This window comes from Bidens hawaiensis, unplaced genomic scaffold (assembly GCF_021521415.1).
Source record: "Bidens hawaiensis isolate Kalapana, Puna unplaced genomic scaffold, B.hawaiensis_p1.1 tig00007413_1, whole genome shotgun sequence".
Taxonomy (NCBI): domain Eukaryota; kingdom Viridiplantae; phylum Streptophyta; class Magnoliopsida; order Asterales; family Asteraceae; genus Bidens; species Bidens hawaiensis.
Window position 1 is genome coordinate 1089822 of NW_027491517.1, and position 67625 is coordinate 1157446.

The 67625-nt window shown below is 36.4% G+C and overlaps 3 protein-coding genes and 2 pseudogenes across 3 annotated transcripts; 4 read left to right on the top strand and 1 right to left on the bottom strand.

Annotated features, from left to right (window-relative positions):
• Window positions 1–1018: 1018 nt before the first annotated feature.
• On the top strand, window positions 1019–3914 carry LOC143635205 (26S proteasome non-ATPase regulatory subunit 13 homolog A-like). The gene is made up of 6 exons (XM_077103089.1): window positions 1019–1159; window positions 2114–2560; window positions 2659–2739; window positions 3068–3264; window positions 3341–3440; window positions 3563–3914. The coding sequence occupies exons 1-6, from the start codon at window positions 1019–1021 to the stop codon at window positions 3746–3748; spliced, it is 1152 nt and encodes a 383-aa protein (XP_076959204.1). The 3' UTR covers window positions 3749–3914.
• A 773-nt stretch (window positions 3915–4687) lies between these two features.
• On the bottom strand, window positions 4688–14055 carry LOC143635222 (phosphomevalonate kinase, peroxisomal-like; annotated as a pseudogene).
• Window positions 14056–21292: 7237 nt separating this feature from the next.
• LOC143635267 (bifunctional pinoresinol-lariciresinol reductase 2-like) lies at window positions 21293–27511 on the top strand. The gene is made up of 5 exons (XM_077103143.1): window positions 21293–21437; window positions 24219–24421; window positions 26398–26638; window positions 26888–27091; window positions 27315–27511. The coding sequence occupies exons 1-5, from the start codon at window positions 21293–21295 to the stop codon at window positions 27476–27478; spliced, it is 957 nt and encodes a 318-aa protein (XP_076959258.1). The 3' UTR covers window positions 27479–27511.
• Window positions 27512–50282: 22771 nt separating this feature from the next.
• On the top strand, window positions 50283–53445 carry LOC143635266 (bifunctional pinoresinol-lariciresinol reductase-like). The gene is made up of 4 exons (XM_077103142.1): window positions 50283–50635; window positions 51245–51485; window positions 52899–53102; window positions 53181–53445. Exons 1-4 carry the CDS (start codon window positions 50303–50305, stop codon window positions 53342–53344), a joined length of 942 nt encoding a protein of 313 aa, XP_076959257.1. The 5' UTR covers window positions 50283–50302; the 3' UTR covers window positions 53345–53445.
• Window positions 53446–66546: 13101 nt separating this feature from the next.
• Window positions 66547–66882, top strand: LOC143635223 (bifunctional pinoresinol-lariciresinol reductase 2 pseudogene; annotated as a pseudogene).
• The last annotated feature ends 743 nt before the right edge of the window (window positions 66883–67625 follow it).

The following is a 67625-nucleotide window of genomic DNA, read 5'->3' on the forward strand; positions in this document are numbered from 1 at the left end:
TTTAACAACGATTTATGTATCACAGCCATGTCGATACAATGATTTAGAAAGATGTCATGTGTTTACATAACGTCTGGGTGAGCGTATTTAATTCGTTCTTGTTTGAACCAGTGAACCGGACGAGGAACTTGGACTGGATTTAGTTATTTTTTTCCCTAAGTTATCAAGAAGTTAGATGAAACTTTGTCTTTCCAAGGGGGGGTGAGTGTTCATTCCCGTGGTCGTCATAAAAGGTATAATTTAGAAGCATAGAGTTTGTGATTTTATTTTTTAAAAAGGGAATTTGACCGGACGAATCAATAGAATTTGTGTCACCTCAAAACCACTCCAAACTACTCAATCTAGGGGGGTGATTTACCCAAACCACTAATTTAACAATTAATCAATAGGATAATATCACTTTAAGCCAACCAAAACAATCCCAATTACACTCCATCTACTCAGCCTAGGTACTTTTACTCGCCCCAACTACTCGACTCTGCTGCTCAGAAGAGGGGACGGTTTATCGGACTATCCGGCCTACTCAGCCTAGCCGAGTAAACGACCCCTTCCACCCTTGGAGTGACTCAAATGTTTACAAGTGTAGAGTCTATTGAAGAGTTTAAACTTTAACATGCCACTTTAGTATTTGTGTACAATTTCAAGTTAAGATCATACTTAACAAGGTAATACATTATCTATATGATATGTCACATAAAAAGTATGTCTACATACATATAGGAATGGCCCTCTCTCTCATGAATGAAGTATACACGACTCTTCTGACTATCACAGTAACCCATCAATCATATAACACTTTTAAATGGCAATACACCACCCCAATTCAAACATATACCATGAAATTAGCTGCTTAGCTTATTCACAGTTCTAACATGCCCTATACCGGCATATATGCCAATAAACCATACACTCATATATACATGGATTATATACTATCAAATCAACCGGAAATCGATCAGTAATGTTAGAGTCATTCTGTCAACCGTATAATTTACAATATATATTGTCTATATCAACGATGTCAGCTCTTCAATACCTGGATTCGCTACGCAGTACTCTATCCGATTGGTACACTACGCTTTCAGATCTGTACCAGAGGAAGCTATGGCACCAACTCACTCTCAAACTCGAACAATTCGTCGCACTCGCGGTTTTCCAGGTCTAATTATATATTTATGTTCGGTTGATTGTTAATTGACTGTTTATGGTTTTAATTATGAAATTTAGGTTTAATTGGTTTGTATTAACTTATAGCTTTTGGTTATGACATCATGTAGTGAGTAGTTGATAATTGATCATACTTAGGATATGTGCTACTAATAGAAGAATGTTCATATCAAATTTGTTATGCGGTGCCGTGATATATAGATGCTTGATTTCTAAATGCAAGCTTATAGCGCGATAAATGGAAGAAAGTATCTTGTTGTTTATGTGTTGATGATGATATATTGAACTTGCTTAAAGTATGACTTTATATTACTGTTACTTCTATGTGTGTATCCTTATTCATGAATTTTGTAAGTTCTGCTTTAGATTTTTATTATTATTATTGTGTTGCTTAGCCTTTGTCTTTGTAAGCTCTACATTAGATTTTTAGGCTTCTAAAGTTTGATTTTTGAATTTCTATATTTTAATTTTATGATAAGAAAATAGCGGCCTTCTTGAATCCCTTGTATTCGTAACCAAGTCCACATGAGAAAAGATATCCCCTTTAAATAAGCGTGTTTTGTCTTCTTTAATAATATATCTCTGTATAATTTCGGTTTGGTTGCACAAGATGTTCGTTCGTAACCATGAAGGTAACATCCAACAAATGAAAGTAACTAAAGTTCGTTGAAGACTCTGAATTATTTTTTTCTCACTGTTCTGTGTAGAGACTAATTTTATTTGTTTAAACCTTTTCATCATCTTCATATTTTAAAAACCAAATTACCATGTTAAAGGATAGTAGCATATGGATTTCACACTTCTTATATAGTCATGTCGCTCACTCAGTCTTGCACTTACAGGGTTACATGTAAACTATTTGTAGCTGTTCAAACATACAAATAAGTTCTTTATTAAAAGTTTTTACATTTACGCACATTAAATCCTAACCTTATTTGTATTTCAGGCGGGTGATGCTCTCATACAATTATACCAGAATTTCATAACTGACTTTGAGACTAAGATTAATCTTCTCAAGCTTGCGCATTTTGCTGTTATAGTCTCTCGCCAGTATTCAGAGAAAGAAGCCGCCATCAGCTATCTTGAAGGAGTAATTGAAAAACTCCGAGCTACAAAAGAGACGCGCATAGAGGAACCAATCGTTTATATTAAGATGCAAATAGCCATTTTTAATCTTGAAAAAGGAGATCAAAAGGAGTACAAGAATCTTCTGGATGACGGAAAGAGCACACTTGATAGCATGACTGACTTCGATCCGTCCGTATATGCTAATTATTATTGGGTGACATCTCAGTTACATAAAGCTCGCCAAGAGTTTGCTGAATTCTACAAGAGTTCTCTACTTTATTTAGCATACACCTCGGTTGAATCTCTCTCAGATTCATTTAAATTGGTAAGTTCAAATATTATAAGTTCTAATTGTAAGGTCCTTTTAGAGTTTGGCTGATATTTAGTTTTTGTATCTTACTGGTTTATGCTTTGTGTTTTTAGGATCTTGCATTTGATCTATCTTTATCTGCTTTACTCGGAGACAACATTTACAACTTTGGAGAGTTACTTGCACATCCAATAGTGAGTATATCTCATTACCTTTCGACATGACATTTTAATTATATTCCGTGTGCCACATGTTTTCTATTTTAGCCATGTTTATTACATTAATCATTCTCATATACTAGCCCACATTTAAGTTTGTATCTTTATTATCCAAATACTTTACACTATCCCCATTTTAGCTTCTAACCCTCTATGAGAAAATATATCTTTGTTTAAACACACACTCACATACCAGCATACTTATGTGTGTGTAAAACACCTATAATATAATCACAGAAGTTAAGCATAACTACTGGCTCAAAAAAGTTGATAATTATATACTCATCACTTTGAACATGTGCAGGTTAAAAGTCTTCTAGGGACACAGGTTGAATGGCTCTACTATCTTCTAGAAGCATTCAACAATGGAGATCTTGTTCGTTATCAAGAATTATGCCGTGTTCATGCAGCTTCTCTTAACGCACAACCAGCTTTGGTGGCAAATGAGAAGAAGCTTTTAGAAAAGATCAACATTCTCTGTCTGATGGAAATTATCTTCAGGTTTTTAATCTCTTTGCAAAGTTATTTAATTTTTTTGACTCCAGAAACTGTTTTTAAATACATTTTTTTCTTTCAGTCGACCATCTGAAGACAGAACCATTCCATTGAGCGTCATTGCAGATCGCACAAAACTTACAGTTGAAGATGTTGAATATCTTCTCATGAAGAGTTTATCTGTAAGTCTGCTTTTTCGTAATGTAATAATATTATATTTTCCCAACATTAAAATTGCCATTAATTAAGGAGTTGATATAAGCTATATAATTTTTTAATAATTTTACTATTATTGATATTGTAGGTGCATCTTATTGAGGGGATCGTTGATCAAGTTGAAGGGACAGTTTATGTGTCATGGGTGCAACCAAGAGTTTTGGGAATAAATCAAATAAAGTCTTTGCGTGATCGGTTGGACAACTGGGTCGGGAAAGTACACACGGCTTTGGTATCAGTTGAAGCAGAAACTCCGGATTTAGTTGCATCTTAAGTTGTTTTTGTTTGTAATACTTTCTTGGATAGCTTGTCTTCTAAGTTATCTGGTGAAGTAGATGTAAGATACCTATTTGTTTTCATCTTTAGACTGTTGAGCAACATATGTACCTTTCCCGTTTTATCTGCGCTTTGATAGAATCTTGATGCATCCAACAATCTGCAGTTACAGTTAAATTTCTTTGTTCATTAACAAGTTTCTAATCTGGTTATTGAAATAAATTTTACTTATAGCATATAAAAATGGTGAAATTGCATTTAGATCCCTCCATATAGACAAATCAGCTTATTCTCGCAGGTACGAATTCAATTTGCAACTGCATTTTGAGCTGCTAAACCCAAATAGGAAATCCTAATGTTTTGACTCAACCGAAGCCTGTATCAGCCGGTGGAGAATCAGTTGATACAACAACGAAGGTGAAGTAATTCTGGTCTTTGTAGCGGATGGTGGGTTTCATCTAGAGACATTCATGATCACAAACCAGTAATTCTAGTCTCTGTTGTGGATGAAAGGTTTCAACTAGAAGCACTCATGACAACAAGCCCTAGAGTCGAGGCGTTTCAGTACAACCTTACATTGGATCTTTGTTCTTAGAAGAGTATGACCGTAAGGGCATGAATGGATTGCGCTTCACGTAGAAATGAACATTGTTTTGAAATGATGAGTTATCAGCGGTTGTTATGAGACAGATCTACTTGAAAAGTAGACTTTTTTAGATGAAAGATGATCACAAAATCGAGCCTATAATTCAACATTAAAGGGTTGTCACACTTGCATCAAATTGCTTTCATCAATCTTTGAAAGTTACTAATTAACTGTTTATTTATGTGCTACAGCCAGTTAATTTGTGAAAAATACAACAAAATAACTTATTCTCTTGGTCCTGAATATAATAACAATAATATATTGATCATGAATTGAATAACAAATGGCACGTCACTCGATCTTAACTGATGATATACCCGAAGTGATTTGATTGGTTCTTGGATCAGAATTCTCTATACAAAAACACCACGCGAATCTTCCCTTACCAGCAAGGCCAAGACATTGTGTGAACTCCACGCTTTAGCCAAATAATTACCAGAATCTCCTAAAGTAACTGCAAAGGCAGCATCGAATCCTCCTGCTCCAGGAACACCTTCCAACAGGACTCCATGCATGTTCATGGTAGCATCTAGAAGCTTGGTTTGCGAGTCAGGTTCTGTCTGCAAAACCCGTAAATTACTCGTTAATTCAAGTTGTATAATGCAAGAAAGATGTGACAGTTACAGGGATCCCTGCAGCCATTCCCATCAGCTTCATGTGACTTGTGAGACCTAATGTTAAACATGTCAACCCGAGCTCCAAATAACGCTTTCACTATTTCTTGGCCCACTGCTTCACTGGCTTGCTCAGTTGCTCTACCCACTGTCACAACACGGGGTTTTGAGATCAAACACGATACAAAATAACTAAAAAAAAGTGTTCTATAAAAATTTATAAACTACGTTATCTGATTTATACATGCTGCAACTGTAAATGGCACTTCTATATATTTCCCAATGATCTTCTGCTAATTTACTCAATATATTAAACTGTGCTTCAAGTGTTGTATTTGCCTCTGATAGCCATTTCCATGTATCCAACGAATTTTCGGGGTCAGATTTCTGCCAGTCTTTGGGAGTAGATGATCTCCCCGCACCCGGCTCACCTAGTAACTATAATTTGAAAAACGATTGATTACAAATTAACGGTTGTAAGAAGCCTTTCGTACCATATTGGAAGTTAATCCTAATTAGTTCATATGTGAAAGTTGAAGAGCTACATAAGAAGTTTGAAAGGTAGTATTAGTTATTTAGTTCATTTTGGTACGTTTATTTAGTATGACAAGATTTGAGAGAACTGCAATTTCCGTTCCTGTGGTTTCTTTTTTTACCATTTCTGCCCAACTTTTTTTTTTGGTCGTTTTCGTCATCGTGGTTTCATTTTCTTAACATTTCAGTCTAAATCACTAACTCCGTTAGTTTTTGTCTGTAATGTTGGTATAAAATGACAAAAATATCCTTATAATTAAATAGAGTAAATTGTCATTTTCATCCCTGTTTTTGTCATATCCGTCCAAAATAAACTTATTTCTAGCCATTTCCTCCCTGTAATCGTCCAAAATAATATGTAAGAGTTAGGATAAGGGCCACCAGACCACGTGTTAAATGGTGTTGATATGTAAACATAAAATAACATAAGTAGGAGATCCCATTATTATTCATCCATTTACCAGATTCAAGGAAAACTTGATCCTCTTATGGTCCTACTTTCACTACAAGAAAAATATAGGGACAAAACTTATAGGGACTACACAAATTGTTTCTATAGTTTATACTATTGGAACAACATGTTGTCTCTATAGGATATTCCTTTGGATAGAGGTACGGTGTGCCTACATCCCACCCTCCCCAGACCCTACTTATAGCTTTGCTGTCGGTGGGATTTTAATGGGCATGATTGATTGATTGAAGTTTTGTAACTCTATAGAAAGGACATGTGGTCTCCATAGGGTAAAAATAATTTCTTTTTTATTTTTCTTAATTCAAGTTTGATGAAAACAAAATATTAAAAAAATGCTATAACTTGTGGAGACAATATGTTGTCTCTACAACATTTTATATTCATATATATTTTATGATTTTCTTTTAATAATGATCAAAATAAACGAAAATAAAAAAATATCAAAATATTATAACTTGTAGAGACAACAAGTTGTGCCTATAAAGTTTAAGTGAAAAAAATTTATATTTATTAAGCGGTAGAATTTCCCACCATTTCAAAAAAACAATATTAAAAAATAATCTACTCTGTAGAGACAACATGTTGTTTCTATAGGCCAAATTAATCTTTTGAGATTTTATTAAAAAAATATATATACTGAAACTTATTGAGACAACATGTCGTTTCTAAAAAGTTTGACTAGTGAAATTTAGGCGCTAAAATTTCCCACCAATCCACCAAATTAATATTTTCAAACTTAATAGAAAAAATATTTATCATATAAACTATAAAGACGGTAATCGTCTCTAAAGGGTTTTATAATAAATCGTTTTTTGTTATTAGTTGATTGGTAAATATCAACAACTTTATAAAAAATTCACATAACATTAGACATAACTAAAGATGTTCAATTGAATTAAACCAGCAATATGAATGTGTTAAGTGTTCGTCTTTCATGACTATGTGTTTGTGTATGTTCGATTGAATCACACGAGTAATCTAAAACCATTGACCAAACTCAAGAACTCGAATATCCAAAGTAAGTATGGGATACACTAGTCTAGAAACCTTATTCACGAAGAAGAATGATGCTCAACTAGAACTAGTAGAAGGTGAGTTGATGACGGTTTCCCAATGAGATCTCCTGATTTCACAATACTTTCACAAAGTCAAGAATCTGTGGCGCGAGATTGGATAACTCGATCCATAGTCTTAAGTTAGTGATGCTCGTGTGAAGCTGATACTCATCCACTTTTAAGGCTAGAGTATCGCAACTTTGTTACAGCTATCCAAGGGTAGGAGACCCAACCTAGTATTACATAGTTTGAAATATCCCCATGAGACAAGAAGCGTGACACTGCCCATTTCGGTAGGTTCATCGCGTAGCGCTACACCGCCCATTTTTCAGATATATTCATACCCACTGCGTATCACGATGGTCTTGTGTTTTATCAGTTGCGATGCACGACAGCCAACTGAAAATTATTTTCTCGTTTTTTCGTACCGGTTCTTGTCGTACGTATTTGGGTGTTGCTTTCTAATTATTTTGGGAATACCTTTGGTCCTTCAACTTTTGAAAGTTGGCAAAAGTAGCGTGAAAGTTTCAGGATGTTACATTAAAACAGTTAGCCGGGTGTCGATTAAAACCGAGATCGAAACCTTGTATGTCAAGTATAAGAAGAATGATCGGTTCCATTACAATCAGAACTGTAATGGTGAGAAAGACAGGGGTACGTACTAGGATAACAAGAAACATGACCGCCCCGATAATAAATAACGAAACATAGGCTGAGATGACAACTCTAAAGAATCTTGTCGTACGTATTTGGGTGTTGGTTTCTAATTATTTTGGGAACACCTTTGGTCCTTCAACTTTTGAAAGTTGGCAAAAGTGGCGTGAAAGTTGACAGATAGATCAGAGAAAAATAATCAAGATACTAAACGAAGCGACTTCCGTATAGGTGCAATATTTGTTGATGAAAAGGGCATATGGCTAAAGACGGTCAGCAACCTAACGAGCAAATAAGCATGTTTGTTGTTAGAGAAATAGAATCTAGGATGTGGAGACGAATATGGCCGAGGTTTTACGAAAATATGCACCCGTCATCGAATCAAAACCGAACTTTTTAGATGAATGGTTTCAAGTAGGCTCCTGTTAGTGGATAAGTTGCGAAATAGTGCCACAGTCGAATTAATTGAAGGCAACCTTAGAATCATTTACTATGATTTGGAATATAGATGATGAGGGAAATTGTGGTAGAAGAAGAATGTACGGAAGCAGATGATCAAGATGTGACCGTGATAGTAATCATAACTGAACAAGACGTGAAAGAAACCGTGTTGGATAAAGTGAACGAGGAGGTAGCTTGTGTAACGTGTTTATAAAAATAATGAATGGACATAAACAGTTATTTAACGAATAAACACGAACACAAAATTTTGTTTGATAAAGTGTTCATGAACTACCCAATTTTGTTCGAAAAAACCTAACGGTCGAGAACATAAACAAAATCTTATCTAATTTAATTCAAAGTACAATTATCTTTTTGTTGGATTGTTTAACTTTTTGTTGGATTGTTTAACTTTCCAGTTGGTTTAAGACTAAAGGTGTTGTCGGGTTCTGTTTCTTGAGGCGACCCGTAGGTAAGCCTAAGCTTGCCTTATTCATCGTGTTTTCTTGAGTATGGCTGATGTGTCACATTTCGTTGGTTGCTATCTTGATTTGAGTTATTATCTGAGGTAATAAACGACTAGCTAACTGTTATCTTCTGTTTTTTAATTCAGTTATTGTTGATTTTGCATTTTGTTAAAACCTTGAATCTGTTTTTAACTAACTAATTTGTAGGTTGCTCGTGGTATCACACTACCCACCGGGTCAGCTAACTTGTATACCGTGAGTCAAGACGAGATGGTGCGAGTTTGGTATTGTCATTCTGGACAGATTTACCTTAATAATTTGTTTAGTTTGAATTTGATTACTTTATGGTTTTTTTTTTTGGGTTTTGTAGTGTGCAGAGGTTATTAAACTGTGGTGTTAAGTGGGGTGTATGCTGAGTGAAGGTTCACGAATTTATGTGGGTTTGCCTGATTTTGTTAAGAGTAAGTGATTTAGTGTTGTTTATGTGTTATTTAGTTTTTTTTTATTATGTTACAATTTGTTATAGCCATTAAATCTGCAAACTTATGCCGAGTTGTAGTTTTTCACTAATCATGTAAGCTTTTGGACAAAATTAGATTGATCACTCTTACTAATGAGGAGGTACTTGATGAAGGTATTAAATATTACAAGCTAAACTTTATTATTATATTATATCGGTATTATTTGTATTTGTAACACTTAGGATATTATGGTTGTTCTTAACCTTAGGTTAGATAGACACGGTGGATGGCTGGGTGCTTACCGTTATAACCGGTTATTAAAGACCGTCAAACGGTGTAACCATCATCAACACACCATTTCGTTTAGTATATATATGAAACCATTGCAAACGATTATGTAACCAACATATTATATTAGTCAATAATATCCATTTTTGGTCTATCATTTTGTGCATTAACTGTTATATGAACATACAATTTAAACACACAATTACGATGACAACGATTATGATACCGGCTTCCGCTAACAGAAAGTTCTAATTAAATTTGACTGTAATTTGATGAATTGCAGGCTAATAAGACAATTTCCTAACAAAAACTCAAAACTGCCACTACATGCAGCATAACATGGGAGGTAAAAATAGGTAGTAGAATATCAATGTTTGATATTATAATTTTATTGTGTGTAGGTAGTAGACTACCAAGAAGCATTAAGTAGAATACCAAGGTGCGTACAGGTTTCAATTTGTTTCCTTTACACTTTGAAGTAATTAACTAGAGGTTATAAAATGAGCACACACATCTAACGGATTACGGGTGTGACAAAAAAGGACAATGACATCAACATTTACTATAAGAAAGCATCAATCCATGTTTATATAGAAACTTACACGCCTGTCGTAGCGCGCAGCAACACACGGGTTAAACCAAAGAAGCATTTTAGGCAGAGGCTAGTTTTGCAGTGCTCTCATTATAGTTTTGCAAAGAAGCTTTCTAGATAGAGGTTAGTTTGCCCAATATTGGTTGAATTATAGTATTTTGTTTGTTTTGAACAGATGTATGCTGAACTCAAATGCTATTCCCACTTGTGCCAACAAGAGACTCATTTTCTGCAAGCGGAAGTTATTGCGCACGAAATGACAGAAGATGGAAGTTGAACTTTCACCACTCTTGTTGCATTATACAAGACGCCTAATGGCTTATTCAAGGGTGAGAAATCTATATCATTATATATATACTTGCGAGTTTTCATAATTTCTATTTCTCATTGTAGATAAATCACAAATGATATTGTATATTGATTGTGTATCTAATATAGTTTTATTGACCTGAAAATTATATTATTTCCATTATAACATCTTATTTGGTTGAAGTGATTTATTATATTTGGGTTTGTAGTGTTTTAGCAGGTTTAAATTTGTTTGATTTATTGGGATTTTCTGGTTTAAAAACTGGATTTTTTTATAATTTTTATAAGACCTATAGAGACAACATGTTGTCTCTATAATGTTGTCTCTATAGGTTAAAATATTTTTTTCACATAAAACTTATAGGGACTACATATCGTTCCTACAAAATTTCCAGAATTTTTATTTTTTTATTTATTTCAAATCTATTGGGACGACATGTTGTTCTTATAGACTGAAAATATATTTTTTTATTATATGCTTATTGGGAGGACATGTCGTCACTAAAAGTTTATCTATGGAGACGACACTTATAGAGACGACCTAAGGACCTGTCGGTACCAGCCTCTAGTGACAAAACTTTTGGGAACAACATGTCGTCCCTATAGCCTTTTGAGGCCTATAGAGACAACATGTTGTCCCTACAGGCTAAAAGCACTTGGTCTCTACATGTGTATTTTCTTGTAGTGATTTCCCTTTAACACATCAGCAACCACTTCTACTGGTGGCATAGCTCTCATTGCGTTCTGCAATTACATACACGTGGATATATGTGTGTATACAAAATAATATTAAGCTACAAAAGAAGGAAATAATATGGACCCTTAGATTAATGTATTGGCTAAGATTATAAAATATAAATGATGACACTTTTGTAATTAAGTGAAACTTATATAAGGTTGTTGGAAGGGTAAAAGAGAGATTTTCCCTTGTACGTGTTGACATTTTTCTTCATTAAATGCTAATTCGATCATTATTTAAACGTAAATAACTTTTTCACACGACACTATTGTTTTTAAATTACACCATTTAAAAATTTTAATTGGTATACATATTTTCTTTCTTCAAGTATTGTGTTGTTTTTCGTAAAACTGTGTTGTTTTCCATTGGTGAAACTGTGTTATTTTACCACTTATAATTCTGTTATTTTACTGCATAACCATGCGGCTATACAATTATAAGGAACATGGGTTATTTTAACATTATAATGGTATTCACACAATTATGAATAGTAAAACAACATAATTATAAAAGGGAAACCAACACATATTCTTGAAAGGAAAATAATACAACAAAATTTCTAAAACTTCCCTTACAAAAGAAGTTTCTGCAGTAAATCCTTCTTCTTGTTATCAGGTGTTGCATATTCCACAAAATGTTATACTGAGAAACAAAACCATATGTTATTAGCGGGCAAAATGGGCAACTTTTGGTACAAGAGGGTTGACTAGAAACATTTGGTCTATGTTACAATACTTGCCTTGATGTGCACTGAAGACTAAAGTGCTTTAATGACATTTTGTACATGGTTTCTCGGCCTGTTTGAGGAGAAGTTAACTTCACATCCGTCCATAACTGAAAAACGACACATTATGAAACAATATATTTTCATCATAGTAATTGGAATCATACAACTAATGTAAGTGACAGTTGAACTAATAAGAGAAAAATACACACCCAAGCCCAACTGTCTGGCCTAAGCTCATCATAAAGTGGTTTAATAATCACATAAAATCGAGCATTTGTATCTCTCTAAAATTAAGTAACCTCCCGTAATCAGAACTTTTCCAGGAGCAGATGCAATCCTAACAAAGAATAATCAGAAAACAAACTTATAGATTGTTATAAAAAAGAAGCATAAACTAACTATATTTTCTAGCTAGTTCTGTTTTCAGAAGTCACATATGCCAAAACTAACATTTTTTTGATTCAAAACTGATATAATAACAAGTAGGGATATGAACCGAACGTTCGACGAACCATTTTGAACTATTCAGCGAGAACGTTCGTGTAATAAATGAACAAAAACGAACAAGAAATTCGTTCGATTAACTAAATGAACGAACACGAACAAGGGCCATGTTGATTAATTGTGTTTATGGACGTTAGATAGTGTGTTCGTTTATGTTTGTTCATTAAAGGCTTAAAATATTTTTTAATGACTTTTCTAATCTTATCATATAGATTTAGGCAAAAATATTAACCATAAAACAAAAATATATATGAGTATTATGTGACTAATTTATAAGTAAAATTAAAATATGAACAAGAATGTCAAAAAAAAAAAAAAACAACACAAATATGGTAGCCTGACCAAATTAACCATTGCACTGCCAAAATAAAACATTATTTTAGTTCATTTGGGTTCATGAACTGTTCACGAACAAGTTCATTTCCTTAATGAATGAACACGAACAATAATATTGTACAGTTGGGTATTTGTGAACCATTTGCAGTTCGATTTGTTACAGCCCTAGCCAAAAGTATCATTTCTTGTTTCAAAACTAATATATAATAAGAAGTAATATGTAGAAAATGAAGATAACATATATAGTGCATTGTTAAAGGTGACAATACTTACACTGCCATTTGCTTCTAAAATGTATGTTGTCAACCAGAGCTGTTACAGTGGAGATCTATATCAAATCAACCAATCAGTGAATATAATACTTGAACCACAATGGTGCCCCAGCATAGTATGATTCACTAATATCCATAAAAGTTTAAAATGGGCAGTGAAGGTGTGTAAAGGATCTCTAGCTTCAAATGTTATAAAAAACTGATGACGGATTGATACCTGGAAAAGAAAACAAGTAGTTGAGGACAGGAGTACGTGTTGGCTTCTTATTTCTGTTTATGATAAACATAGTCAGATACATTGATCATAATCTTAATGTCGTTTAAGATGTTTTAGTGTAGTTTCGGCCCTAAAGGTAAACTTACATAAAAGTACGTACACTTCGCTTATATATCTTGGTCTCCCTATCGGTTCAAGCTTTATAAATTCATTGAAGGACTAAAACAAGCGTTGAGGAGTTGGAATCTCTGTTTTGATAAGATAATCAACGAATATGGATTTATTAAATAGGAAAATGAGCCTTGTATTTATATGAAGACTAGTAGAAGGAGCACTTGATGAGTTGATGACATATTACTTATTGGAAACCACATTCCAACCTTCAAAGATATGAAATCTTCGTTGAAAAAGTATATTGCAATGAAAGATTTAGGAGAAGCCGTATATATTCTTGAAATATCAAGATCTATAAGGAAATATCCAAATGGCTCATTCGCTAAGGTCAAATATCCATTGTCCATACTATTATTTAAAATAGATATAACTAAAAGAGTATAAATATGAAGAAAAACTTAATGGATTGACATTGATAGCTATCGAGAAAGAAATATTAAAAAGTCTAAGTATGAAGGGTTGAGTACTACAAAATTGAATACTAGAAGAACTTCGCAATTCGTGTAAGCTATTTGAAACAAATCATTTTGCTACAATAGTATTGTTTTGTTTTGATGTTATCACACTTATCTTTATATATTAGGGGCCATCTTTTATACCCAGGGTCATTAAGTGTCAACACACTCCTAGGAAAGGCCTCTGCTTAAGTTAAAGTGCATACATTGATTAGGTTATCGAACGCTTCTCAATGCAAGATGCTAAGAGGGCTTCTTCCTCATATCATATCCTAGTATGAATGAGGAGATTACAAATGTGACGATTATTCCATATGCTTCGGCAATTGGATCCATCACATACGCCATGCTGTGCACTAGAGTAGACGAAACATATACTCTCAGCATGACAAGCCGTTATCAACATAATCCTTGACAAATCATTGGATTGTTATCAAGAACATCCTAAATATTTCTGGAGGGCTAAGGACATGCTCTTGGTGTATGATGGAGTGGAAGATCTTACTACATGTGAGATGCTATACAGATGCAAGCTTTCAAATTGACCATGACAATTCATGATCACAATCGAAATATGTGTTCATTGTTAATGGTGGAGCAATCACTTGGAGAAGTTCCAACCAAAAGGTAGTCGCAACTTGCACACTCTGGTTTTATTTTAGGATTTATTATGTCATTTATTTATTAATCTATTCAAGAGGTGAGACCCATTAGTTTTATTCAAGAATTTATTTCTAATTTTTAATATCAAGGGCATTTTAGTCAAATCACAAGGATCATTATGTTAATGATGGTATTTTGGTCATTTTACACTAACTTAACCTAGCATAACCAATGTTGTTACTGTTAGGGCACGGAAATTTGACACTATGGATACGTTATCCTGAAATATGTTCTTGGATCAGTAATCCTTAGTCAGATCCTGTCAGGATCAAGGATTCTCAGTATATTTTATTTACTAACGATTGTTTCTCATGTATAGTCTTATATTTGATATATATAACGGCTCCAAGACTTATTCCACCGGATATCTCGCTAGTGGACTTGTCAAACACGTGGTCAAATGGCTGTAACACGTTTAGTGGGGATAATGACGGATTTATAGGACTTCTTGTTGAGTCACAAATAACTGAGTGCTGAGGATATGTTATTCTTGAAGACGTGTCTTGATCAATTATCCTTCTGAAGAGTTCCAGAGCTATGCCAGGATCAAGGATCCTCAGTAATTGGTGTTGTTAACGGTTGTTTCTTATATAAAGGTAGATATTTATCAAGTGCAACGGCTCTAAGACGTGGTCTACCTAATATTTCGCTACAAGTCACCTCCAACACGTGGTCAAGAGTGAAGACTAAGCTAGTGGGAGTAGTGCCATGAAAATAGGACTAGTTGTTAGTTATTATTTTCTTTAAATAACGAGTTTATGATCAAATTAGGGCACATTGATTCACTTACTGCACACATAATCATAAACTCCACCCTTGTAAACCTATTTTTTCATTAATAAAGTGGTGATAGAAGATTTGTCATCACCCGGGGTTTTTTTCCTTTGATCTGAACAAGATCAAGGGGTTTTTTCTCGCAACAAATCTCGGTGTTCTTCATTATTTCGTTCATACAATCGTTGTTAATATCATAGCACTATACCTCACATTTACATATTTGGATACATTATCCTTAGCATATTTTTGTCCAAAACAGTTACTAAGTTTGACCGAAATGATAAGTTTTAAAAATCTTAAGGTAGGAAAGTAATACATTTGACTAAGGTAAATAATAGTTGACTCATTTTGAAAACAATTTTAATTAGGCGTACCTCGAATTTGGGTGCTGCTAAACGTACCCCCCAGTTATACCATTTTCACTAAATATACACACCCCCTAGACTTATTACATTAATTACTATTAGCTCTTAACATTATTTATATACATATTAGTCCCTACAAAATTTTTTTAACTTGATAATCTCCACTACATATATCAAATTAAAAAATATCAAGTATTACTATTAATTTATTTTTTTAGTATTAATATTGTAAATATTTATAATATATTTTTTTGAATTTTAATATTATATATATTTATAATATCCTTATTTTACCTCTTTATCTTTTACAAAATAAGTCTGGAACCCTAAACCCTAAACCCGAAAACCTAAACCCTAAACCCAAACCCTAAAACCGATACCTGAAACCCGAAACCCTAAACCCAAAAACCTAAACTCTAAACCCGAAAACCTAAACCCTAAACCCAAACCCTAAACCCTAAACCCGAACCATAAACCCTAAAACCGAAACCCGAAATCATAAAAAAAGAAAACACAACTTGTAAAAAAAATAATCTAAAATCCATAATTTTGTGCTAATTTGTTAATTATATGATTTCAAGGGGTAATATGAAAGTTGGTTTTTTCAAAGGGAAGGGGGTATGACAAGCAACCAGGGGGGTACGTTTAGCCTGACCCCTCGAATTTTTTTAGAAGTATGACTTGTTTCAAACATTTAATCACATGGTACGTTGGATATTATTTTTAATCACGGGAAGGATTTTCTACATAATGATTAAATGTGTTTATTAAACAATTCAAATATCAAGGCTATAAGGTATACTCTTAGCTCCACATAAGCACCACATCACTCATTTTTCTTTCTTTCACTCTATCTCGCCCAAAGAAAATTGTTTAATCCATTTAACTTCATCACACTCCTATTAAATGTTAAAATAATATATCGTTATTTTCCTTTTAACCCGTGATAAACATAATCCATGAACATTTTTAACAAATCTAACACAAATGATGAGGAGTGGTTTAATCAATCTTTAAAATGTCATGTCATATTAGTTTATGTTAGGTTACCCATATTCTAAGAGTATGATTAGTATTGTTAGACTATGTGTAGTGAAGGGGCTACAAATTGGGCGAATTGCGAAACGTGACGCCCAATCAGCAAAGGGTAGGAATTTGTTTTTAGGGTGTAGGAGCATCTCCAATGGGAGAGTGCTTAACCATATTATGTCCTACTTGGAGGAGAGAGAGAGTCTACATGGAGGAGAGAGGGGCCAAGTGGAAAAGAGAGAGGATGAAGGGTGTTGGAAATTCAATACGGTTTTGTAAAGAAAAAGTAAGAAAAGCGGAGAAAGAAGAAGGGTTTGAGTGGGGTAGTGGATAAGTAGAAGAGAGAGAGATGGTTTGTGTTTCAAACATCTCATTCCTATTGTGGATGCCCTAATGGTGTTGTATCCCCTCCAGTGCCACGTCACCATTTTTTATTGTTTTATTTTGTAATTAAACTAAACAAACAAAAACCATTTAAGTTATTAAAATTTATTAAATTAACTAAATAAAAGATAAATAAATTATAATCAAAATAAAAAAAACACACCAAAATATACAATAAAAAATGCATATAAAAATACTAATCTATTCGTTATCTTCGTCCTTGTCCTCGTCTTCTTCTTCGTTCTCCTCCTCTTATTCGTATTCCTCTGCGTCTTCGTCTTCTACTTCAACGGGACGATTATCCACACGTGTTGAACCAAGTTCGCCTTAAGTTGGTTATGAATCTCACTTGATGTGAGCTCGTGAATGTTTTGCATTCGTTGCTCTGCGGTTGGTTCAGGGAACTATTCTGGAACACTTCCTGGTATATAGTGTTCACATATTGCTTTGCAAGTGTCTTCTAAAATCATATTATGCAATATGATACACGTATACATGGCATCGCTCATTTTTGCCATCGTCCATACACGACGTGGGGTTTTCACATAATGCCAACTTTTTTTTAGAACACCGAAACACCTCTCAATATCCTTTCGCGCGGACTCTTGCTTCTTCTTAAAGTATTCCCTGTTTTCTTCGACCGGGTCTTGAAACGTTTTGACGATGATCGAGTACTCTGGATACATCCCATCTCCCAAATAGTATCCGTGACGATTGAAGGTATCGTTGGCATAAAACGGTAAGACCGGTATGCTACGGCTGATGTAATACTATAGCACGGGGGACACGTTGAGAACGTTTATGTCGTTGTTTGACCCGACGGAGTCGAAGTTGGCCGACCAAATCCAAAGGTCGTGTGAACAAATGGCTTGAAGACTAACCGTTGGTACTCCATGGACACCACGAGTTTATTGACCTCGCCATGCGGTTTGACAGTTGCCCCACTCCCAATGCATGCAATCTGTACTCCCGATCATGCCGAGAAAAGAATTTGTTTGAAGTTGGAATCCTCAAATAACGACCAACGTATAAATGTATTATTCCTTACAAATAAATTATTAAAAAAATTTTATATTAAAAACAGTAATTAATGTAAACAATTTAAATTTTACCGATGCAAAAATTCTCTAATGAGTCTCGCGTCGTTTTCTCAACCATCTTTAAATACTCGTCGTTGATGTCGGTCGTGTTACCGCATGCGAGGATGCGTAGCGCCGAAGTACACTTTTGGATGGCGGTGAATCCTAAATATCCTATTGCGTAGGGTTTTTGTTGAAAATACGTATACTCTCGCTCCAAATCTCCCACGATGCGCAAAAATAAACACTTAGACATCCGAAAACGACTTCTAAATGTAGCGTCGTTAATTGTAGGTGTTTCGTTGAAGTAGTCCTTCATCAAACGATCGTTCGCTTCGTTACGATCCCGATGGATATACGATTGCCTACGTGGCAACGAAGAGCTAGTAGAGTCAGACACTATCTTATTGGCGACGGCCCGCATTGTGATTATGACCTCTTCTGTCTCCTCCAACGCTCGTTGTTGCCTTTGACAAATTCTCTGACTCTTCTTAATTACTTGATCCCAAATTTCGGAAGAGTTCAGGGAATCCGGGGAATCCATTTTGAGATAGTATGAAATGAAAATGTAAAGAAGTATGAACTGGTGAAAATGGTTGAATTAGTTTGGTATTTTGATATACATCTCGAATCTCTTGTAAAGTTATGTATATTTAAGGTTTTAAGTTCGGTTTAGTTCGTGTTTTGTTCATTTTTTATTAATTTAGGTTTTGAGTCAAGTTTATTATATATTTATCATGTTTTAAATCTTTTGGTGTCTTGCATGTTAAACCCTAATTCTTTCTATTATTTCATGTGAGGTTTAAGTTCGTTTTTGCTCATCAATGGTTACATGATTAGTTCACTTAGTGTTTTGATTTGTTTTTGTATAGATGGTGGCTTGTGATTCAAGGAAAAAGAAGGCCTAGAAGTTTCTTATGGTTGCTTGGAAGCTAAGGAGGAGTTCTAGCATGATTGAGCAATAAAATAAAAAGAAAAATTCGTGGCCCCGTCCATGCACGCCGCGCCGCGCGGCCAGGGAGAGCTAGCTTGGTCGCGCGGCGCCTTCAGCCACTGTTTCCAGCAATCCTTGCAAAAAAGGCCCAGCATGCACTTTATAAACATGTTGATGCAACCTTGGCCGAAATCATCACTTGTTCCAGCCGTTTTTAGAGAGAGAAGCCAAGAGATTGAAGGTTTTTTTTTAGGTTGATTACATTAGAGAACAAGAAGCTTTTATTCAATCAATCAAGGAATGAGTTTTAAGGGTTTTATCGCTCCACTTTCTTCGTTCTTGTTATTTATCATGATTCTCTTTTGTTTTCTTTGGTTGGGATTATTTTTTAGAATGATTCTAGGCTAGACTTCATGTCTACCTAGGTTTGATGAACATGTATGGACTTGATTCTTGCTTTGGACGATTTTTTTGATTATGGTTTCGTTATATTAATAGTAAAGACTTCTATTGCTTTCATGACACATATGAGTGTTTGTTATCTTGATTGATTGTTAACTATTGCTTCACATAGATCTTTTATCTCTTGATTTTGTTCTTTAGATTTAGGGTTTATGTTTAATCATTACTTGGTGTTTTGATTATTGTGGTTGAATAGGCCTATTAGATCATAAAAGCTTGTTGATAGTTGATTAGGGTTATAATGTTCAGCTGATTCCAATAGTTGTGAGGTGAGGAGCTGTTCATGTGTCTTGGTCAATTGCATACTAGGTTAGGTTTTTCGTGACAATATTCTTGCTTGGTTATTGTGTTGATCATTGTTCATGATGTCATGGTTAGTTTATCAAGTCATCTAGGGTTTAGTGTTTCGTGAGATTGCTTGCTTTAGATACTATTAAATAACCCTAAATGATGACTGTGAGGAAATCAATCCAACTTATTGCTTAATAATCTAATAGTTATTCTTTAGGATTTTACTTGATTAGATCGAGGGTCCTCTAGGGTTTGTTAGATGAATATGTTTAAAAATCAGTTTTCATATCATGTTAGTTGTTCATTGCTTGATGATTGTTAATGCATGAGATTCTTACCTAGGTAGATTCCTTCTCTTATTGGTTTCGATCTTGTGTTCGGTTGCTTGTTTCTAGTTTACTTGTTTATTTATTTACTTAGTTTAATATTAGCTTAATAAAAACCTCCCCCGTTAATCTTATTTAATAAATAGTTGTAATTTGTAATTGAGTATAATTAGGTTAATTAACGTAATTTATAGAGTCCTGTGGGTTCGATATTCCGGACTTACTTAGATTTAGTACAATTGATCGGTTCACATGCCGGTGTTTTGTGTAGTTGAGTCTTAGGTCTAATTTTTGTTACCTGTTTAATTTAGTTAATATTTAATTGACTGTTTTTAGCATATCATATTTATATTTGAGTTGTGTAATGGTGAAAATGGTTGAATTGGTTTAATAATTATATTAAGTTTTTTATTTAATTTTTTAAAATGTGACCGTTCAACATTCACTTTATTATTAATTTATTACTCCATCCATCCCATTATAAGTGTCATAGTTTGATTTTTTAAATCTTTCTTGTTTAACTTTGACCGATAATATTTTTGTTTGTGTTATATAATACTTAATGTAAAATATATGAATGGATTGGGTTTTAAATGTATTTTTCATTGATATAATTTTCATCAAGTATTATATGACACGAACAAAAATATTTACGGTCAAGGCTGCAAAGTAGGACACTTATAATGGGACGGAGGGAGTATTATTTTCATCAAGCTCTCCGGCGACAAATAGATTGCGCCACCCCCTATAGCCCCACATTTTGTCGGAGGGGGTGGGTGAGAGGGGTGCTTGCCCTTGGTCACCCAAATTCGGCTGAACTTATAGCCCACAATGGGTTGCCTTATGTGGTTTGGTTCACGTGTAGCAACTATCAAAGTCAATAAATAGGGCCATCTTTGTTCCCTCCCAATAAATTACACGTAGAAACATATTCTAGAAACTACGCACGTTTAGTCGTTTACTTAACATCATATGAAAGACATCACATGTTTAATTTTTGCAAATATGGTTTATCTTTCTGTCAAAGATAAGCAAAACCGATTAACAAATTAATACATCTAAGCCTAACACATCACAAGTAGTATGATATATCGTTCAACCACCACTAAATGTTAAATAAATATATTGGTAGCCCCATTGACCATACCATGTATACACTTCAAGTTTCAACAACAATGACTTTAAAGGCTTCCTACACTTCATTATATAAGCACTTCATGTCCTCATAGCTCATGTACACGCAAAACACACACACACACACATACATAGACGTTAATGGCGTTAAAGAGCAAAGTTTTGATCGTTGGTGGTACTGGATACTTAGGAAAGAGATTGGTGAAAGCGAGTTTAGAACAAGGCCACGAGACATTCGTTCTCCAGCGACCAGAAATCGGTGTTGATATTGAAAAAGTTCAGTTGTGTGACAATCGTCAATTTCAGGTTAACTCCGTTAACTCAACTCCGTCAATTCAAACTTAAGATCACTGAATCTATAACGCACACCTCATTACATTTAAACTAGGGTTTAAATGACGCTTAACACTTACTACATGTGTAGTCTTTCGGGAATTGCACCGAAACGCAAACGAGTTGACGCAAACAATTGGTGAATAAACGAAAAACGTCAAAACAGTAATTATGTGATAATTATGTGTTAGACTTATGTGTTGTGTGATAACATCGTTATAAACGTTAACTCAATGTACTAGAACTAGTTAGTTAAGCTAGAAAAGCAACAATTGAAAGTTGAGGGACTTGAGTGTAACATATTATTATTATTATTAATAATAATAAACCTAAACCCTAACTCATTCTTTCTCTCCTCCCTCTACCCCGATCGGCAGCCCCTTTCTCCCCTCTCCTTGCGATCGGCAGCTCACACACACCCACATATCACCTTGTTTTGATATTGTTCTTCATAATCGGAGCATCCTACACTCGTTTCTAAGCACCTCTCACGTTTCCCTTGGTTTATTTCTGCGTTTTAAGGTATAAATATGAAACCATAACTATTGAATATCATATTAAGTGTTCTTATGATTGATTATGTATTGGTTGTTGATATTGAGGATCATATGTGATTTTGAACGGTGAAAGATTGATGAATCGTTGATTGTTTGTAAACCCTAGAGGGTTGCTACTGATTTTCTATGATTAATTATGTGTATTACATGTTTTGGGTTATGTCGTATGCTTAGGATACATGTTAGATGATTGTTTAGGCTTGCTGAGTTTTTGACAGCAGTGATTGTTAAGATTGAATGATGTGTAACTTGTTGAATATAAAAGCAAACTGAGCAAATTATGAGTCTACAAGGTAGTACTCTGAGTCTAGTTTTCAGAAAGTCCAACCACGCCAAATTTGGAGGTGTTTTGGTTGGTCAAACGATTTAATTGTGATTAAAGGTCAAAACTGGTACTGGACAGATTGTAAGTTATGTTTAGACGACTGTAAATAAATGTTAATGTGGAAATTGGTTGAGGTTGTTAACACTACAGGGTACTTTGTTGAGTCTAGTTTTTATAGAGTCCAAGTTTGTAATTTTTGGACGAGTAAAAGTTAATCTTTATGATTTTACAAAACCGAAGTGCGAATCTGAATTGTTAGACCTGCTGTTAGGTTGTTTTGTAAATATTATATCTCATGAACTACGAGACCAATTGGGTTGGTTCCACTTCTGGAAATTGACTTGTTGAGTGAGGAACCTAACCCAAGTGGTCTTGCATTTATTGGATTTTTCGTTTAACGGGAATTTCAAATAACATTCTGTTGCGCATGAATTTGACTGTTATGAGTTTGCTGTAATGTTTTGATCATTGTGAGAAACATATGTGGAATAAAAATATAATAAAATATGTTCTGGAAACCCAAGACATATATGCTTTTGTGATGATTTTTGGTAAATTAATTGTGATGCTATGATCGGTGGGATAGACTAGTTTTTCAAGTAGAATTCTGTCGTTAAGAAACTAGTTGCTGAGTTTTGTGAAAGTTGCATGAAACAACGTGATTGCTAATTTATTATCGTGTTTTGACCAAATTGCCCTTGAGGGGAATAATTGCTAATTGATTGTCATGATTTGACAAAATTGCCCTCGTGGGGAATAATTGCTAGTTAATTGTTATGTGTTGACCAAATTGCCCTTACGGGGAGTAATTGCTAGTGATGTATATTATGAATACATGACACGTAAATAATTGGTTACACATGTAACGTATCACAAATACACTTGTTAAAGTCACACACGATTCACAAACGAAACACGAAACATGTTGTGTGCATAGTATTATGTGCCGGGTCTAGAGACTCGATAATATTCCGACACTTAGAAAAATCTCTTTGTTGTTTTAGAACGCTAGAGAGAGTTTTTCTGTGACGCGCATCTTGGTGAATTATTTTGGGAATACTTCGCAAACAGTGAGTTTCACTTTCCCCTTTTAAACTTTTTAAATGCTTTTCACTTGGAGGAGATAACATACTCCGAAAACGCATTTAAGATTTTGTTAATATAGATTATATATCACTTGTAAAGACTAAGTGGCAAACGCAATAACTAAAGTCCTTCATTCACATCGAACCGTTTAATATTGGATAATAGCGAGTCATTGTTGAGTAGTACTACTGGGTTTGACAAACCCCACCCAACGCTAAACTCGACTGGAGGTCGAGTGGGTGTAATCTTGGCTAAACACATACCATGGTCGGGATAGACCTGGTGGCAAGGCAAATGATAAACAGTCAGCTTCGGTGTCGAACACTTAGTGATACTTGTTTTATAGGCTAGCTACCTATAGATATATAATTGATTTAACACTATCTGGTGACGCAAAACGCTGAACGCAACACGCTGAACGCAAAACGCTAAACGCTTTATTTTATATAAACTTGTGAACTCACCAACCTTGTGTTGACACTTTTAGTATGTTATTCTCAGGTAGCCGAGGCGGGCGCGCGGTTTAGGATCATGCGTTGCTTGAAACACTTTTAATTATGCAAACTTATTTTTAACTGTTATCATTGGGTTTTAAGTCGTCCTGCGTGACGTACCATTGTTTCTATGGTTTTACGCTTCCGCATTAAATTACTCGTAAACGTTTTCATGGTTTTGAAACTTTGTTTTATGGTTTGATTATAACTAATGATTCCGATCCTGTTAGTTCACACCCTCTGACGGTAAAACTCCGTTAGTGGATTTTGAGGGTGTGACAAGTTGCTACTTTCATTCAAGAAGCAGGGAGCTCGTTTGGTAATCGGTTCGTTTAACGATCACCGCAGTCTTGTAGAAGCATTAAAGCAAGTAGATGTTGTTATATGTGCAATATCGGGTGTGCATATTCGCTCCCATCAAATTCTCCTTCAACTTAAACTTGTTGATGCCATCAAAGAAGCTGGAAACATTAAGGTATGTAGGTAGTATTTTAAGTTTTAACAGTAAACAAATAGACAGATAAACATGTTGGAAATCTTGTATTATAAAATCCAGAAAATTAAACGAAAAAGTAAACCGGGCTTGTGTTTAACACAATTCCCTTGAACAGATTCGCGGTCTGTTTCCAGGGTACTCCTCTCTATACTCTTTCTTCACATAAACTACATGCACGTTTTCTTCCAATGTTCCATGACAAAAGAACTTTTTGATAAGAAATTACATGCACGTTCTTGGGTTCCATATTTCATGACACGCGTCTGGACTTTGTTGCAAAACAAAATGGTCGTGGTTTTGAAGATGGCTAAGATCGATCATGTAAGTTAAATAGAGACCTTTTTAGTTCATGTGATGGTTCATTAAGGCTAACCCAGGCAGATAGAAGCCCCTTTTAGGATGATTACTTATATTTTTATGTCCATCCACTAATAGTAATATATAATTTAAACGGTAAAAAAAAGGTTCTTTCTTAAGTTGGGTACTCATTGAGATATAGATAAGATCTGGCTTTATCACATCTTTGTAAGTGGAATTTTAGTATTTGTACAATGCACAATTGCACATGTTTTGTTGGAAGTTTTAAGTGTGTGAATGAAGGAAGTGGTAACATGTTTGTCCCACATCGGATTGAGAACAAATTAATGAGTGGTTTATAAGGTAGAGTCCTCATCACTTATTTGAATCTTTATAACATTTTTTACCACAAGTCCTACACGCACGCAGGGGGGGCGGAAATTTGGGTTTTCCTTAACCACATAACCCTTAAGTTGAAACCACTCAACGCTTTATAAAATGGTTGTTAGTTGGCGATTAAATATGCTTGACTATTATTCGGTTACTAGCTAGTTACTAAGATTGATTTTCTTTTGTCAGTAGTAACTAAGAGCATCTACAATGTTAGTCCATTGGTGGTCCGTTTCTCAAAGCAAACTTGAGGCGCATACAAACTTTCATTGTTCTGAAACAAGTTTGTAGGCGTGAGGCTTGTAAATGCAAAACCATAATTATGGGCCCAAGTATCAAATCTCTCTCTCACACACATGTATATAATTTTAATATTTTTTATGAAGTTTGTGGATGATTGGTTCCCACTTATTAGCTAGTCCTCAAAGCATTCCCATCTCATCCCCGTAATTATGTGGGGGGATTGGTAAATTATAGGGGTGAGTTTTGAATGATTGTGAGTGTAAATTATAGAGTAGGGAGGGAAATGTAGTGATTTTTTATAAATTTGGGGAAACATTTGGGGAACATTGTTTGCCCCTATTTATTTTTTAATATTTGTTGGATTGGTTGTGAGTAGAGGAAAGTGAATACTGTAATGATAAAAGTATTATTTAATTAAACAGGAAAGAAAAATGTAATGTTTTGTAGTGTAATTATAGAGATGGGATGAGAAACAGGATGTGAATGCTCTCATGTAACATAATATCAACCGTGTAGATTCAAAGCAACTTTCAAAGACTTTTAGCGAAGCCCCATGATATGCGTTGCGCAACCTTGGGCCCCACCGGGGATGCTGCCCCGTATTCTACTAAGGGGTTGCGGTCCCTTTGAATCATCTGATCTAAGGGATTTCACATCGTTGAACGCTCAGTTTAGAATAGTTTTGAAAAAATGCGCATTCCACACGTCTAACTTGTATTAGTTATATATTATTCTCATTGCACTTGATTTTTAAAAATTAAACTAACTAAAATATGTAGCTCGATAACTTAATTAAAATCATCAATAAGGTATATATGTATAAAAATAGGATATTACTCCAAGGAGACTGATGAGAAAAAAACTTCACCTGTGAAAACTAAGTTTCAATGATTTGAGGTATTGAATTTTTTACACATATTTTTGACATTTAATTTATTCATGATTTTTAAGTGAAAAGTAGAGTTTATTAGTTTGTAACAATGAAGTTTTGAGAAAATTCACTAACATTTAATAATATTAATTAGCGGTTCTTGCCTTCGGAGTTTGGTACCGACCCTGCAAGAATGACGGATGCAATCAAACCAGGACGAATAACCTTCGACGACAAAATGGTTATTCGAAAGGCCATTGAAGACGCTGGGATACCTTTCACCTACGTATCCGCAAATTGCTTTGCTGGTTACATGGTTGGAGGGTTGTGCCAACCTGGCCATATTCTTCCTTCACGGGAATCTGTCACATTGTTTGGGGATGGCAATAAAAAATGTAAGCCTTTTAATTTCTTTGGTTGAAATAAAAGCAAATAGAAAGTATGACAGGGTAACAAATACATTGCTTCAGTTAGGGGCGGACCCACGTAGGCGGCATGGGGCCGCCTCGCCTGCACCCGTGAATAAAAAACTATTAGTAGAGATATGATAATTTCTTGACCGACATGAAATTTTAACAGCGACCCCATGCATGAAATTTTATCGATTTACATTAACTATTTGTGGTTAATTTTCTTATGTGTAGCAATATTTTTGGATGAAGATGACATAGCAACATACACTATCAAAACCATAGACGATCCGCGAACTCTTAACAAGACGCTTTATCTCCGGCCACCGGCAAACATTCTTTCGCAAAGGGAAGTTGTGGGACTTTGGGAGAAGCTCATAGGGAAAGAACTCCAAAAATCGTCTCTCTCCGAACAAGAGTTTCTCAATATCATGAAAGGTGATCACATTAATTTCTCATACTGCATACAAGGGGCGTACCCACATACAAATAGTGGCGGGCAACTGCCCTCTATAAGAAAACTTTAGTGTTTTTTATATTTGAAAATCACGATCGCCCCATATAAAATTTATATTTAGACACAGATAAATCCTTGGGTCCGCCACTGCTCGTTGCATTTCTATATGATGTCCAATAATGGTTTATACAAATGTGTTTGCAGAGCAAGATTATGCGGAACAGGTGGGATTGACTCATTACTATCATGCATTCTACCATGAATGTCTTGCAAATTTCGAGATCGGAAAAGATGCTGAAGAGGCTTGTGTTCTCTACCCTGATATCAAATACGTCAAAATGGAGGACTACCTTAAGCAATACCTTTGATTACCTACCATCATACATGTCGTTATAATATATTGGTTTTCTTGTGCAAAACAGGAAGTGTGCTCTTAAACGCGTGATATATGTTATCAAAATGGTTAAGTTAAATTTTCTTTTGTGTTACATATTATTCGTTACTTGAATTGATAAACATATTCATACTCGAGTGCGCAACCTAATGGTTCACTGAACATTTCAATAAGAAAAGTTATGTGTCAAATGGTATAATACTTTGACCTTGATCATACTTTGTTTGAAAGTGCAAGGCTACTAGGAATGGATCAAGGATGCATGGGATGATATTTTGGGTGTAGCATGCATATATGTTCCCATACAAACGTTTACAAAGTTGACCGTTGATTTAATACAAAAAGGGTAAATAAAAGCTCTTTAGACAGTCATATATGACAGTAACCTTATAATGATGATTTGTTTTAGTGAAAAAAAAATTTGTTTTATTATTATTATTTTGTTTTATTTGAATTAATGAATGGTTTTGGAATGTGTTTATATGGGTTTGGGGTGAGATGTAGCGTGATGGAAAATAGGTAATTTGAATAGGAGAAAGATGGGTTTGATGAAAATTATGTATTCCTACCACCTTGACTTTCTTGAATTATTTTAATCTTCTTTTATAAGCCCGTTTAAAATATTTGAAATGTTAGGTGTTAAAAAGTCTTTTTTAGAGTATTTTGTTTGGTATAGAGAGTGACACTTTTTAATTTCTTATTCTTTTCTCAAATAAGCGTTTTGAAAATTCGTGACTTTTATAGTTTCATGTAAACTAGGGCCGTCTTTGAGGCATGACAGGGTAGTCGACGGTCACAGGCCCGACACCCCACTAAGCCTGAAATTAATTTTTGAGTAAAGTGCCATTTTAGTTCTTGTGGTTTGGCAAATAATGCGAATTTAGTCCAAAAGGTTTATTTTTTGCATATGGACCCTCCACGTTTCTCAGTTCTTGCCAATTACATTCAAATCACTAACCCCGTTAAATTTTATCGTTAACTCAGGGGTAGACATGTCTTTTCACTATTTCTTTATTATAATACTTATTTCAGTGAACTGCAGTTTTCGTCCTTGTGGTTTGTCCAAATCTGCGGTTTTAGTCCAATGGTTTTAAGTTTACAATTATCTTCCCTATGGTTTCATTTCATTTGCAATTAAACTCGAATTCCCTAATCTCGTTAAGTGCCCTTCACGTGACCCATCAGTGTGCCTTCACGTGAGGGACAATTTTGTTCCTTCTTTTTTCCCTTTTTCCCCAAATACACCCCAGCCCCTCACGTGAGGGGGTTGCAAATTAGGGCTGAGGTTTATTTGAAGAGAAAAAAGACAAATTGATCGTGACATGAGGGGCACGCAAATGGGTTAACAACAAGACTTAACAAGGTTAATAAATCCGGGTTTAAATATTGCAAGTGAAATGAAACCATAAGAAAGAAAATTGCAAATTTGAAACTACTGGACTAAAACCACAAATTTTGACAAACCAGAGGGACGAAACCCGCAGTTTACTTAAATAAGTATTATAATAAAGAAAGAGTGAAAAGACATGTCTACCCCTGACTTAACTATAAAATTTAACGGGGTTAGTGATTTGGATGTAATTGGCAAGAATTGAGAAACGTGGAGGGTCCATATGCAAAAAATAAAAATTTTGGACTAAATTCGCATTATTTGTCAAACCACAAGGACTAAAATGACACTTTACTCGTAATTTTTTTTCAAAAAAAAAATTATATGTATTTTTATCAAAAACATGCGTATATATGATCAATGTTTCAACACAATTATATAACCACTAGCTTGGTCTAATGGTAAATAGGTATGACATCTAACCTAAAGGTTATGGGTTCTAATCCTATTTGAGACAATTTTAACCTTATTTTTATACAAAAGTTTTTTACACAACTTAAATCATAATCAAATAAGCTCATTTATAATTAAATTCGTATTTGACCCAAAATTTTTTCATCTTTTTGAAGCCGGCCGTGATGTAAGCTTTCTTATACATTTTGAGAAACGCTAGAGAAATTATTTCCTTTTATCAAGTGATATGAAAGTACGTTAAGTTTGTCTAAATTATTCCTTAATATTCATAAAATGCTTAAAGTCTTCTGGAACAATTTTAGTGACATTTTGTAACAATAATTTATTCATTTTAAAAACTCATAAAGACATGACAATCACAAGTGTCATTTTTCATAAAATTCACCTATGTGTACGTACGGTGTACCAGGATATTTATGTGGGTATATATATAGTATTTAAATGCAAAGGACCCTTAACCGGCTTGCAAAGTGTATGAATAATTCTGGATCTTTATATTAAGAAATCAATGGAAACCTGCAACATCCGAATCTACATCTTCATCGCATGATACATTTATTCATCTCATTTGGATTTTCAGGTATATTCCTTTAATTTCATCAATGTGAAGAACACGATGAATGCACTGACAGAGGAATGCTTCAAGGTTCACACGCGGTGATTTTTGTTCAAGAACAAGTTCATTCACCATTATAATGATTATGTTGTTATATATATGTAATTCAGCTATTACATATATGTAATCCCGTTAATGCATCTATGATCTATCTACTAAACATATATATGTACTTATGTTATTACATATATGTAATTCTATTAATACCAAGAGCACGCATATATTTTTATTATTACACATGCGTAACTCTCTCCTTACACATTACAAATGATAAACCATCACCACTAATTTTGGTTACACTGATATGCATTACGTTTATATATATATAAACAAAACAAAACAATTTGTATCGTAAAATTACAATGTTCTAGATAATGGTAGTATGCGGAGGAGTACGCAAGGCCGGCTCAACGAATGTGGATGTCTAAATCAAAACAAGATTTTGGGGCTGAAGAGGTAGGTCCCCGCAAAGCCCAGTTGGACCCGCAAGACTCATCTTGAAGAGGTACGTCTACGCAAAGACCAACTGGATCCGCAGGACCCACCATGCTCAGAGAGATGAAAACCTTACACGCAGTAAGCCAGCTGTCCCCGCAGAAAAGCCTCCCTTGGTACAGTACCCTGCCTGTTCCCACAGCTGTGGGTACAAGCCAAGAAGGAAGGCTACCCGCACTAACAGTAAGGCTACACGTATAAGGCACTAACTCTTATACTTCAGTAATGTCACCTGAAGAAGGAATGAGCAAGGCGGGAATATTCCCGCCCAAAAGAGGCAGTCCGTACGCTTCTAGAAGATCTTTTGTACTATACCTACCAAGGTATGGACAAATAGACAAGATCTGACAAAAGCAACCCATGAACCAATCACAGGGTGACAGCTCACTGACAATAGTACGAGGAGGAGCACGCTCCAGTACAAAATGTCACTATCAGCCGCTGCCTACCCACCAACTCCCATCATGGCACGAACGTAGCCCATAGTTGGTGGAAAAGGAATATTATATACAGCTGGCTGTACCTGCTTGGAAACCTACCTTCGGCTATAAATACTCCAACACCTTGGAACGGTATCATGATCTTATCTTCTCTCTAGCTATTTCTCTCTATATACACTTATATTCATAGCAACCTAGTCTGATTCTCACGCCGTAGGGTGGTCACAAGGAGGAACCCCCCCTTCTCAGTGACGAGCTTACGGTGTCTATTTTGCAGGTTGAGAAGAATAGCCATCTTTGCCGGACCTAACCCTCGTGGGAAACATCTACTTAATCCTAAGATTATCCTTAATCTGTCGGGGTCACTTAGTGTTTCTTCATTGGCGCCATCCGTGCATTAAGCTAGAACTTACTCTTCTTTTTCTCAGTTTTTTCAAACTTCTGGAAAGATGGTTAAGGTTACTCCGATGCCAAAGCCACCGGGTAACCAAGAAACTCCGGTAACCACAACCCCAGCTACTGGGGGGGAACACCGGTGAATACACGATTGTTACGAACACTACCCCGGTTACCCAAGCCGGGGCAAGTGCAGTAAACAATCCTCTCCTGGGATTCATTGATACCCAGTTGGGGAAACAACAGACGAGACTTCCCCGACAAACACAAGAACAAGTTAAAGCTTGGGCGGAAGCACGTCAGAAAGAATTCCAAGCCGAGTTGGACGAACGTTTACGTTCACTCCAACAGGCCAATGACAAATTCGAAAGCACTCGACAACAGCTCAACATGAGCAATGATTGCGAGCATGTGGATGATGAAGATTGGGAAGAATCTGACAGTGACGCAAACCCACGTCATAAGGCGAAAGGGAAGCGTAAAGAAGCAGACTTCCACTCGAGAAGAAATTTCGAAGAAACTTTCAAACCAAAGAACACGGGGGGAAACCCACGTGACTTCTCCAAAACTTTCAGACCAACTGTTGCGAATGCGAGAACGTCCAAATTTGCAAAGGACATTGCGGAAGCAATCGCTCCAAAGAGTGCCAAACAGATGTCCAACATAGGCACTTACGATGGCATATCTGACCCGGACGATCACATGAACAGATTTATAGCGGGGGCAACCGTCAGTAATTGGACGGAACCCACATGGTGTTACATGTTCCAAATGACGCTCGTCGGGGCAGCCAGAGCGTGGTTTGATCGTCTACCGGTCCACCACATCTACGATTGGGCAGACTTCCAACACAAATTCAGCCAGCACTTCAGTCAACAAAGAAAATATACTGAAGAGCAATGGACGATCCTCAACTGCATCCGAGAAGAAGACGAATCTTTGCTAGACTTCATCACTCGCTTCAACTCAAAGAAGCTAAGTCTGGGCACTATTAGCGAAGATCTTGTTCGCGCCGCTTTCATCCAGGGCGCTGAGTACCCAGAGCTCATCCGCACGTTGACAGGTAAATAAGGCATGCCACCCACGTGGGATGCCATCATGACGGCAGCTAAACACTTTGCTGAAACGGAGAAGCAACTGGGTAGAAATCTTCCCCAGAGCACAAACCTCTACACCCAGAGAACAAGAGAAAATAACGTCCGTACCACCCGACAAAACAAAAAGAGGAAGCTTGGTATTTGGCAGTCAAGGGTAAACTTTGACACCTCATCCAGCTCTCGCCCTCTCTTAGGCGGAAGGGACAACATGCAGTCGTCGAACCGGAATCCCAGATGGACGCCACTCACCAAAAGCGTCACCGAGATATTTGCCACCGAGAAGCTCCCATGGCCAAAGGCTCCAATAATCCGACAGCGTCAAAACGCTGATCAGAGCAAATCCTGTGACTTCCACAGGACAAAAGGCCACACCACGGAGGAATGCACATCCTTGAAGGATGTCGTCGAAACATTCGTCAAAGATGGGAAACTCACACACCTCGTGGCGTCAATCAAGAACGGAGGGAGGAAAGACAATCGGTACAAGGGCAATGGACGGAAGCCCGTCGACATCAGCATTCACATGGTTCACGACAACATCAGAGAAAGAAAACGACGAACAACAGAGCCAAGTGCGTGGAAGGAAGCAGAAGTGCGCTTCCCGCGTGTGCCAGGGGGGCCCAACAAAGAAGGCCCCATAGTCATCAAAAGCCAGCTGGGGCACTACATCACCTCCCGCACCCTTGCGGATAATGGCGCTTCATCAACGGTCATGTATAGGCAGTTCTTCGACAAGCTAGACGACGAAGACAAAGAACGCCTAGAAACAGTTTACGCCTCGATGGAAGGGTTCGACGGCAGCAAAAACACCCCCTTGAGAATCCTATCTTTCCCCGTCACTCTCACGGACGGGAAGTACTCCCGCACAGAAGACGTGGACTTCGTTGTAATGAGGAAGCCACACTACACATACGTCATTCTCTTCGGGAGAGATGGGATGGCAAGATTTAATGCTGTGGTGTCTTCGGTCCATGGTATGATGGGATGGCCAACAGCTGAGGGCGTCGCTATGATCACAGGCATTCCCCAGGGATGCATCGCATCTGTCTCATCTAAACCCAAACCAAAAATGGCTAAACCAACCACCTCTGAGCCAGAAGAATGGGCCTTCAATGGCAAATACCCTGACCAGGCCGTTGCCATTGGCCCAACGATCACTAATCCCACACGCACCTTACTCAAACGCTTGTTGCAAAAAAATGCCGACATCTTCGCGTGGACACCAGCTGACATGACTGGTGTACCTCGAAGTAAGGCTGAGCATAAGCTCAATAGTGACCCGGCGTTTGCGCCGGTCATACAAAAGCGTCGCGTAATGGGTGCTGAGCAGGCTAACGCGTGTAGAACCCAAGTCAAGGAACTCCTTGACGCAGGCATCGTACGCGTTAGTAAATATCAAACATGGGTTGCAAATCCCGTCATGGTACCAAAATCCAACAAACAATGACGCATGTGCATAGATTTTAAAGACCTAAACAAAGCATGCCCCAAGGATTGTTACCCGTTACCCGAAATTGACCTTAAGGTAGATTCATTAGCACTGTTTTGCCTTAAATGTCTCCTTGATGCGTATAAAGGGTACCATCAAATCCACATGGCTGTTGACGATCAGGATAAAACAGCATTTCGGACGCCCGATGGCACATTTTGTTACCAAATGATGCCATTCGGACTAAAGAATGCCGGATCCACATACCAACGCCTGATGGACAAAGAGTTTCATGCCCAAATCGGGAGGAACTTGGAAGTTTACATGGATGACTTGGTCATCAAAAGCCACGAGCCAGAGGCGATGTTGAAAGACATCGAAGAAACTTTCAACACGCTCAGAAAGATAAACATGAAGCTCAACCCGAGCAAGTGCTCCTTTGGGATGGAAGATGGGAAGTTCTTAGGAGTCATCGTTACCAAAGATGGCTTCAGAGCGAACCCCGAAAAGGTTGAAGCCATTATGAAAATGGAATCACCTACTACAATCAAACAGGCTCAGACACTGAATGGACGACTAGTCGCACTTAACCGCTTTCTGGCAAACCAGGCGGATAGGTCATTCCCATTCGTGTCAACATTGAGAAATTGTTTGAAGAATACGCACTTCTGCTGGACACCAGAAGCGAAAGCAGCCTTTCAAGAGATTCGGTCACGCTTAATCGAACTCCTAACACTCACAGCACCAGAAGTGGGGGAGGAATTAATTCTCTACCTCTCCGCCACAGACAGAGCAACTGGGGCAGTCTTACTAGTAGAACGAAAGGCATCCAGATGCCCATCTACTATGTAAGCCGCGTCTTAACAGACGTGGAAACCCGGTACTCCACCCTGGAAAAATTAGTCTTAGCGCTTGTACAGGCTTCACGCAGGCTAAGACGATATTTCCAAGGCCACCCAATCACCATTCTCACCAACTTCAAACTTGCAAACGTTCTAGGCAAACCTGAGTTGTCAGGGCGCCTAGCCAAATGGGCAATTGAGTTGGGAGAATACGCGATAAAGTACAAGCCAAGACCAGCCATAAAAGGCCAGGTCTTGGCCGACTTTATTGCAGAAGTCCCCGCTTCGCGGGAAAAAGAGTGCCAGGAAGAGGCTCAACCCTTTCCAGCACAAGACATTAACGATGTCTGGCGACTCTATACTGATGGAGCAGCCAACAACGAAGGTTCAGGCGCAGGGTTGAAACTAACTAACCCAGCAGGCCAAGAATACACTTACGCTATTCGGCTGGATTTCCCAAGTACGAATAACGAAGCGGAGTACGAAGCATTCTTGGCCGGATTAAGAATTGCGCGTAAGATGGGGGTGAAAAACTTGGAAGCCCACGTGGATTCCATGCTAGTAGCCAACCAGATAAACGGGACGTACACGGCCGTGAATGACACAATGGCCCTATACCTCGCACAAGCAAAAACCCTTATGCGCGATTTCAACGATTGCAAAGTTGTGCACATCAAGCGAAGCGAAAACAAATCTGCGGATGCACTAAGCAAGCTTGCATCGTTAGCCTTCACCCACTTGGGAAAGGACATCCGCGTTGAAATTCTTGGAGCACCATCAGTCCCGCACAAGGAAATTTGTGTCATCCAAACCGGAACAGAAACATGGATGACGCCAATCATAAATTACCTTGCGACGGGTGTACTACCAGAGTCAAAGACACAAACAAGAAAGATACGCTGTAAATCACTAAACTATCAACTTGTTGATGACATACTTTACAGGCGTAATTTTCTTGGCCCACTCCTCAGATGCGTTGACGACTAAGATGCCGACTACCTCCTAAAGGAAGTACACGAAGGCATATGTGGAGTACACGCAGGTCCACGCGTAGTTGTAGCTAAGCTAAACAACACGGGATACTTTTGGCCGGGGATGCACACGGATGCGCTGCCTACATCAGAAAATGTAGGTCCTGCCAGCTCTACGCACCCAACACGCATCGCCCGAAGAACGAACTTGTTCCAGTCACTTCTTCATGGCCATTCCAGAAGTGGGCCATCGATGTTACAGGCCCATTTCCCACAGCAGCAGGGAACGTTCAGTTCCTTGTGGTAGCCATCGACTACTTCACCAAGTGGATAGAAGCAAAACCCCTAGCCCAAACAACCGCAAAACATATCAAAAAATTTATTTGGGAATTTATTATTTGTCGTTTTGGACTTCCACAGAATTTGGTGAGCGATAACGGCACCAACTTTACTGACCAGAAGCTACAAAAGTGGCTGAAAGAGCTTCAAATCACCCACACCTTTACCTCAGTGGCACACCCGCAGGGTAATGGTGAGGTGGAAAGAGCAAACAAGAGCATCGTCGACGGCATAAAGAAAAGACTCTTGGAGCATAGATCTGGCTGGGTGGACGAAGTTCCACACGTCCTTTGGGCAAACAGAACGCTGAAAAAAGCAAGCACGGGCGAAACCCCATTCAGCTCACCTATGGCACTGAAGCCATGGTTCCAATCGAGATTGGTCTACCCTCACCAAGAGTCATAACTCAACCAGAAGACAATGATGCGGAAAGAAGGTTAGACCTTATGCTGACCGAAGAGCGCAGAGACTTAGCCGCAGCGCGTGAAAAGAACTACAAGCGACAAATGCAAAAGCACTACAACACGCGGGTGAAACTCTGCAACTTCAATGTCGGAGACTACATACTGCGTAACAACGAGGCTTCGAACCAAGAGCGCCCAGGAAAGCTGGCCCCGGTCTGGGAAGGGCCATACATTATTAAAGAAGTTCTGGGAAAGGGCGCATACCGGCTCGAAAGGCTCGATGGCACCCCCATCCCAAGAACATGGAATGGAGCTCAATTACGCATATGCTACATGTAGATCAATTCCAAACTTGTAACGAACAGGCCTAGAGCCACTTCTAATGGAAATGATTCTCCTTATCACATTGATGCTGATAGCCTTGCCTTTATACTTATGATCTGACCACACTGATATGCCGGTATTCACCGCATAAATAAGTGAGGAAGTAAGTCGTTGCGTGTAGAAAGCGGCACAACCCGCATAAACACAAATACAGTAAAAATTTCTAAGGAAAAGATGAGGAAAACCTTCACGCAGGTCAGATATAGATGAAGTTTGGTCATCCTACTAAGTGAAAGTGACGGTCCTACCCGCATAATCATGATAGAGGAAACAGAACATTAACCTATTATCTGACACGCGTCGAAAGGTTAACTTATTCAAAACACTTAGAAAATTGCTAAGTTAAACTAAAATATGCATGAGCAAATCATATAATGTTTATAAGGCAAGGCATTAACAAAGCATTTATATTCACGATAAAAGCTGTTCAAACATTACAAAATGGCTAGGTATCTACCTGCCTACAAAAAGTGCAAATCTATCCTAAACGGCTTGGAGGAATCTCAAGATTCAGGCTTCGGGACCACTCCCTCCAAACCCACTTGAACCCGCACCATCAGTTGGCTGCGGCTGTTCAAGGAAAGCTTTGAGAACAGCTAGCCCGTCATCACCAGCAGCAACTTCATTCACCTTTTCCATGACCGGATGAGAGAAAGCAGCATACTGGTTCACAGCTTGGTCATAGGCAGCCTCAGTATCAACATCGTGTAAAGGAAATCTGAAAGGCGATATGCCTTTCTCTGCAAGTCATAGGCCAAGTAGAAACCAACTTTCTCTCCATCCTCATGAGAAGCGTTGAGGGTTGTGCTCATGGCATCATCATAGGATGTGTTCGCGAAAATCCGATGCACAACCTACAAAAAAAAAAAAAAAAAACTTTTCTAAGTATAAAAAGCAAAAAGCAAAGAATAATTGAGCTATACGTACCTGCGGCAACGCTTCTCGTAGAAGCCAGTCGTTATTGGACAATGACTCTTGAAGGGTAGCTTGAGCTTAATCGCGTGCGCGTTCGGCCTCATTCTTATTAAGGTTGGCAAGCAACACCTCCTTGGCAGTAGCTTCCTCAACGCCTTTAAGCTTGCGCTCAGTGCGATCAAGCACACCCCTCTGATCCAAGAGCTCTTGTAGCTTCTTGGCGTCCTCCAAAGCCAAAGCCTCATGAGCCTGCTGAAGCTTCTCCAGTTTAGCTTTCAGTTCTTCATTCTCAGTGCGTAGAGGCTCAACAACAGCTTCAGCTTTTGTGGCCCTTTCAGTCGCATTACGCGCAGTTTCCTTGGCCAACCTAAGCTGTTCGTTAACAGCTTGAGAAGCCTTGGAACGGGCCTCATGCCTAGCTTGCATTTCGGCCTCAAGGTCCTTGAAGGCCTTTTCTCTCTCAGTGACGGAGGCGGCAAGCTTCTTGTTCTCTTCCCTCAGTGATCGCACCTGAGACCCCTCCAAGCTGCGCGCAGTCCTTAACTTATCGTTTTCACGACAAAGTAATTCGACACGCGGCTGCATCCGGGCAAGTAGAATTCGGAGCTCGGTGGACAACCTGCCTTCCTGGTAGCTAATCATTGCCTCCCCCAATGCACCACTTGGAGCGGCATGGCGCGTCCAATCAACGCAGTCTGCAGCCGTCCTGAGAGTTGTTCCTCGACGGATATTCCACCTTGGAGCATAAACCTCATTGGAATCCGAAACTGCAAAAACAGAAAACAGTTAGGAAAAAATGAAAAGGATGGATAACAGGCCAAAGTAACCCCACGCACCTGTAGGGTCGATAACAGGCCGATAGCCACTAAACCCATCACCCGATCCTAAAGGATATCCATCCAAGAGGTCAAGGAGATGGGAAGGAGGCAAAGATCAGACCCCCTCATCAACAGAGGTAAGTCTAGAGGTCCCAACTCTAAACATACCTGAAGAACCGGCCAAGGACGAAGTAGTCGTTGACGCCGAATGTGACACCGTAGAAGTCACAGAGGTAGAGACCATTGGAGATGAACTCATTCGAGATGAACTCATAACTGTTGCAGTCGCTGCAGATGAGCTCATCGCAGATGAGCTCATGGAAAAAGTCACCGCCGGTCCGGTGAATGACGTGGTAAACATGGCACTGACGGCTGGCGAAGAAGTTGAACTGCTCAACGCAGCAACGAAAGTGGACGCCATCGTCGGCACAGCAGCCATGACAGACGTCATAACCGGAACAGACGCAGCCGCCTGGGTCATCGCCTCGGATAGGTTGACCAAACCTATCGTCGTGGGTCCTGAACTAACTCCTCCCGCACCACTCTTCTCAAAAACAGATAAGTCTACTTCTGCATAAAGAAAAACCTTAAGATATTAAAAACGTAGGCGGAAGAAGATGCGGAAAAGGTACACAAAAAGTACACTTACTGGTTTTCTTGATCTTGAAAGCCCTGATAGGCGGAGATGGACACGATGAAAATGGCCTCTTCGCGCCAGTTACCTTCGCAATGCTTAGCGGCTCGGAAGTGACAGTCGTCGTCTCAACCTCTGAGACAATGGTCTCGTCACCACCAAGGTTCCTCGCCGCCTCCTCACTCTCAGTCTCAGAATCAGACTGATCCCCCAAGTCAACGAAGGTAGCAACCTTCGCTTTGCCCTTCACGCTAGCTGCCTTCTTTTTCCTTACAACAAAAGGCCCATCTGCGGATCCCTCATCAGAAGATGACAAGATCAGAGGAATTCCAGCAGAAGTGTGAGCATGAAGAGGTCGAGGATTAGAGAACTCATTACCTGGCCGAGTGGCGCTTAAAATCTCATGGCCTGGCGGATAGACCTCTACGAACCTATCCGCAGTTTTCTCCAAAACGGGCAACTCGTTCTCATCAAGATCACGAGTACCCAACCGCGCTGGACCTCCAGTCTCCCGCGGGTGCAAAAGCGACTGTAAGCCGTTCCCTTCTGAAATAAAAATGATAACAATGTTAGAAGGAAAACCCTAAACCAACACAAAAGACGGGGCGTACCATAAGGAATAGAGTTCAAACCGTATTCAAGAATGATGGGTATTTGCGGCGTCCCAGACCCGACGTCCTTCCACACGCGACTCATCCCAAGCATGACCATCCCAGATTCCGCGAAGCGATAAACAGGAGTCTGAATCTGGGAAATCTTGGTGAACCACTCCGTCTCCTGGTAATTGGAAGCCGGAAGATTAGGAAGTGACCTCCCATTCTTGAACGTCATCGCAATGGGAACGACACGAGCGGAAATATAGAAAAATTCACGCTTCCAAGAACGAAGACTACACTCAGTAGCACAGATCTTCAAACCCTTGATCCGAGTGACAAGGCTATACCAACCCTGGATGCACCTCCAAGTATAGAAGGTCATCAGGCGGTCGACTCGAGGCTCGATATCCAAAATACGGCACACCCATTCGAAATGGCGAACTTTAGCAATTGCCATTGGGTGCACCTCTGTCAAATGAACACCGTGTTTCTCCAAAACACGGTATACGAACTTTGTTAATGGGAATCTTAGATTCCCATATATGAAAAATGAAGCGTAAACCCCTATCTGCCCTTAGGGGCGTCGTATACCGTCTGGTTGGTCTCCGGCAACTCCGGCTCATAGGGTTCTAGCATGAATTTCTTGACGATGTAATTGTATACATCGAGAGAAAGAGTACACTGACACTCGCTAGCATTACTCCTATCGTCCTTATCAGACGTTGACGTCGGGTTCTCGAGGAAAACGTCGGACTCTTCGACGTTAACCTCTGGGTCATGAGGAGAAGAAGAAGACATTTTTTAATGTTAAGAATGAAAGAAAGCGGTTTCAGGAGAACGCTCGCCGGAAAAGATAAGAATTCGTCGGAAATCGCTTAAAAGAAAAAGAAGAGTGAAGTGAAGATAATGGACGAAATACACCCTCTCCACCTTATATACTCATCGCAATGAATGCGATGAATTTAATGCGGATGAGATAGAGAGCGTAGGAGCAATGACCCGGCGACACATGTGGATAAAGCAAGCTGACAACAGATGTCAGAATTGCGCGTGCCATGAAACTCGCGCCCACGCGCCTGAAAAAGCATTTAGATTGACCACATGCTGTCACGTCGTCATAACTTCCCGCACGTCCTGAAACCGTCAGAAGACGCCAACGTCCTTTCAACCATTTGGACTGTCCTTATCCTTTCACCAACTCTTCGAATTTCAAAAAGATTCAAAAATAAGAGGGAATATACCCCCTTACCTTGGAAAGCAAGAAACCATAAGACAAGTACGGGTACAGTGTCAAGGCGAAACCCTTCACATACTTAGCACTTGCAGGGAATTGAAGCCAAGAAGATTGATCTTATGGGCCATGCTTGCGGAAAGAGAAATAACACCCCCGCATGGCGGGAACGTTGAGAACTAGATTGAAGCTTCAAGGTGGAATTGGTTGTTTAACATAACTGATCACTATGTCTAAAACTACCAAAACCTCGTGGAGAATCTACAAGTGAAACTCAATGCTCCCGACTTGCGAGGAGGTTACACACCTACCCGCATCATACCCAAAGACCAGGCAGAAAAGTCGGGAATTTTCTGCAAGTGACATTAGGAAAACTGCGGGAAGAATCCCCACGGAGAACCTTAAAAAACGAAAACCCCTTTTAAAAGCCCCTTGCTTAAAGTCCAAAAGTTCCCCTCACTTATTAACAATTCATGAGAAGAACAATGGACTGGGGGGACTTGAAGAGGTAGGTCCCCGCAAAGCCCAGTTGGACCCGCAAGACTCACCTTGAAGAGGTACGTCTACGCAAAGACCAACCGGATACGCAGGACCCACCATGCTCAGAGAGATGAAGACCTTACACGCAGTAAGTCAGCTGTCCCCGCAGGAAAGCCTCCCTTGGTACAGTACCCTGCCTGTTCCCGCAGCTGTGGGTACAAGCCAAGAAGGAAGGCTACCCGCACTAACAGTAAGGCTACACGTATAAGGCACTAACTCTTATACTTCAGTAATGTCACCTGAAGAAGGAATGAGCAAGGCGGGAATATTCCCGCCCATAAGAGCCAGTCCGTACGCTTCTAGAAGATCTTTTGTACTATACCTACCAAGGTATGGACAAATAGACAAGATCTGACAAAAGCAACCCATGAACCAATCACAGGGTGACAGCTCACTGACAATAGTACGAGGAGGAGCACGCTCCAGTACAAAATGTCACTATCAGCCGCTGCCTACCCACCAACTCCCATCATGGCACGAACGTAGCCCATAATTGGTGGAAAAGGAATATTATATACAGCTGGCTGTACCTGCTTGGAAACCTACCTTCGGATATAAATACTCCAACACCTTGGAACGGTATCATGATCTTATCTTCTCTCTAGCTATTTCTCTCTATATACACTTATATTCATAGCAACCTAGTCTGATTCTCACGCCGGAGGGTGGTCACAAGGAGGAACCCCCCCTTCTCAGTGACGAGCTTACGGTGTCTATTTTGCAGGTTGAGAAGAATAGTCATCTTTGCCGGACCTAACCCTCGTGGGAAACATCTACTTAATCCTAAGATTATCCTTAATCTGTCGGGGTCACTTAGTGTTTCTTCAGGGGCCTTTTCATAACAAGTGTTAAGAAAAAAAAATAATTATTACAAGTTTTAAACACATAACCAATACTTTAGTAACAACCAATCCTAACACCATATCAATAAATTACTTTGAGTTTATTATACCTATTATAATATATCATATACAATATTTTTTTTGAATTTGAAGGCCTTAACTAAGTGAGGGCCTAAAGGCTTAACTTATTTTCGATGTCCTACGGGCCACCACTCGAAGTACGTGACATGTGTTATGGGGTAGAAGTGTAGAACATGGGACTATAGGAGATAGAGAGCACCAGGATAAGGCCTAAATGATTACATATTTCAAATAATGTTCGACTCGACTGTATAAATAATTTTGGCGGGCCTCACTATCGATAATTTGCATCCCATATAAGTCAGGCATGGCCTTAACATTTTTGATTCAACAATTCAATGAGTATCATTTGTAAGTGTCGTTTATTTGGTTTGATACACAGTCAATAAATTAGATTATCTTTGTTCCATACCCAATAATGTAACTACATTCTAGAAAGTAGCCACGTAGGCTTAATTTTGGGTGCTCCTTTGGTTTTTCGGATCAACTTATTCGGGTATCATAATTTAAAAACCATATTCGAAACCGACCCAAATCAGTTTTATCAGGTCGGGTTAATTGATCATTCAGATTTCCAAACAAAAATACGAGTAAAACTAAAGAAAAGTACAAATGCCAAAAATAAAACAACATAATCATCTTCACTCTTAACATAATCTAAGAACACAATTCGTAAACAAGAAAAAAAAAGTTCGATGTAAAAAATAAAGCAACATAATCGTCTTCGCTCTTCACGTCTGATCCTTCGTTTCCTCCTCCATTGCCAATTGTGCAATAGGAGAAGTCAGTTATCGAGTCGCGAATAGGAAAACAATTGTGTATAGGAAAGATCATAAGACATCGCTAAATTTCAAACCTACAAAAATCCAGATTTTAAGTTTAAACCCATAATCGAGTTAACCCCACACTTCCAACCTTTATCCGCAACCCGAACCAGTTAAATCGGATCGGGTCCAGTCTATTCATTGTTTGGGGGGTTTGGGGTTAACCTGGTAATGCTTTAAGCGAGCTTGGGTGTAGTTTGTTCGGGTCAGGTTTCAGGTTATGGTTAGAAAGCCCACCCGAAACAGCTTAATATACTGAATGAAAGACAAGCAAATTATATGTTTAACTTTAGTACAAATAGATATCTTTTTGTTAAAGATAAGCAAAAACAGTTAACAAAATAAATCTAAAGACAACCTACTAGATAACATGTAATATTTTTCTGGTGAGAAACCATGTTGGGTGTATAGGGACAATAGGCATGATATAGCCCATTCAGTTTGAATAATTTTATATTTTAAGAATTTTAATTATAAATACCAGGCCCAAGTATGAGGCCTTATGAGTCAAGGAGAACAAGAAAGTCCAAAGTCCATATAAGCTTATTTGAAAACAGGCCCAAGTGATGTAAAACAAAATGTTAAAAGGTTTATAAAATGCAATAAGAACATGTTTCCACCACGTAATAATCTGATCAGGCATCATCTGCTAGCCACTCATCCAGACCCGCCACACGGGTGTGACGTAACTTTTCCTACAATTTATTAGTTTGTGTTAAATGTTTAAAAACATAGTTAAATAATAGTATACATACACGTATCTGTAAAAGTTTTTTTTCATAGTTGCAGAAGTTGTTAGATAGCCGACAGAGAATTTGTAAGTACTCGGCCTTAGTTGGGAAGTACTTAACGCTAATCGGGGATGGCTCACTAAGAACTCGGCCTAGGCAAGGAGTACTTAGGAATTACTCAATGTAATTGGCGCCTAGGCGCGATTCTTACAACCATCTTTTTTTAAATATGGGTTGTAAGCTATATACATCTCTTTGGCTAAAAGCGACATTTTAGAAAAACTGTTGGTTCAAAGATTTAGTAAACGGCCCTAAATACCCGTTCCATGTACGAAATTCAGTTATACCGGGTCAACCGGCCGATTATGTGACATTTGTCAATTTTCGAACCCCAAAACCCAGTCCATTTAATTTTTGTTTATTTTCTTTAATTGGATCCTTGTATTTTCTATAAAGAACGAATTTTATTCTATTGTATTATTATTGTGTTTGTACCGTTGGGCATCGCTCGAAACTATCTTATTCGTAAACGGAATATTTAAAGTATCATAATGTGTAAAATTCAACCCTTATCTAAGTTTGGTTTTAAGTTGATTAGCTGATCCATCATCAGGGGGCAAACATTTAAAAATTTTAAAAACATTTTTTTCTCATCTTTCTCTCTCCCTCTACACGTCAACTAATCAATTACGCGTTCAATTTCATGCTAACATTAATATGCAGTTAATTAATACAGATTACTCGCTATGACGAACCACAGCTTAAACGATATTGAAAACACTGCAAAAACCCTATTCATAATGCAATTAAACTTACCCATGCCTTCCTCCACCCGTCGTGAGGCTAAGCCCTAAGCTAATTGCAACAAAGAAGCAACGTAATATCGATTTTGATCTCGTGTTCTTGAGCCAAACCCTATTCTCCCAATCTCATTCAATTCATAACCAATTCAAGATAGGTTGTCGGGACTTCTCGTGGAGCTTATTAGTTCGCTTTAACCATTTAAGTCTTCTCATTATTGTTTTCCTTTATTCACGTGAGTTTTCATAACTAGGTCCAATCTAATTATCTTCGTTCCTTTATTCATGTGAGTTTTCATAACCGGGTAACAATTGCCGGTGAAAACCTAGCATACCCTAATGTTATATCTCCAAGATGTCTCAATGACACAGTTTTCTCTAAGACGCGTATTCTTAACACGTCTAGGGAAAATGGGTAATTCAACTTAAACCACTAAATAACGCAACTCAAAGGTCAACCCAACCTAATATAAATAAATCGATCGATGTCTCGTAACAGTCAACCTAAAACAGCTAGGCAACAAGACAAGTGACCCTAAAACGACTACCGGGCTTAACCAATCTAGTCAACAAATCCTACGGTACGTCTACCACAATTCAACCATAAACACCAAGAAAACGATAAAACATGTAATAGTTCATTAAAGCTTAGGGCTTTATGATTACAAAATTCGCGAACGTTAATTTTGCATACAATTTCAAAATTCACCTATTATGATTACAGTTTGGAATGAAAGGTTAGGGATTTGAATCTGTATGAATAGAATGGTGTTTTACTTATCTCAATCGATGACATGCCCGTAATTCAAACGCAACAATAAAAACAGAATGGTGACTTGAGAAGATGATAATACAGAGACCAAGATCGATCTATGAGATAGAGAGATGAAGTGCATGATTGATGTTGAGAACAATTTTAAGGTTTTTAACGTATAAAGGGGTATTATGATCCGTAAGGCTAACCGGATCAAAACCGGGTTAAGGATTTTTGGATTTTCGTTTATATATATTATAGATATAACTATAGTTATATTTACGTTTAAGTTTATTATGTATTTAAAATATTATGATGACTTAAGCTCATTTAATTTAAACATCCTAGCTGTAGATTTCGTCACATTGTGCATAAATCAAGAAATAGACACTTGGAATGAATATTTTAAATATATTTAAAAAAGTCATTAACATTACAAAATTCATAACAATATATTTTAGTAATGTCCTTCTTAGATCATGTGTAGTTATAAAGCTCCATCCCGAGGCATTATGCGACATGTATCGCTCAGTCAGAGTTATGTTTTAATATAAAATAGAGTGTGGTCATAAAGCCTTCATAAAGCCATAAGTGAGTCATAAAGCCATAACTTTATTATTTTATTATTTCTTTTTGCCTTCCACCCGCGTTATTTACAAAACGCCAAAAAAATAAATAAGCCATAATGGCCGGGGGGGGTGCCCCCGGCGTTTTAGCACATAATGTCGCCCATAACATGCCACTACGGGTGGTCTTACAAATGTAAGACCATGAGCAGCCTCACCCCTAGGCATTATACGTCACGTGACGCCCTGTCAGAGTTATGGTTTTTTACCAAAACAGGGTGTAGTCATAAAGTCTCACCTTCATGCATTATGCGCCCAGTCACTATTTTTTTTGTTTTTATAAATAATAATTCATTAAATAATTAAATATAAAATTAAAAAACTACATTAAAATAAGAAAAATACAATAATAATAAGCCTCTTGGGTCGTATTTTCTTTTAGAGATCGGACTCTCGGTCGTCTTCGAATAACTCGTTTATTATTATTTTTATTTTAAGGATATTAATTTCTTCTTCCCATCCGTTGCATCACATACTGCATTCCATTCCATAAAATAAAGAAAGAAAACCCTTTTCTCACTCACTTGTTAGATACATAGGTACATAGCCATGAGCAGCAGCTAGCGGAGCTAAATCGAATTGGAAGAAGGTCACCAGACTCACTCGATCACTCTTCTTCACCTCCTTCAACACCTCCAAATAGTACTTTCACCTTTTGACGGTAACATTTTAAAAAAACACCGCCCATCAAAGCGTTATTCACAAAACGCCGATAAAAAAACTAAACCGAAAACGCCGGAGGGGGCGGTGTTCCCAGCGTTTTGGCTTCAAAACGCAGCCCAAAACTGCACTACGCTCGGTCTAAGGTTGTAAGTTCAAATTCTTGCATGTATAAGGTAAAAGTGGAATGTTGTTATTAAAAGAAAGTAGTTATGAAGGCTATGTGTAGTGGAGACGCTACAAAATGGAGCGTTTTGTGTCATGTGGCGCCTATCAGCAAAAGATAAGTTTTTGTTTTAAGGGTGTAATGGTGTTGTAGCCTCTATGTATATGCATATATATGTAAGACACATTGAATATAATAATAATAAAACAAAAGAGAGAAAGGGCGAGAAAATATTGTCGCCACCCCTACAATTCGCCCAAAAATTCGCCAAGGAGACGGTTTTATAGCCTTCTTGTCGCCTCAAAACCTTCAAATTTGTAACCCATTACGGATGGCCTAAGAAATTAATTCCTGAGAATATATATACATATTTTGTGATTGTCTGTATGCTGTTTCAATGATTTCAATTGAGTTTTTGTGATAACGACCACAGCGGCCGTCGCACCACCAAACTTAAAAAACAATAAATAAAGCATCGATCATTAATTAGCACTAACTGTAGCATAAAAAAAGTCCCACTAGCAATCCAAACATATTTGACCAGAGCACATATTCAACCCCCATCCACCCCTATGTAAGCATGAACGTCACACGTACATCAGTCTCATGCAATTTATTGAAATTTCTTTTCTTTCATTTTATAACTATTTTCTTTACTTATGAAGTTATCTTTATGTGTTTACTTTCTTATGTTTAAAACAACAAGCACTCGCTAATTCTAGACAACCTAAAATCATATGTTCCGTGCCTGATGAGTTTTGAGTGCTCGACCTTAGTCGAGAGTATTCGGGGAAGTATTTGAACATAGTAAATTATAAAGAATTTAATATTTAATATATATATACGTCAAATGTCATAAATTTACTAATATTTTTAACAATATTTTCAAAACCAATATTCATTTTTTAATATTATAAACAAAGTTATTATTTAATTTTCATTTCCCAAAGCATCTTTTGTGAAAAACAACAAAAATTCAACTAGAATTGATGGGAAAACAACGAAAATCCAACGTGGTTGAGTTGTCTGTGTTAGACGAGATTAGCTCCAAGTTTGACCGATGCCGAGTGTTGTTGACCGATTTGAAGAAATTCTCCTCGGCCGGCACTCTATGGACTATGGAGTACTCGGTCGCCTAGTCCAATTTATACAATACGACAGAAATTACACCTAAATATCCATTATGGGTTTTTAACTACCAATGTCGCTAGATCAAACGCGTCTCGGCTAATCCGAAAACGTTTCATTAATTAAACATTGTTTATTTTACTTTGTAATTTGTTAGGAATATCTAAAGTTAATTTGGTGCAACAGAATATGAGTATTATATGAGCCAACAAATTTCCAAAAACAGTAGCATCATCAATTAGGCTGAGGGGTGTGGGGCTTCAACGGGGGCGCTAGAGCCCCTCCGCTCGCGCCCCCAGGCGCTAGCACCACACCCCCGGGGCGCGAGAGGGGCGCGAGCACGAAAAACAAAGCAGGCGCAAGCACCTTCGTGGGACGAATATGGTGTAAAGGGGCATGGGAAAACGTGAAAGAGCCGTTGGAGCTTAAAAATGAGCCGTTGGGCTCTTATTTAATAAAAAAAAAAAGTTTTTTCTTCCTATATATAACCCATTTCATCTAAAACAATTATCACAACTTCAAAAAAAAACCAAAAATCAACCCATCTTCCAAACTTTTTTTTAAAAACATGGCTGGAAATTGGTACCCAAACCTAGATTCAGATTATATTGACGACGATTTATGGTCGTCACCGGACCAACCGATGTTTTATTCGGAGCCGCAACAATCATCCGGCTTTCAACCATCCAACATACAACCGTCTCCTAACTTTGTTGTTCCGGAGACACAAGAATCACACGGTGAAGCTACGGGACAAAGAAGACGCGTCCACCGGAAAAAACAAGTTGCAACGGACGGGTCGGGACCGGCTTCGACTCCGAGGACGAAACGGAAAACCACTCCGTGGTCATCGGATGAGAAGGAAGCCTTGTGTCGGGCTTGGATAGTCATTTCTGAGGATCGGCGTTGCGGTAATTGTTTTAACGTTTTTAAAAATGATTTTTAATAAAAAAGTTAAATAAAAAAGTTAAATGACTTACAAATTTATTTATTCATTTTGCAGACGACTACCAAAAGAGCAAGATTTTTTGGACAAAGGTTAGGGAGACGTTCTATACGCTCGTTGGGAGTACAGAGCGGAACGCCGATATGATTTCGGGTCGGTGGTCCGAAATCAGAAAATTTGTCGGCTTGTTTACTAATCTTTTCAACAGGAACAGCGGTCGTATGAGACCAAGTGGCAGTGATGATTTGGCGGTTTACAATTTCACTGTCGAAGAGTGGAAGCAGGAGTGTTTGCGGAGGTATGGGACGGTGAAGACGTGGGACGATGTAAAGTTGTGGGAGAGGTTGAAAAGGTGTTCCAAGTGGGTTGAGCTGGTGGCGCCGGACCTTGATGCGGAAGTAGGGCCGAAACGGACTAAAACTAGTTCGTCTGGAGCGTATAGCACTTCCGCCGGGTCGGATTGCCGCGTTGGATTCGACCTAAACATTGCGGGGGAGGAAACGTCTTCACCGCCGAGGAGGCGGCCATTGGGACGGGACGCCAAGGGGAAAAAACCGGCTGAGGGGGAAGCCGTAAACATCGCCAATCTTGTTGAATCCCTCAATAAATTCAACAAAACCATGGAGGTGGTCTCTAATGACAAAAAGGAAAAAAGTCGAATGAGAGATTTGGACTTCCTTACTAGAGACTTCAGTAACCTAAATCCGGTCGATCAAATGCTAATGGAAAAGCAAAAGGAACGTATCCGAAAGAGGTTGATCGAAGAAGACCAAGCCGAAGAATAAGAATAATGTTTTTTTTAGTACTTTTATTTTTATTTTATTTTTAGATATTAATGTATTTTTTTTTAATGTGTGTTTTTTTAATAATTTATGAGTTTTTTTAATAATACGTTTTTTGAATATATTTATAAAAAAATAAAAAAAAAATCCGCTGGAGCCCCTGCTGGAGCCTCTCCACACCAGGGCCAGGGGCTCCAACGGGGGCTCCAACACCCCCTTATCCAGTTTCTCTCTCTGCCACACGTCACAATATTATTGGCTGGAGCCCCCACTCGCGTCCCCATTATAGCCCCCCACACCCCTCAGCCTTACCTTCATTTGATCATTTGGTGGATGATGATGACTTAACGTTTCATAATTAGCTAAACCATAATAATAATATCTAAATATATTTAATCCTATATATCTTCAAGTTTCAACAACGGTGACTTTAAAGTCTTCCCAACACTTCATTATATTTATATAACCACTTTATGTTCTCATAGATCAAATATTTCATAACTAAATATGGAGTTAAAGAGCAAAGTTTTGATCATTGGTGGTACCGGATACTTAGGGAAGAGATTGGTGAAAGCCAGTTTAGAACAAGGCCATGAGACATATGTTCTCCAACGACCCGAAATCGGTGTTGATATTGAGAAAATCCAGATGCTGCTTTCCTTCAAGAAGCAGGGAGCTCGTTTGGTCATTGGTTCGTTTAACGATCATCGCAGCCTTGTGGAAGCTTTGAAGCTAGTAGACGTTGTTATATGTGCGGTATCGGGTGTGCATTTTCGCTCTCATCAAATTCTCCTTCAGCTTAAACTTGTTGAAGCCATCAAAGAAGCTGGAAATATTAAGGTATGTAGGCTTTGTATTTTGTAATTAATTACCTTGAATAGCTTTCGGGGTTCGTATAAATCTTATTTTCAGATTAAAATATTTTTACGGTATAAAATCTAATTAAATTGATAACTCAGAAAGTTTTACAAAACTTTTTTGTGTTTTAAAGATTTGAGGTGTTCTATAACTTATTTCCACATGAAGTAACGCAGACGGTTTATATTCATGATTTTTGAAAAAATTTATAGTTGTCACTTGTCCATGTTCATAGATGTGTGAAACAAAGAGGGCTACAAAACATGGATTTTTGACATAGATTTTACAACCCAAAAAAAGGTTGTGAATCGCTAATACGACTTGTGACATCTTTTTGTGAATTTTTGACGAATTTTGGACAGAGGGTGATTTTTCCATTAATATGATTTAAACCGTTAACTTTTACCAATGTTACATCATAGCGTGCTTATTTATATAGGCACATTGTTACATGTCTAGTTCTTAATCTATTCTATATTAAGTAGTGGTCTAATAATTAGCAAACCCGTTTAAAAGTATAGAGTTGATTATTTTGTTGCAGTGAAGTTTTAATTAACAAAATGCGCTAACATTTATTAATTACTTAAATAGCGGTTTTTGCCATCTGAGTTTGGTACGGATCCTGCAAAAATGGTGGATGCAATCGAACCAGGACGAGTGTCATTCGACGATAAAATGACTGTACGAAAAGCCATTGAAGATGCTGGGATCCCTTATACCTATGTATCCGCAAACTGCTTTGCTGGTTACTTTGTTGGAGGGTTGTGCCAAGTTGGACACATTCTTCCTTCACATGATTCTGTCACATTATATGGTGATGGCAATGTAAAATGTAAGTTAGGTGCAAAATAACTTTGTCATGCATGCATCTACCAAATCTTTGTCTATTGTTGAATCTGCTCTAGTTAACTAGCTTCCCATTGAATCAATCTCGGTTAGTTAAGGCATCTTATTCTCTTGCTGAAAGAATGATGGAATATGACAGGAAACAAAGACATTGCATCCAAAAGTGAAAAATAAAATTGGTGTCCACCATATTTTATCGACAAATAATAAAATGGGGGGGGGGGGGGATCTAATAGTTATAATAAGTATTATAATTATTTTCACACATACAATAATTATTATCACTCCACGCCATCACCACTTTGGTGGGGTGGTCAGGATGTTTTTTTAATGTTTTTTTCTGGGGTTGAAACTCATGTGGACAATCTGAAATATGGACATCACAACTTTAAAAGGTATATGAACCTCGATAATGGGGTATGGGAAGTATTATGATCCTTTGGATGAGATATCGTTGCTACTGTGACAGACGCTATTCAAAAGAATATATATATATATATATATATTACCTTTCTACAATTTTAAATTAGAGTAATTACACTACAAAAATGAAGTAGAGTAATAATACTATAGCTCAAAAACTTTAGAGTAATAATAATAACTTTAATGTTAGCATAATTAATCTAGCTATTTGTTTGTTTAGTCGTTAAATCTATTTATATTTGATTCTAACACTAATGAAATATACAAAATTATAGGTATTACATTACTGGAAAGCTGAGCAATTGTGATCGAAAGTGCAGTCACAATTACCCAGTTTTCTAGTAGTGTTAGTCCACCAAGATACCCCCCCCCCCACCCCCACCCCCTCACACACACCCCCTCACACACACCTAAAAAAACCCCCAACCAACACAAAACACTGACCCCTTAAAGGACTACTTCTAGCCTTCTCCTGTTCTGGCTAGCCATGTACAAGCCGGTTAATTGGTAAATTAAATAACCAGTTAGTGATCAATGGTTAACTAACCGGTTAGACCGGTTAATCGGGTCGGATACTAACCAGTTTTCAAGCACAAAAACCCTAACATGTATAACTGGTTTTGGGTATAACCAACCTTGAAAAAAAGATAATAATAATAATAATAATAATAACTAAAAAACATACAAACGGTTTCAGTTTACCGAATCTTGTGCCAAAATGAAAAACGGGTTATAAACCGACGATTATTTTCGAGTACTAACCGGTTATAGATTTACTGGTTACTAACAGGTTAGGGATCCAGTCAAAAACCGATTAACTGGTTACCATGTGCACCTCTAGTTCTGGCCTCTAGGTATACCACATTGGGTCTCATGACCCCGGGCCAAATAATCATAACTTTTGTCATGTAATAAACCAAATAAAAAGTATAGGAAATATACATTAATTACTTGTGACTTCCATATATGCATGTAGCTATATACGTGGATGAAGATGACATAGCAGCATACACCATCAAAACCATCGACGATCCGCGAACTCTTAACAAGACGCTCTATCTCCGGCCACCGGCAAACATTCTTTCGCAAAGGGAAGTTGTGGGACTTTGGGAGAAGCTCATAGGAAAAGAAGTCCACAAAACATCTCTCTCCGAACAAGAGTTTCTCAATATCATGAAAGGTTATCACACTATTAATATTTTCTCATTGGCATGTATAGTATGAGGTTTATTAATGGTTTATACAAATGTGTATGCAGATAAAAATTATGCGGAGCAAGTAGGATTGACTCATTACTATCATATATTCTACCATGGGTGTCTTGCAAATTTTGAGATTGGAAAAGATGGTGAAGAGGCTTCTGCTCTCTATCCTGATATCAAATATGTCAAAGTGGAGGACTATCTCAAGCAATACCTTTGATTCACATCATGCATAATATTGTTTTGCTTCAACTTAATTTGTCTTTTCGTTTGTACCAGACATTTTATAAAAATGGTTAATAAGAGCACACAGTTAACTTCTTCCTATCTCTTCTTACTAAATTAATTAAACTTTGAAGTGACCATTTTTGTAAAATATAATTCAAACCAAGTTGGGTCATCATCATCATCATTATTATTTATTTAATATTTGATTTGATTTCTCTCTAATAATTTGTGCTTGTTAATGTTTTAATTTAAAAAAAATATAAATACACACTTTTATTTCACTTCTTTTCTTATTTTTTTTGTCAACATTTCAATCTCTAACTGTTAATAAAAATCGAGTTGGATTTATAGAAATATTTTTTGAATGATAGATAAAACAGTTAATGCATGTTTAGGCATTACATAACGGAGAAACAAATTTAAATACCGGAATTACATCCCACGAGCAAAGACGAAGTCTTTTAAATACCCAAAAGTTGTGGGTCTAGCTCTCACAGATCAAACACAAAGAAATTTGTTTTTTAAAAAGAATTACCGCATATTACACATCTCTACTACCCCGATTAATACAAGATATTTAAATTTGAAGTGATGTATTTGAGTTACTTTTATCGTTGAAGAAATGCATTTTATGTGTGTGCCTTGTAATTTCTTTTAATTAATCAGTGTTATTATATTTACAATTATATTAATTAAATTAATTATATTCAAGTCGGAAGCATTCAAGTTTTACTTTCGACATCCGTTTTAGCATTGTACGACTTTATTTATTTCTAGTTTATTTTTCGGGTGTTATAGCTGGTGTCGATATCATACTGACACAGTTTAAACCGAATGAATACCTACCAAATTTCTTTTGCGCCCCGTCGCAACACGCATGTTATATACAACAGGCCTTTGCGTTTAATTTGATTGGAATTCTATTTAAAACCAAGTCGTGTTTCCACCACAATCATAAGACATAATACTCGTTTATATACAATTTATGTAAGCTTTTTTATTTGAATTAATTGATTAAAATTAAATTAGAATTAAAGGTTAGGTAAGTCTAAGATATGTGTACCGACACATTTAGGAAAGTTTTAGAAAAGAATGAAGACAAGCTAAAATGATGAAAACGTGAAAGATAATTAGCTTTGTAATGAAGTTTCTTAATTAATTTATTATATGCGTGAATCACGTACGTTCTGTCATGATTCACGTATCATAATGGTTTATCATTTAAGTTATTAAATTACAACACTTATAAGTGGTGGGAACCCCGTTACAAAAATGTTATTACAACACTTATGAAAAGTGATTATTGAATTTATGGAAAACATGGGTAACGAACTTATCAGTACAGTATCGGTTAGGTACTGGTATTCGTTACAAAAAATCAATGCATTATGTTATTGCTACTATAGTGGTATCAGTAACTAAAAACCAATTAATATCGAATTCTGGATAAGTAGGTACGTAGCGCATATCGTACCAAATTTTTCGGTACGGTACCATTATGGTACGGTATGTGTAATGAGTTTGCGCCCTACCCACAAGAAAATTTTTCGATTGGTTCTTGCATTAATTCCACACACGTATTCACATACTAGACAACGCCCCTTACCATACTCACGCCTCTGCCCTTAATGTTCCATGGCCCCCATCGGTTTATTTGAAGCATGACAAACAAAGTTTAGATCCTACGGGAACTTGTATTCATCAATAAAATCATTTATATCTTCCTCATCATTAATGAAAGCCTAGTAAACATATCCTTTTTAGTCATTTTTGCATAATTGTAAAGTTTAGAAAAACTAACATGAAAAGCAAAAATGAAGTGCGAATCTACTTTATGCGATGAAAATGAATGTGTGATGTATGGGTGATATGCTAAAGAGAATACAAGTGTAATGATGAAAAATCTAGGAAAAATAAATGATTACGCTAACACTAGCAATTAGATTAGTGCTAAATCATAATAACAAACGGATTAACATGATACTGGAGCGAAGCCGAAATGAAACATCGTGCAGAAAAAGGTAAACATCAAATCAAAATTAAATAAAGACATCGTTAGAGAGAAGTAAAATTAAAACAACCATAATTTTACAATCAAAGGATAAAAAAACCCACAATTTGATAACTAAGTAATTAAGGTGATAGGAATTCTATTTTTTCTAACAGCGTTTGAAATATAAATTTCATTGTCTGACTAGGGACTCAAATAGGTAACATCCTAAACGAAGTTGCAAGAAGCCATCTACACCTATTAAAATGAAATACTAATAACGGGCTACACAGAGGGATTAACCAACAAATGCGGGGGAAAAAAGTTACATGTCGCTAGATCCACTAATAATCAATAAAATTAAATAGAATGTTATCTGGTAATTCATGCTCTGATAATGTTTTCTTGAACAACAAACGTAGTTGTTCATGATATCTCATGGCCCAACTGCAACTTCAACTGCAAAGTTGTGAGAATCTAATATCTAATGTGCATTCGTGAATGGGTCGGATTGTTGGCTTTGGAAAGGGATGGGCAGCTTGGCTCTACCCTATTTGGTGAGAACGAGATAAAATTAATCATTAAGAAATAATGTCACACTCGGCCTTAGGGGTTTATCCGTGTGACCAGGGCCGGCTCTGAGAATTCACGTGTCATGGTCGAGCAAAAAAAATATGCCCCTTAAACCTTAACGTATTAAATAATATAAATACTTTTTTATACGCCGATTAAAATTATAGCGACAAAATTAACAATTAGCAAAATCATGGTATTAGAATGAGTTTAAGACATACTGAATAGGCTAACAGCTAATTGAGGATTTAGAAAGCCCTCTTAACATTCTTGATAGCAAATTTGTGAATCAACTCTTAGTGGTCTATGTTCTCTAATGTTCAATTTTTGATAACTATCATCGCCAACCCGAAATCTTTATTGGGGCATTGTGAATCGAAAATAAGATTTTAACTATAATTTCGAAAAGCTCATTTCAGCAAATTCGTTTTGTTGTTATACCGCATATCCTTTTCTTTTATTTATTTATTTAACCTATATTGATTAATTAAAAGTACTTGGTCTTTTCAGATTTTAGTGGCCATATAATGTTTGAGTAATCTAAAAAAAGTGTCACGCCCCAACCAAAGGCGGAAATGTCGGAACGTGTGCTGATTGCTCACAGCTCTTAAGGTACTATCATGCAAATCAATAAAGATGATATCTATTAAATTTAACTAAATATTCAAATAAATCAAATACAAACAAGTCCTTAATCCATAAGATACAACAAAACAAATATATATTTCTAATGATCTTGATTAAATATTTTATACTTGAATTCTTCACTAAGACTTCACCTTGCATTCAATTCCTACGATTACATATGCGTATAAAATAGAAATAACTTTGTCAACAACACATGTTGAGTGAGTAAAACATTGTCCCATTTTTTGCCAAGTGGCATCATTATTGTTCAATTTTTGAAAGTCATAACTATCTAAATTAAACAATTAATAAATATTCTAAACATTCCATATTAATGATATAACTATAATTTTTTAGTAGTAAATTAAATAAAGTAAAAAAAGTTAGAAATAAAAGAGCGTATGTAAAATTTCCGAAACTCATTTTAGTGTGTGTAAATTAGTGTTGTGTGTTTTTAGTTTATTAGTGACTGGTTCGGAATGTGCCACGATTCGTCTTCATTCTGAGCAATACGAAAATGGTTCATTTCGTTTGATTATTTTTTACTATTAATTATATATAATTAGCTTTTTTATATGTATGCATATGATAACTTATTTGTTGTAAATAAAACTTTTTCAATAGTTTTTTTTACTTTGATTTACACAATGGGTCACAATAAGTTCTACTTGAAACACGCCTAGTTTTTGTATAACTTGGAGCATTTCGGGCAAGTTTAACTTGTATTCGACCTTTTAAGTAAACGAGTAAAACTTGCTACTTGTGCTCTCTGGCAAAACGGACAGGTCGTGTCAATCGGCACAACGCAAAGAACCGGTTTTATCGGTACAAGTTAGGGTCAAAAATTGTCATTTTAAGAAAAATATTACTTTTGGTTCGGAACATGTTTTCTTTTCACTTTTTGTTTTTACTTTTAACACACAAATATAAAACTCACTATAACTTTTTAGTTTCTTGTATTTTGGTTCGGAACATGTTTTCTTTTCACTTTTTGTTTTTACTTTTAACACACAAATATAAAACTTACTATAACCTTTTAGTTTCTTGTATGTTGGAGTTGAGTAAAATATGTCAAGATCATCTAAAATTAAAAGTTTAGTAAGATGTCATGTTTGAAACCAAAAAAAAAATTGTGATAAAAAGCCTATAACTTTATTAGTATTATGCTTTCTTTGCTGATATTACCAAATATGTAGTAAGCCACACAGGTTTATTTTGTGTTAGTTATGAAAGGTTAATAAATTAATATCATTAAACCCTCAATTTAAATCCTTTGGTAATTTTTTTTACATATAGAAACTCTTGCAGTTGTTAGTTCAGTAGCAAGATATGTTAATACTAACACAACAATATACTTACAAACAGTTTGTTTACATTTTTCAGCTCTTGTGAATTTTCAAGAGTTTTGATGTGTTTTTTGTATATGATTATTGAAACTTAAAGAACCAAAATCATATATAATATAATGAGTGATATTTAATTTTTCAAACCCGTGTAATACACGGGTTTATAACCTAGTAATATATAAAGGAAAACGCAAACTGTTCTCGTGAGATAACACTTAAGTCATAGCATGTACACAATTCAAACAGATAGATAAGAAATGGCTAAACCGTTGCCATGCGAATCGGGCATTTGTTACCAAAAATGAGTTGTCGATGAAACCATTGTCATGCGATTGGACGCCGACCACTACGACAATCGTATAATCATACTATTATAATGGACACCTCTCTGAATGCGGTAAAATAAAGCAAGTAAGCAAATAGCAAGTTGGGCTTAAACTGATATACACACAAGGATTAACAGTTGCTAATAATAATAATAATAATAATAATAAGAAGAAGAAGAAGAAGAAGAAGAAGAAGAAGAAAGTACTGTAAATACGCATATGTCCCCCAAAAGATTAAAACGAGTAAAATAGAGAAGGGTGAAATACTCACCTTTACAACTAAGCAAAGCGGAAATAATTCAATAAGAAAGCAATGAATCACGCTCTTCGGGAATTACCGAAGAGAAATTTTTAATTACAATAATTATGGAAATTAAATATGAATTCAACAACGAACCTAAAACTATATAGAGGTTCGGGATTTGATGATCGAGTGTGTTCTTGCGAAAGTTAAATATTACAAAGATTTATTATTACTTTATTATTTTGAATTATAAATAGTATATTTTAATTAATAGATATTTATAAAATTTTGGATAGATTATATAAAGAGATGTGTTTTAAATGTTTATTTTAAACTAAAAATACGTTTAATGTATGTATATATATTTTTATTATTAATAAATATTTCTTTTAAAGTAGTATTGTAAATAATAAGTAATAAATGATAAATAATAATATAAAAATTGTTTATAAAATACTCGAGCTTATAACCATAGTTTGATATGCTAATAACAAGATTATACCATTTAATTTAAAAAAAAACTTATTAAACTCTTTATTATAAAAACCTTTATTAATTTAATACATAATATATATTCACATAGGTTTAAGTTCAAGAAAGAAATCAAATTATTGCAAGAAATGAAAGAAGTGGCTTCAACCAATAAGAAATTTTCTATGCTTTTTTCTTTTTATTTAAATGGTGGGGTAGAATGGTAAAATCTCATAAGTTTTTTATATGGTAGGCATTAATATTTTTAGAAGTTTCATTTTTTTAATTACTCTTCTTGTCTCTTTAAATTTTAAAATAAAAAAAACATTATCATGATTTTGTTTTATAACTCATATACATCTAATCATAGTTATCAGATCAGGTTTGTTTTTTTTGTTTTGTTTTTTTTTCATAGTTATAATTAATTAATCTTCAAAACTTCATTTAATTTCTCAAACATGCTAGGTACTCATATACATCACAAGTACATTAGATTCAATTGATTTTTTTTTTTAAATCACAACACATGTCTTAATCCTACATAGATGTATTTGAGTTTACCCGCACACATGGTAACCAGTTAAGTGTAGGAATTTATTCAGTTTGTGTAGAATAATATCCATATACACAAGAACCCCTACATATGTTTACTCGTATGTGTAGGATCATATCAAATTATGTAGTCAAAATCAAACATCAAAATTTATAAAAGTAATAATAACAAATACACGATACCTTGAAAAGCAAGTGAAAATAAAATTGTTTTAAGTGTGACTGAATTTCTTTGATATTGTCGTTAATAGTCACAACATATGTCTTAAATCGTACATAGATGTTTATGATTTTACCCGCACACATATTTACCAATTAAATGTAGGAATTTATCTAGTCTGTGTAGGATAATATCCATATACAAAAGAACTCCTACACATATTTACCCATATATGTAGGATTATATCAAATAATGTAGGCAAAATAAAACAACAAAATCTACGAATACAAAATAATAGAAACACAAGACCGTAAAAATAAGTAAAGACAAATTTGTTTTGTCTACAAACAAAATTCAAAAATGAGATTTAATTCAAATGTAGATTTAATAACTTTAAATGCAAAAAAGGAATCCACGTTCAATTGATTCTACATTTTTAAGTTTCATAAATTGAGTTTACAACTAAAATACAAAACCGCCTTTTCAGTATTAAAGTCAATTAATATGAAGACTTATTATTTACAACATTGACATTTTAATTCATGGTCATAGATTAAACAAAATCAATGACTCAGATTCATTTCTCGCACTTCTCGCTATAAAATCACTTCTGTCTTGAGTCATCCCCTATTCACATATATACATATATATAAATACATTTGTAATTATATAGTTTAATGAAAAGATCGAAAACGACAACTAAACGATGTCGGTTTTTAAAAAATATTAATTATTCAGTTAGGGTTAATTATACACAATTAATAACATATTCAAAAATTAAAACAACAAAAACCTCACTACTCAAACCAGCGTCTCCAGCCGTTTCACCATAACCTAATCACGTGTGCACCAAACAACTGGGCTGGTGTCTCACCTGATTAATGTACAGAACCATAAAAATGTAAACATACTAGTCAATCATCGTTCCCAAATCAAGAACCCTATAAATCATGATTGGTTTAATCCCGTTTGAATATGTTCAATTAACCATAAGGTTATTGAAACTGGAATCAAAACGAATTGGACCATGTATATAATTACCTTTAATGGCGTTTTTAAGATAGTTTAACCGATTATGTTGGTTACGGCCACAACGAGATCAAGAAAGGATATCCACTGGCTACGATAACTTAACTGATTAATGGGTTCTGATCGCGAGAGCACAAGGACGAAGCAGGCACCTTTAATTGAGGGTTCATCACCTCTGGATGTATGTTACTCAAATATGCTAAGATGGTTAGTTAATAAGTTGATACGAATCAAATAGATATTGATTTCCTAATTGCAGATGTCGGTGAACTTGTTTAGGCAAGGGGAATCAAAACCACATATCAATTCCAAGATTACATAACGTATTGCTCAAGATTAGGACCCAAGTATAATGTTTTAAGAACGGGTTCAGGTTTGGTAAATGGATCTGGGTAACGGGTTATGGTTAATGGATATATTATAATAATTGTAGCAAATATTGCATATTAGTCCCTAGAGTATAGGGATGGAAACACGAGGTTAAACTATAATTTAGGGTTAAAATTGAATATGTTTGAAAGTTAATTACATATATTAAGTAAATTTAATAAACAATTGATAATAATATAATAATAATCTGATAAACACGATATTTTATTGACAAAATTTCCCGAACATAAAAACGGGTCGGATAATGGATAAAAACATTAAGTGGAAAATCGGAGTTTTTACAAAAAGTGGGTCTAAAAGGTGTTTGAGTACTATAAAAATAGTGAGATAATAAATGTTCATGTATTCTACATTTATGGGAATTTTTTTAAAATTTTGTGCCCCCGAAAAAAACGTGCCCCGAACGGTTACTCACTTGGCACACCCTAAGAGCCGCTCATGCGTGTGACCAATAGTTGGTACTGGTTTTGTAAATACATTAAAGTTGCGTTCTTTTAGCGGAAGTCTTTTAATAAAATATTAATATCATAAAACATCAAAATTTAAATACCCGTTTGATATTACAAAATAGATCTTTGAAAGCATAGTTTACATTATTTCAAATATACGAGTCATTAAATAAAATCTTATGATTATATCTTCAATTTTCTATTTTGTCTTTCTTGTCTAATCTAACCTTACTGATTTCCTGTAAAAACAGTTTTGAAAATACGTCAGCTATATGTTGGTGAATCGTTAGCTGACTCTAAAATATTTTCATTAAAACAAAAATATAGTTCTCTATACAGCTCAGCAGCGCATCTTGTTTATCTCAGCCATTCAATTGTCGATGGCTCAACTCGACTAGTCAAAACTCGTGCTTATGTTATAGTACCGTAAACTAATTATGCCCCCACCATCGTTTTTTATTTTTCCCTTTTTCATTAAACGGTTACAACAACCATTTGATTAAAAATCGTACACCTTTGTCACTAAAAAAGCTAGTGGTTTTAATTCTTTCTTCTTAACGTCGGGTACTCCGTACGGACGGAGCCCCTAGCGGTCCACCTATTGAGGGATTCTCTGGATAAAACCCGATCTCCACGCCCGCAAACGGCACGATAGTGAGGAGCCGGTAAAACCGGGTGAGATCAGGACTCGAACCTTGGGAAGTCAGGGTCATCTCTCATATAAATTGATGATATTGAGGTTTGAACCCGTACCTCTTACAAGTAAAGTGAGTTTACCATTAATTCTTGGGAAAATTCCCAAAATAAGCGTTTATGAATACGTTTTTTAGGTTTTAGGTGTCATTTCCAACAAATTTCCAAAATATGTATTATAAACTAGTCGTGACAAATAGTTTATGATTACCCACGAGTAATTTGTGTAACCAATTAAAACTTGCCACGTGTCTATAAACTAACCGTAACGACCAATTTCACTGATCATCTACTCGTAAAGATTAAATAAGTTTAAATCCTCGTAATCAACGCGCACGAGTAAATAAGAAATCATTTAGTCGTGACGAGTAGATTTTATAGCTTTACGAGTCACGAGTAGTTTATCAAACTAACCACGACGATGCGTTTGATTACCAAATGTACCGAACCGGATAGTTTACCTGGTAAACATTACGCATACGAGTAGTTTATATGTAGTTAACTCGTCTTGACTAGTTTACTTTGTTTACATTCCCCATACGAGTATTTTATTAGTAATTAACTCGTCCTGATAAGTTTACCTGATTTACATTACCCATTACGAGTAGTTTATAGGTAGTTAACGTCGTGTCTTGTTTACCTTATTTACTTTCCAATACGAGTAGTAATTAGTAACTAACTCGTCTTGGCTAGTTTAACGTAACAATCTAGTCGTCTCATTACTTTATAGTCTAAACTAGTCGTTACAATGTTGTTTTGAAGTTGTTGGGTTTATATAAACGTCATGCTCTTGTTGTTTTGAACCCGCACACCAATGGAGGAGGAAATTGATAATATTATAGTTTGTTACGATGTAAAGTGGGAATAAACAAAAGGAGCTACTGAGTATGCTTCGTTTGATTGTGGGCGGCAAGGTGTATCTTTATCTTTGAGTTTCGGTTATTGTGAGTTTATAGATTTTGTTACTAGTCGTTTTAAAATAGGTCATGTTAAACGATTATCTTATAAGTTCTGTAATTACTCATATCTGGTGGATATACACGACAACTATGGCATGACGCTTTTTCTAAAACGTGCTAAAGGAAGACCAAATGAAGTTGTTTATATCTACGTTGTTGAGGATGACAATGGAGACATTGCAAAATAAAGTTTGATGTCGAATGAGTTACTTACAAACGAAAATGAAATGAGGAAATTAGTGGGGTTTGTTCCGAACTTGAATATACCTTTGTCATCAAATGAATATGAATAATTAAGGTAAACTTATCAGTTGGAGTTAATTACTAGCCAAGACGAGTTAGTTACTAATTAACTACTCATATTGGAATGTAAATAAGGTAAGCAAGACACGACGAGTTAACTACCTATAAACTACTCGTGTGGGTAATGTAAAGCATGTAAATTTATCAGAACGAGTTAATTACTAATAAACTACTCGTATGAGAAATGTAAACAATGTAAACTAGTCAAGACGAGTTAACTACATATAAACTACTTGTATGCGTAATGTTTACCAAGTAAACTAACAGGTTCGATACATTTGGTAATCAAACGCATCGTCGCGGTTAGTTTGATAAACTACTCGTGACTCGTAAAGCTATAGAATTTACTCGTCGCAACTAAATGATTTCTTATTTACTCGTGCACGCTGATTACGAGGCTTTAAACTTATTTAACCTTTACGAGTAGATGATCAGTGAAATTGGTCGTTACGGTTAGTTTATAGACACGTGGCAAGTTTTAATTGGTTACACAAACTACTCGTGTGTAATCATAAACTATTCGTCACGACTAGTTTATAATACCTATTTTGAAAATTTGTTGAAAATAACACCTAAAACCTAAAAAACGTATTCATTCATAAACGCTTATTATGGGAATTTTCCCTTAATTCTTTCTTCTTATCTTTTGTTAAAAAAAAGACAAAATTCCACCTAATCGTCTTTGTTGAATCTATGCTTCTTGTCTGAAAGTCAATAGGCCGTCATAGTCTGATACGTGAGTTTTAAAAAGTTGATGGCATTTAATTGATAACGTGGCACTACCTGCAAATGTGTCGTCAATGCTCATTAGTCATTCCCAATTAATATTATCTTTTACTTGTCTCGAACATTTATTATATAATTTATTCAGTATACATATTATGTTAACAGCATTTTTCATTTAAAAAAAAAAACCCATGTTAGTAAAATACTAGCAGGAACTACAACATCAAGAACAGAAGCTACAAATTATATAGGGTGTTGCTAAATGTACCCTTTTACACCATTTTTATTAAATATACATCTCCTTAAACTTATTACATCAATTACGAAACCTTAAACCTGAAAACCTAAACCCTAAACCAAAACCCCTAAAAACTAAACCCTTAACCCGAAATCATAAATATAAAGCGCAACTTGTAAAAAAAATAATCTGAAATCCTTAATTTTGTACTATTTTGTGCTAATTTGTTAATTCTAAAATTTAAAGGGGTAATATAAAAGTTATTTTTGAGACTCCAATTCATCTAATGGTGCATTGTAAGGGGGCTCAATGAATTTGGTTGGTAATCCATGATTGGGTTCCCTTACCCAAACTGTTATACTTCGACTATGTGAAGGAGTTGTTGGAGTGCTCTAGCAAACATAAGAGTAACTCGGAAGAATGTTAAGCGGTTCAAGCAATTTTTATGATTATATATTGAATGATTTGAAAGGCAAGGAATGATCATATTTTATATACCTTTCTAAATTACTAATGTGATATATAACATCAAATCTGTTAAAACTTAAAACAATATTTGCTGGACGTTCAAGAGCGGTACGGTTCTATCTCGTAGGGGGGTAGAAGATTCACATAAAAAGATAATAATTAAAATATTTGGTTAATCTTTTAATAGTGTTTGAGTTTATCTTTAAGTGTTTTTATTTAGTTTATTTGAATTTAAAGTCCTAGTTGAGTTTGATTAAGATTGCTATATATGCGTCTATATAAACCCATTAGTTTGTATCAATTTAGTGTGTATCTAGTTTTCTTTTTCGTAAGTCGATTAATAAGAAAAGTTCTTCGAGCAAACCGTGAGTCGGTGCGCGTGTGTTGCGTTATTTTAGATACCCACTTCCAAAAGTTTAACAAAATCTACCTCCTTTCTATGGGTGAAACATAGGAACAAAAATTCTACCTTGGATTGGAATAAATGGTGCCGTTTTAATATTACTAGGTGGTAATCCGCCGTGTTGCGGCGACAGACACGAATTCGGCTGTTATCAGTTAGGTTCGTACCGGTACAAACATTAAACACAAAACACAAATTAGTAAACACTAAGAATAGTAGTGACTTGACATACAATCAAAAAAACATATATAAAACAATGTTTATTCAGTCTGTAAAACACGGTCGTTGCAGCGGCGAGTCAACGCGAATTTGGTCAGTATCGGCTATATTTGTTACGGTTCAGAACCAAACCCAAAAAATAGTTCCATCAAGTTAACATATTTAAAACAAAAACCGAGACGTTACGACGACAAGTTGACACAAACTCGATTGGTATCTAATAGGTTCATTAAGGATACAAGGACCAAACCTAATATATAATTTTGTTTGATTATCGTATTATATTTAAAAAAACGTACATTTAAAAAAAGAAACTAATAATAAAAACATATACAATAGCTAACAAAAAAAATAAGTTGTTAACTTGGAGATTTGATCTTGGACAAAGAGTGATTATGAGAGTTGGCAAAGAAAACTAAAGCCATCGAACCAAATGGGCACATTGCATAACCTTTGAAAAGACTTCTATAAAAGACCAAAACAATAGCTTTAAAAATCTTTTGTGACCAACATTTGTTTTTTATCTATATAAATATAATTAATGTCCCATTGCAAGGTGTGTTTAGATGTTCCTGTCTTGTTTTGTTCTTCTTTAATTCTCATGTGTACGTTTGGGTTGCTTACTTCTTGCAAGTCTTTCGGGTTTTTGTTCCTTCAATAATATTGGCATTTCGAAAAAGTAAAAAATAAACGTAATTGTTAGATTTACAATTTAAATGTATTTCCATCTGCAATATTACTATGCTTAACACATTCTAGCAAGAAGCTAGAACCCGAAAACAACAAACATAACATGACTGATGACACCGTAGAACACTAGGACAAACAAAACTACAAAACACCAATAAAAGGTTTTTTTTTTCAAACAATATCTTTTAATAATAATTTATTATTTATTCATTAATTGTTCAATAAAAACTTATTTCAAATATTAAGTCCAAACATACCAAATGAATAATGATGACTTTGAAACCTTTACCTAACACTACAACTATATAAAATTTGTAACATAACATCCATTAAAAGATATGGAGACAAAGAGCAAAGTTTTGATCGTTGGTGCAACTGGGCACTTGGGGAAGAGGCTTGTGAGAGCCAGTTTAGATCAAGGCCATGAGACATACGTTCTCCAGCGACCCGAGATCGGTGTCGACATCGAAAAGGTTCAGAGGCTACTTTCTTTCAAGAAACATGGAGCTCATCTTGTCACTGGCTCGTTTAACGATCATAAGAGTCTTGTTGAGGCCGTGAAGAAAGTAGATGTTGTGATAAGTATAGTGTCTGGTGAACTTCATCCCACTAGCCACAAACTACTACTTCAGCTTAAACTTGTTGATGCCATTAAAGAAGCTGGAAATGTTAAGGTATGCATGAATTTTGTATATAAAAGTTACTATTTTTATAAATAGCTGAATACATGTGAACTTAGGGCGTGCACGGTTTAGTTTGGGTCGGTTTTTTTGCTAAAACCGAACTACTAAATAATGGTAGTTTGGTTTTTGAATTTTTGAAAACTGTTCGATTGTTTGATGTTTGGTTTGGATTTGTTTTTGTCGGTTTTGCAATTTAAGCTTGAAAATTTGGGGTTGAAAAAAACTTGTCCCAAGAAAATGAATTTGGGCATAATTTTGTTGTTAATAACTAATTGATTATTATGTATTTGAGCTATAAAATTTACAAGTTACATATTTATTAAATTCTTATAAATGACTTAAAAGTAATAATGCAAAATAAAAATATGTAAACATTTGGTTCGGTGTTTTTGGCTTGCCATTAGAGCTAAAAACTGGTCGGAAAAAATGGCCAAATGATGAATTTGGGCCTAAATTATTTTGTTAGTTAATCACTAATCATTATACATTTGGACTAAAATATTTTTAAGTTACATATATACCAAATTCTTATAAATTACTAAAAACAAAAAATAAAAAGTTATAAATTTGGTTTTGTCATTATTACATGCAATATCAAAACCGAGTCGTAAAGTTCGGTTTTTACAAAAATGTAAAACAAAACCATTGTTTTTTGTTTTATTTCGGTTTCATGCACACCCTTAGATAAACTAAACCAGACACATACTTTTAGCGATTTTTGCCGTCGGAGTTTG

What these genes read in the sequence shown, in the direction of transcription:
- LOC143635267 (XM_077103143.1), top strand. Translation starts at nt 21,293, where the DNA reads ATGGCGTTAAAGAGCAAAGTTTTGATCGTTGGTGGTACTGGATACTTA. An exon ending in TATTGAAAAAGTTCAGTTGT is followed by an intron (nt 21,438 to 24,218) that starts GTGACAATCGTC and finishes GTGGATTTTGAG; the next exon opens with GGTGTGACAAGTTGCTACTT. An exon ending in AAGAAGCTGGAAACATTAAG is followed by an intron (nt 24,422 to 26,397) that starts GTATGTAGGTAG and finishes AATATTAATTAG; the next exon opens with CGGTTCTTGCCTTCGGAGTT.
- LOC143635266 (XM_077103142.1), top strand. Translation starts at nt 50,303, where the DNA reads ATGGAGTTAAAGAGCAAAGTTTTGATCATTGGTGGTACCGGATACTTA. An exon ending in TGGTGATGGCAATGTAAAAT is followed by an intron (nt 51,486 to 52,898) that starts GTAAGTTAGGTG and finishes ATATGCATGTAG; the next exon opens with CTATATACGTGGATGAAGAT. An exon ending in GTTTCTCAATATCATGAAAG is followed by an intron (nt 53,103 to 53,180) that starts GTTATCACACTA and finishes ATGTGTATGCAG; the next exon opens with ATAAAAATTATGCGGAGCAA.
- LOC143635205 (XM_077103089.1), top strand. Translation starts at nt 1,019, where the DNA reads ATGTCAGCTCTTCAATACCTGGATTCGCTACGCAGTACTCTATCCGAT. An exon ending in TCTCAGATTCATTTAAATTG is followed by an intron (nt 2,561 to 2,658) that starts GTAAGTTCAAAT and finishes TTGTGTTTTTAG; the next exon opens with GATCTTGCATTTGATCTATC. An exon ending in AGTTACTTGCACATCCAATA is followed by an intron (nt 2,740 to 3,067) that starts GTGAGTATATCT and finishes GAACATGTGCAG; the next exon opens with GTTAAAAGTCTTCTAGGGAC.